The 53955-nt window shown below is 38.6% G+C and overlaps 4 protein-coding genes across 4 annotated transcripts; 1 reads left to right on the plus strand and 3 right to left on the minus strand.

Annotated features, from left to right (window-relative positions):
• Positions 1 to 25192: 25192 nt before the first annotated feature.
• On the minus strand, positions 25193 to 25753 carry LOC116161545 (chromatin assembly factor 1 subunit A-like). The gene is made up of 2 exons (XM_031474931.1): positions 25595 to 25753; positions 25193 to 25546 (listed from the first exon to the last, which is right to left on the minus strand). Exons 1-2 carry the CDS (start codon positions 25751 to 25753, stop codon positions 25193 to 25195), a joined length of 513 nt encoding a protein of 170 aa, XP_031330791.1.
• A 5473-nt stretch (positions 25754 to 31226) lies between these two features.
• Positions 31227 to 32309, minus strand: LOC116161546. The gene is made up of 5 exons (XM_031474932.1): positions 32240 to 32309; positions 32096 to 32185; positions 31903 to 32047; positions 31688 to 31830; positions 31227 to 31641 (listed from the first exon to the last, which is right to left on the minus strand). Exons 1-5 carry the CDS (start codon positions 32307 to 32309, stop codon positions 31334 to 31336), a joined length of 756 nt encoding a protein of 251 aa, XP_031330792.1. The 3' UTR covers positions 31227 to 31333.
• A 4537-nt stretch (positions 32310 to 36846) lies between these two features.
• LOC116161883 (alpha-tocopherol transfer protein-like) lies at positions 36847 to 38104 on the minus strand. The gene is made up of 6 exons (XM_031475365.1): positions 37940 to 38104; positions 37743 to 37893; positions 37445 to 37697; positions 37287 to 37397; positions 37137 to 37233; positions 36847 to 37090 (listed from the first exon to the last, which is right to left on the minus strand). Exons 1-6 carry the CDS (start codon positions 38058 to 38060, stop codon positions 36939 to 36941), a joined length of 885 nt encoding a protein of 294 aa, XP_031331225.1. The 5' UTR covers positions 38061 to 38104; the 3' UTR covers positions 36847 to 36938.
• An 8620-nt stretch (positions 38105 to 46724) lies between these two features.
• LOC116161931 (retinol-binding protein pinta-like) lies at positions 46725 to 47995 on the plus strand. Its single transcript, XM_031475427.1, has 6 exons — positions 46725 to 46934; positions 46982 to 47132; positions 47181 to 47433; positions 47481 to 47588; positions 47635 to 47740; positions 47788 to 47995. Exons 1-6 carry the CDS (start codon positions 46814 to 46816, stop codon positions 47937 to 47939), a joined length of 891 nt encoding a protein of 296 aa, XP_031331287.1. The 5' UTR covers positions 46725 to 46813; the 3' UTR covers positions 47940 to 47995.
• Positions 47996 to 53955: the final 5960 nt, after the last annotated feature.

Consider the following 53955-nt stretch of genomic DNA (forward strand, 5'->3'; position numbering starts at 1 on the left):
TTCTAACTCACACTGTTTATTATTATTAATTTCACTTCCTTGGAAGAAATCTAGAATCCTCCTGGAAGCAGCGTCTTGCATTCTCTCAAGAAACCCAAGATTGTGACCTAGTTCAGAAGAGATAATCGTAAACAAATTCCATGCCATAAATTGTCTTCGTAAAATAAGCGTTCGTGTAAGTTCGTATTTAGAACTATCGAAAAAATTACAAAAGTACGAGCGCATTTTATTGCGATTTTATTGAAATTGTTCCTCGGCCATATCGGTCATGAAGAATCGCTGAAAAATATTTTCACGTTCTAAATATGACCACCAGAGGGCGTAACTGCCATCTTGAATTTTAAAATTGCATTTTCTTTAAATTTCGCACAATATACTAAACATTTTTTTCACATTTTTTAAGAGAACCAGAAAAAACTCAGCTATTTAAAAAACAAAGATGGCGTGGAGCGTTCAATTGTTTTTGCAATAACCTGATTTAACTTCTTAACGGTTTGACCGATTTTAAGAATTTGGTATGTTGGCCAATAAGAATCAAAATATAGTTAATTTAGTTGAATCCTTCTCCGCCAGGGGGTTAGTTTTGACTCCATGCCCCGCATCCTAAAAAAACCAAAAAAATCAAATGGAATGATATGACTTTTTATGAAAAAGTAGCCAAATAACATCTAAAAAGGGCAGTGAAAACCGTTTTTCAAAATCTCAAATATTGGGAAAATTTTATCGCTTTTGTAATTTATTTATTTTAAATAAGGTGTTAGAAGTAAAGCGCATCTGGTCAAATTTGCGTGTTTTATAAAGGTTATATCTGGTAGTTTGCGATTAGGAGTTTTATCAAGCGAAAATTAATTAACGCACGTGTTTTATGGTTGTTAATAAATAACAAAGAGACGCAACTGTTTCGAAGGATTACGCGTTTTCATATTGAAGAAGCGGGGACGTTTGGCGCGTTTCGTCGTTGATTGGAGAGTAATTTGAAAAAGTTTATTTGATGGTTTCCTTAAATACCGGAGACAACGAGTAAACGATGCTGCTGCTGTTACTTTTCGCAACGGTAAAAGAGCGTGTACATCTTTTTACGCTAAATTACGGACAGTCAGCCTTATTTGTTTTGTTAAAGACGCAATTCGTCATTTTTAGTTCATTTTTGCAAATTTATTTGTAAAAAGGTAGTGGGGTTGGCGACATCTGGGCACCATCACCGCGCGTGTTATACTCTGATGGAGCAAGTCAGATTTCTTCTCTGCCTATGTTTCAAAACTATCACTCTAAAATAGGCATGTTATTACTCACTTCCACCCAAAAGTGTTTTAAAACCAGTGTTGAGCAAACCTAAAGATTCAGAAGTTTGCAAGAGGCTAACAGTTTTAACATACATTTAGTTACTGTCACAGCCTAAAGGTCTTTATGGTCTATGGAAGTTACGAACCCCCTTCAAAGGACGATTTAAAACTGTTAAAAGTATGTAGGGCCCACTAAGGGCTTTTTAAGTGCTTTCAAAAGCTTGCAACAGTATCAAAAAGTCTCGAAAAAGTTTTTATCATCAAACGCGTTTTGTGGCTAAGTAACTTAACACCGAAAGATAATAGTAATCTTTTTCAGCACAAAATACTACACTGGCATGCTTAATTGATTTGTCCTCGACCGCGTACGGTTATAAATTATGGGGCGGAGATGCGTTACGGTTTTTTATCCTTTATAAACGCATGATAAAGCCTTTTTAGCGCAATTTTGCAAATTTATTTGTAAAAAATGTACCTTTTAATCTTACTTTGGCTGGCTAGCTGGCTGGCAGTAAATGCGAACCCGTAGAAGAACGTTTATTCTTGTGAGGAGTGTACATGTACCTATCGGGACGGTGTAGTTAACAAATTTAGGGGCGGGGTTACAATATGTGGGGTCGGCGACATCTGGGCGCCGTCCCCGAGCGGATTATACTAACCTGGCCTAATCTTTTTCTACAGTTTTTCTCCGATTGTTTTCAAATTGATGTCGTCGGAAAGATCTCGACAATGCGCACAACTCCCGCGTGGCGGAATTTAGATTTTTTTCCTAGAGGCGAAGTGAACCACCTTTTGCACGGCGCGCTTCAAGGGGTAGTTGACTTTGGGCGCCCAAAAGTTTCTTAAAGCTCGAATCGCGGTTTCTCTTTCTCGTGTCGCCAATAGAAGCTCGAGCTATGAGAAGTACACAAAAATTGTTTTTAGCAAAATCTACCAAAATGCGAATTGCGAGTGTACGAGACGACACGATGTGTACCGACAAAGAGAATGTGTCGTCTTCTTATTAAAAGTCACCGAAAATTTATTCAAACCAGTTTCGTTTGTTATCTAATTCTGTGTTATTAAGCAAAGTGAAGTTCAGAAGCTGTCAATGTTTGAGTAAGCATGTGCTTTTATTTTGTTTGTCGACCGTCTGCGCGCGGGGTAAAATATTCTACCAAACGTTGTAAGCTTTTCTTTCTTTCAGGAATAGTGTAAAATTGTTTTTATGTGTTTCGGAATAAATGCAACCCGGATAGAGTCTTTTCATGCCAGATTCTTTCCTATTCGTGTCCAAGATTTATTTCAGGTGTTAAAAGTTGTGTAATAAATAATAAATAAATAAAAATAAATAAAATAAATGTCTTATTGCTTCCATTAGTTTCTCTAAGCAATCGATGAATCGTATAAAAGTTCCATACCTAACTGTAATATACACTTTGATTATCACTTATTTTCAAAATCCTCGCACAACAACACATATCATTTTGCTATATGATTGCAGAATTTTGCTTCCTCTATTATTTAACGGGATCGTTGTATCGTAATACTTCATCCTGCAGCCAATAGGCACATTATTGTGTCATTATACCATAATAATGTATCGCACAAGTTCATATCTATCATAGGTCGCCTGATAGCTCGGTGACTTCATGGACATCTGATCTGCCATCATGCACTATAGACAATGAAACGAGACCAATTTATTTTATGTGCGGCGGGTATATCTGAGGAATAACTGAGGTATAACTGAGGAATAACTGAGGAATAACTGAGGAATACCTGAGGAATAACTGAAGAATAACTGAAGAATAACTAAGGAATAACTGAGGAATAAATGAGGAATAACTGAGGAATAACTGAGGAATAACTGAGGAATAGCTGAGGAGCAACTGAGGAATAACTGAAGAATAACTGAGGAATAACTGAGGAATAACTGAGGAATAACTGAGGAATAACTGAGGAAAAACTGAGGAATAACTGAGGAATACCTGAGGAATAACTGAAGAATAACTGAAGAATAACTAAGGAATAACTGAGGAATAACTGAGGAATAAATGAGGAATAACTGAGGAATAACTGAGGAATAACTGAGGAATAGCTGAGGAGCAACTGAGGAATAACTGAAGAATAACTGAGGAATAACGGAGGAATAACTGAGGAATAACTGAGGAAAAACTGAGGAATAACTGAGTAATAACACCCCTGAGCAAAATGGCCGGACACAAACACCTATAACTATCATTACACCCTGTATATTTAATTTCAAAAATAGCGACACACACGATTCAATTTTCTCTCATTGGAACGAAATGGCCGACCCGTTAACGACATATTGGCAACGGTGCAAAAACACCCATCACAAATACCTTGTATTTATTATATTATTATAATATTATTATTATGCTTTGCATATTTAAAACGACACATTGGAACACAGTAAAGCTTCAAATTCCCCGCACAAATTCAAATTTACCGCAGACATCTTGAAATCCTAAGAACTCATTATATTAGGATTTCTGGATTTCAGGATCTTAGAAAGTAAAATATCGGAATCTCAATATGCTAACGTTTCAGGACTTCATGGTATCAGGAGATGAAGCATTTGGGATTTCGAAAATCTCAGGATCTCGCAATTCCAATGTCTTTAGGGACTTTAGGATTTCATGGTATTTAGATCTCAGAATTTTACTATCCCTGGAATCTGAAAATCCCCTCACGATCTTAAGATTTCAAAACTTCAAAATTTCGGGATTTCAATACCTCAGTTCTTAAGGATGTCGCTAGCTAAGAGGCTTAGGATTTCAAGACATCAGCACCTTAAGAACGCATGATGATAAGATTTCTGGATCTTAGTTCTAAGATACGCATTAAACCAGAATCTCAGTATCAAGAGCAGGGAAAGGAAGAAAAAAATTACCTTATAATGCCTTATTTATACTTATGTATATATAAGTATAAATAAGGCTGCAAATGTCACAGCAAAAACTTAACGTTTTCTTTCTATATGCACCAAGAGAAGGGAGATGAAGAAAAAAATTACCCTGAAGCCTTATATAAATAAGGCTTCAGGGTAATTTTTTATTACATAAATAAGGCTTAAGGGTAATTTTTTTCTTCCTTTCTCTTCTCTTGGTGCATATAGAAAGAAAACGTAAAATTTTTGCTGTGACATTTGCATTATATACCTTATTTAAGAGATTTGTTGGTAGATGTTATGTTTTGGTGAAGTTCCCTCGCTGATATTTCACACCAAGAATTGATGTTACATTTGTGTTAAGTTAGCAATTAGTCATTTTTGCTTTGCAAGGTAGATTTCTTTAAGTTAACGTTACGTTTATGCTTTTATATATTGCCGATTTGTATACCGACAACTAGTTTAACGCTTAAACTTTTTCGGTGCATAGGGCCATAAGTGGTGCACAAAAGTTAACACCATATAGACACTTTTTTGGTGTTAATTTTTTAGAAGGTAGCAGGTGCAATTAGTAATGGTTTAGGCAACGTGCTTTAGCATTCCTAAAGAAGCGAAGAGTCTAACAGGTGCGGAGCATTAATTTTGCATGAGGCATAAGCCGTAAGGGGCCCGTAAAACAAAATTCGCTCACACAACGTCATATTACTTTACTCTCCGCACGTGTCACAAATAAACGCACCAGCACCTATTGTCAACAGCACAACGGAACCGCAATCGCCCAGCAACCGGGGATGGTGCATGTCTGTTGACTCGGTTTTAGTTTACTAGTAGATTTTACACTGTTTACCTTAGTCCTCAGCCGCTTTCAGGAGCATTGCAGGCGCTCATCTTAATCTATCCGAAACTGTAAGGGCTCAAACTACATTAATCAATCATCTGCCCTAATTGAAGCGCGATCAAAAATGGCCGCCGTCCATGTTTAATTGGCCTCGTAATGGATAATAAGTGGATGGATTTTAGTGAAAGAAGGGGACCTAGTTAAATACGGTTAGGTACATTTAAAATTAATGAGCCTCGCGGTTCGGATGTGCGCCTAGTGCAAGTTTCTCTAATTATCCGTCGTTCATGCCAATTCCCTCGCTAAGTGTATATTAGAGGCAAAGTTTGCCAGAATCGATGATTGTACGTCATAAACATACATGTGAAGGGGAACGCGAGATAAGGCGAGCGAACTTGATAGTTACGAAACTTGTCTAACTGTAATGTGCCTCTACTTACGCTAATTTATTGGATCTCTAATGGATCTTAAATATTATATTACCCTTTCGATAGTTAATGATACCGTCGAACCCCCTTTTTGGGTTAAGTCATCGCACAGCCGTAAGGGTTATTGATATCAGGTGTATTCTGTTGAAGTGCGGCGAAATCCTGCAAGCGGTAAATACGAACTTCTTCTGAAGGTGTCGATGTTTTCCAAAGAATTTATTACACAAACTTTGATCAACAGCTGAAATAAATCTTCGGCACGAATACAAACATTTGACATGAAAACTGTATCCGGGACACACAATGGTTTCGAATAAACGCGCAAGTAAATTCACTGACAATCAAAAATTTAAACAATATTCCTAAAAAAAGAAAAGCGTGTTTGGACATAGGTATTACCCCGCACTCAGGCGGTCGACAATTAAAATAACAATTCTTAAATTACTGAAAACGTGTTCTTGACAAAACACTTGACGGCTAAATCAGGCTTGTTGAAAAAAATTAACAGATTGTCGGTGGCTGTTCGGACGGAAATAGTCTTGAAAAATTGTCTGTAGGGTATCTTTAAGTATTCTTGAAACTAACATGGCGTATCATCGACATAGAGATTTACTATGCAAAATTAAGTGCTGATTAAAGGTGGCACTTCCAAAACTTTTTTTTGAAACCTCGAAAACACTTCCAAACCATTTTATTGGTTAACGGAAAAATGACGTTTTTGGAATTTTTGAAATATTGCGATCTCAAAAGTTCAAGATATTGCGAATTTTGAAATTTTGGTTTTTAAAATTTGGGTTTTTGGAAACTTGAAATGCTGGTATTTTTGGAATTTTGTGGAAATTTAGGTATTGAAATATTGGAAATTTTCAGAAGTTGAGATTGCGGGCTTTTGAATTCTAGAGAATTTAAGGTTCTTGACCTTTTAATATTTTGTGATTTTTGAAATTTTGGAAATTTGAAATAATGGAATTTTTAGAAAGGAATTTCAGATTTTGAATATTTGAAATTTTGGGTAACTTTACATGAATTATAATGATGTTTGAAACATTGGGATTTTGGAATTTAAGATGTGGAACTTTCGAAAAGTTTTGGGATCTTTTACACTTTAGGAATTCGATGTATAGGACTTTTTTGGAATTTTGGGAATCCATAGATTGTGGTGAGATAAAAAGGTTTTTTTAAATTTTGGATATTTTTGGTTTTGGAATTTGGGGTTTTAGAAATGAGTTTTTTGGTAATTTTGAAATTTTGGGAACTTAAAAAATTGCGATTTTTACATTTTTGAATTTTGAGATTTTGACAATTTGAGATTTTGGTATTTTTCAAATTCTGTGGAAATTTAGACTTTGGAATGTTTGAAATTTTCAGAAGTAGAGCTTGGGGGGTTTTTTATGCTAGGGAATTTAAGATTCTTGGACTTTTAACATTTTGGGATCTTTGAAATTTGGGATAATGGGATGTTTAAAAGGGAATTTCATATTTTTGAATATTTTAAATTTTGAGGAACTTTACAATAATTATAAGTACGTTTAAAACATTGGGATTTGGATTTTGAGATGTGGAATTTTTGAAAAATGTTGGGATCTTTTACACCTTAGGAATTTGATGTATAGGACCTTTTGGAATTTTGTGAATCTATAGATTGTGGGAATTTGAGATAAAGGGGTTTTTTAAATCTTGGATATTTTTGATTTTGGAATTTGGGATTTTGTGATTGACTTTTTTCGTAATTTTGGAATTTTGGGAACTTAAAAATTGCGATTTTTACATTTTTGAATTTTGAGATTTTGGTATTTTGCAAATTTTGTGGAAATTTAGATTTTGAAATGTTTGACATTTTCAGAAGTAGAGATTGGGGGGTTTTGAAGGCTAGGAAATTTAAGATTCTTGGAGTTTTAACATTTTGAGATCTTTGAAATTTTGGGAATTTGGGATAATGGGATTTTTAAAAGGGAATTTAAGATTTTTAAATATTAGACATTTTGGGGAACTTTACATGAATTATAATGATCTTTCACATTGGGATTTTGGATTTTGAGATGTGCAATTTTTGAAGTTTTATCTTTTACACTTTAGGAATTCGATATATAGAACTTTTTTTAGATTTTTGATTGTTGGAATTTGAGATAATGTTTTTTTTTAAATTTTGGATATTTTAGATTTTGGAATTTAGGATTTTAGGATTGACTTTTTTGGTAAGTTTGGAATGTTGGGAACCTAATAAACGCGTTTTTAACATTTTTAAATTTTGTGATTTTGGTATTTTTGGAAATTTAGATTTTGAAATGTTTTTCTGAAGTAGAGAGGAGGGGGGGTGGAGACTAGGGAACTTAAGATTCTTGGACTTTTAACATTCTGGAATCCTTGGGAAATTGAAATAATGGGATTTTTAGAAGGGAATTTCAGATTTTTGAATATTTGAAATTTTGGGGAACTTTCATTGAATTATAAGGACGTTTGAAACATTGGGATTATGGATTTTGGGATGTGGAATTTTTGAAAAGTGTTGGGATCTTTACTTTAGAAATTCGGTGTATAGGACTATTTAGAATTTTGGGAATCCATACATTGTGGGAATTTGAGATACAGGGGATGTTTAAATTTTGGATATTTTTGATTTTGGAATTTGGGATTTTAGAATAGCCTTTTTTGGTAATTTTGAAATTTTCGGAACATTTTTGAATTTGGAGATTTTGACAATTTGAGATTTTGGTATTTTTCAAATTCTGTGGAAATTTAGATTTTAAAATGTTTGACATTTTCAGTAGAGATTGGGGATTTTTAAAGCTAGGGTATTTAAGATTCTTAACCTTTTAAAATTTTGGGATTTTTAGGGAATTTGGACTAATGGGATTTTTAGAAGGGAATTTCAGATTTTTGAATATTTGAAATTTTGGGAAACTTTACCTGAATTATAAGGATGTTTGAAACATTGGGATTTCAGATTTTGAAATGTTTGAAATTTTCAGAAGTAGAGATTGGATTTTTTTTAATGCTAGGGAATTTAAGATTCTTGACCTTTAAAAATCTTGGGATTTTTGAAATTTTGGGAATTTGGAATAATGGGATTCTTAGAAGGGAATTTCAGATTTTTGAATATTTGAAATTTTGAGGAACTTTACCTGAATTATAAGGATGTTTGAAACATTGGGATTTTGGATTTTGAGATATGGAATTGGGATTTTAGAATTGACTTTTTTGGTAATTTTGGAATTTTGGAGGCTTAAAAATTGCGATTTTTACATTTTTGAAATTTGAGATTTTGACAATTTGAGATTCCGGTATTTTTCAAATTCTGTGGAAATTTAGATTTTGAAATGTTTTAAATTTTCAGAAGTAGAAGTTGGGGAGTAGGGGGCTAGGGAATTTAAGATTCTTGGACTTTTAACATTTTGGGAATTTGAAATAATGGGATTTTTAAAAGTGAATTTTAGATTTTTGAATATTTGAAATTGTGGGGAACTTGACACGAATTATAAAGATATTTGAAACATTGGGATTTTGGATTTTGAGATGCGGAATTTTTGAAATGTTTTGGGATTTTTTACACTTTAGGAATTCGATGTATAGGATTTTTTGGAGCGTTGGGAATCCATAGATTGTGGGAATTTGAGATAAAGGTTTTTTTTTAAATTTTTGATTTTGGGATTTGGGATTTTGGAAATTTTGGAATTTTGGGAACAAAAAATTGCGATTTTTACATTTTTGAATTTTGACATTTTGGTATTTGTCAAATTTTGTGGAAATTTAGATTTTGAAATGTTTGAAATTTTCAGAAGTAGAGATTGGGGGTTGGGGGCTAGGGAATTTAACATTCTTGAACTTTTAACATTTTGGGATCCTTGAAATTTTGGGAATTGGAAATAATGGGATTTTTAAAAGGGAATTTCAGAATTTTTAATATTTGAAATTTTGGGGAACTTACATGAATTATAATGATGTTTGAAACATTGGGATTTTGGATTTTGACATGTGGAATTTTTTAAAAGTTTTGGGCTCTTTTACACTTTAGGAATTCGATGTATAGGATTTTTTGGAATTTTGAGAATCCATAGATTGTGAGAATTTGAGATAAAGGGGCTTTTAAATTTCGGATAATTTAGATTTTGGAATATGAGATTTTAGAATTGACTTTTTTGGTAATTTTGAAATTCTGGGAACAGAAAAATCACGATTTTTTTGAGATTTTGGTATTTTTCAAATTTTGTGGAAATTTAGATTTTGAAATGTTGGAGGTAGAGTTTGGGAGGTTTTTAATGTTAGGGAATTTAAGATTCTTGGAGTTTTAACATTTTGGGATCTTTGAAATTCTGGGAAATTGGATTTTTTAAAGAGAATTTCAGATTTTGTAATATTTGAATCGTTTACATTTTGGGCCCGTTTAAATTATTTCGGTCTTAAAAATCTTTTAAATCAAGGACTTCCCATAGCCATCAAGCGTCTAAAGTCTACAAACTGCCTTTTCACATTTTAAAGGCTTAAAAGCACTTAAAAACCTTAACTGGCCCCTTAAAGGTTTTTAGAAAACTAGAAATTTCTTAGATGATTAATGAAAAGCTCCTCATTCCTAATAAATTCTTCAAATTTTTAGAGTTTTTGAAACCTTCATCTTCCAGACTTTTGAGATTCTAACATTGAGAAGCCTTTTGTGATTTGCAAACATTTTTTTCTACTAAAATTCTTATAGATTCTGAAGGCTTTAGAAACCTGACACCTCTGAAGTTTTAACGATACTTGGTACACGTGAGGTATTTGGAATTTTGAAAACCAGGGTCAATCACAGTCACAAAAATAAGCTTTAATCCTCTCTTTCTAAGAGCAGGGCGTTTCGGAACCGTTGTGAACCTTTAAAGGCTGTTAAGCATTTTTAATGGCCTTCAAAAACAAAACAAAATCGCACATACTACCTATAACATTCCATAAAAAAACCCGGAAGGCTCTAAAAGATCCTTTGGGATTATTGGCGACCCTCGCAGTTTTTGACACTAATCACAAAATGTCAGCGCTTCAAAAATTATATAAGCCTTAGCTCCTGCGAAATTATGCGTCAGGATAACGTCAATTACATTATTTATAATTGGAATTAAGTTTGCCCAAATACGTGAGCAGCTAACGTAAATTAAATTAAATTAGATTTGGGGAAGACAAATTAGATTCTTATTCTTGTAAATGGTTTACCGCAGCTGACAGTGAGGACAGAATTGAGCGTTATATTTTGGTTCTGTGAACCGCAAGCCATTTAATCCTTAATATTAGTGCGCGGAAGTTGGAAACCATTATCAACAATTACAAGAGACCAAAAAGTTTCCCAATAAAACAGAAAATTAAATTCTTGTTTCACAATCTACCGGTGGTTGGGCAGGAAAAATGACTTTGAAGTTTAAAACAAAATGGCGGCCTATGCCGTTTGGACCGAACAATGCTCCCGCCACTGTCTTGCGCTCTCATTTGCGTAATACCGTTTCGTTCTCTATTTTTCAAACGCTACAATATACACAGAAATGCTACCTTTCTCGTTAAAGAAGCTCATAGAACGAGAGCGACCTCTCAAGTTAGTAACGGGTAGATTACACGGCGAGAAAAGTTAAGCGCGCGCAAAAAAAGGGCAAAGCGATTTACGGCCAGCGGCCATTGTAATCCCTTACGGATTAACTCGAATTTACGTGCACTAACCGTACAAAATCTACATAGACTGCCGTGTGGATACGAGCAATCTCCTGATTAGAATTATAATTATAAAAATCCCCCCAATCTAATTTAAAATGTTCGGTACACTTAAGTGGTGGTTTCGTAATTTGCCGGCGATTTGAATAATTTAAATTCAAAGGGATGAAGAAAGTAATAAATATTAATTACTCGGTCCCTTCCCGTTAGGGTCTGTCAGTCGACGGACTCATTCTGGTACATGCAGGGCGCGAGTAGAACGAAGGAGGATGGAATTATAATTATCCGTATGATTAATGAGTCCTCAACTATTTGAGAAATTTCAGCAATTACGTCTAGTTTCGGCACGACGCGAGCGCGCGCGGGGTTAAATCTGTTGATTTGTATCCAATTTGGAGGAGCTTAAGGGAAACAAATCCACGGTCTCGAGTGAGAATTGAGAGCGATGTTTGCGATTTACTCTTAAAAATAAAAATTTTATTAACTTCTGCTTTAACCGCGATTCAAATGTACGAGATTAAACTTCAAGATGGGACTCTCAAGTGGGTAAATACTCGAGAAACAAATAATTCAAATTTCGGTCTGTTTATTTTAGTCTTTCGCCGAGGAGAATGGGGAACAGAATTAATTTTAAACGTACCGTTTAATTTGTCATTTTCGAACGATGGAAATCCGCTTTGAGACGCTCTCGCTTGCAATTTCAGCTTTGTTTGATAAAACGAAATTGTCGATGAGCTGTATCAAGTAACACATTGTAAGTCCGACCGAGTTAGCAGCCCTCCGATCACTTTTCAATAATAGCGTCAGTACACGATCAACTGTAGAAGGCATTCCGTGTTGTCGAAGAGATCACAAAGACCGTCGACCAATGGCAAACCTTCGTCGCCTTCTCTATTGTCTGTTTCCTTCCCTCTTGCACTCTTAATTTCTCCTTTTTTATCAAATAGGAATATGATTGAACTACCTAAATGTAAGCCGACTATAAGTCCAGCATACCCTTTCCCATCCATCAGTTCCTTTAATAATTTATGACTAGCACTTGTCGGTTAATCACCTAATTGCTACAATTTCTCTTTCCGCGCACCCTCGTTACTGGGTATCCGATCGGATTAATCGGGATCGAGTTTCGAACTTTGACGTTCGTTATCGAAAAATTCTAATACGACTAATCGATATCGTGCACTCGAGCAATATTAATGAGGATACATTTGAATAGTTATTAATCTGCATCTGACAAGAAGGTAATTACGGTCGACGTGATATACAAGAACATAAATTTGAAATTCCATAGGCAATTAAATGCGCCATCTTTGAGGACCTTTCTTTCCGATACGCTCTGATTGAACGCAACCGAAATTAAAAACGAAAGTTGAGCGGAGCAAACAAATTCCAAAGGAAGAATGAAAGCATCCAATTTGTATTAATAATGACGCAACAATTAATCACGACCTCTTTACTAGGCCCCATTAGTGCTGATATTCATCTTATGAGACGTAAAAATGAGAGTATTAACTTGTCCGGAGCGTAAAAGGGCCGCTTTTTCGGTTGCGTGAAGGGGAAAACGCCACTAACTAATAAAAATAACAGCGGGAGATTTACCTACACTTTAAGGTACGCATTTTAATGCATACGAAGTGAGACGCAGGGTAATTTCAAGCACATAATTGTCAAAGATTTGATGCATTCGATTAACTTGTGTAACGGGAACCCTTTAATACAGTTGATTAGAATTTGGCGATCTATATTTTGTTACTCAATGTCGAGACCGGTTAATCGCATGGAAAATGTTACTGGAGCCGGTCTGACGGACGATAACACAATCTTAACGTCTTGTACGTGACCAAAACATATAAAGCAGAATTTCTCAAAGGGATATCACGACGAAGAGCAAGAAGAGTAAACTCATCAATTATGAAATCTGATGAATTTTGATTAATGGCATGTATACGCGCGCGATTAGGTTGAAAGGTTCCACCCTGTATATACAACTTACGACCATACATACATTTTTGAGACTTGGCAACCATGCAATTTCTAGGTGGAAAAAAGCTGCCTGCGCCATCTAGAAAGTGCGAACGTGGGTTACATTTGGCATCTTGTTTTGAATGGCGGTCGTGAACGCGTCCCTCCATAAATGTTTTTGTTGTTATTTTGTGTTATTTAATGCAGGTAGTAATTTTTGCATTTCTTTATGTCGTATTTGTGTTTTGTATGCCGCATTATATACTTTTTGTGTGTTTCAATCTTTGTTTTTGAAATTTACTTGGTTTAACCACAATGAAAAATCACATATTTGATACCGTTATGCTATTGTTTACGTTTTTGGTGTAATGCTTGCTTAATTTATGTTTATTGATGTTGACTACTTGGTCTTGTCTGTGATGTAACATTCATATGTCTTAAACATTTTATTTTAATATGTGGAAATGACCGATTCGTTTGATGTATGTACTGACCTGTTGTTTGTAACTAACCATTTTCTCCGTGAATGAAGCAGTCACGGGGGTGGTAAAAACTGTAGTCAAAATTAAGCTATGACACCTAATTCCGTGATTGTCTTCGGCATTCTACTGTAGGCTCGAAACCCCGAACGAGAGGCGACGCTACCTATCTTGCGGGGCGAGATTATGCTAATCAAAACTCTTCGGTTTAGAATCTATGTGTGATGTTTGGGTGGCGATTCAATAATTTCCACATTTTTTTACAGTTAGTTAAATTTGCCTATAAGGCCATGTAATTTGCCATCTTGGTTTTAACAAAAATACATTCTGTACTCTTAGCCATTTAGTAGTAGTGTGAAGTTAGCTTAGAACCTGGGGGTTAAGTACATTACAAGGTCAAGTAAGCGCAGTCTATTCGTTAACGATTAAAGATGGCCGCTTAAGCCTATTAGCACCATTTTGTAGGCGTTTTTTGGCAAACTTGAGAAAGTAGGGATGAAGCAGACCGTCTTCGCCCATTAACCGTAAGGCCGTCAGCAGAAAATCCGTTTCTTTTTCAATTCGCGAACAGCCTTGTGAGAGCAAAAGCGTTGCAGCGTTCTTTTGAAATATTTTTATATGAAAGTGTCCTTGTGTATGTAATCATCAAGTGTACCAAGTCACCGTCGTTGGCAATTCTCTGGTTCCAGCTAATTAGTTGACACGAGCTCTAAATCCAGGGGTGGCTGCAAAGGACACACACGGGACCGTTTAGAGCTTCGAGAGAAATTTAAGAGCCGTTTAAAGGCGTCTACTAATCTTTAAAGGAAACGTATCTCACCACAAAAAATGGGGTCAACAGCCTTTGGTCTATTTTAAAGGTGTTTAGTGGTTTTTCAGGATTTTTAGATGCTTAAAAACCTCGTAAGCATAATGTATAGGTGAAAGAGCATTTAAAATTGTTTTGGCGCATTTAAAGTTTTATTAATTTTCAAGAACACAACCCTTAAGGGCTCCTTAGTGCTCTCAGAAACCTCCAAAAACCTTCAGTTTATTTGGAAAGATTATCTATTTTGATCCTACCCTACCCTAGTATTAGGAAAAGATACACCTCCTCGCACATTATATGCTCCTGATACAGAATGGAAAATTTTTAAATCCAATGAAAGCTTTGAAATAATTCTGACAGAGCTAGAAAAAGACCTCTTCGTACATTATGTTCTCCTAGTAGCACGACCCCTTTTACATAAGTTTGTCGACAAATAACAGGTGTAGTATTAGGAAAAGATACACCTCCTCGTACATTATATGCTCCTGATACAGAATGGCAAATTTTTAAATCGAATGAAAGCTGAAATAATTCTGACAGAGCTAGAAAAAGACCTCTTCGTACATTATGTTCCCCTAGTAGCACGACCCCTTTTACATAAGAGTGTCGACAAATAACAGGTGTAGTATTCCGAAAAGAAACACCTCCTCGCATATTATATGCTCCTGATACAGAATGGCAAATTTTTAAATCGAACGAAAGCTTTGAAATAATTCTGACAGAGCTACAAAAAGACCTCTTCGTACATTATGTTCTCCTAATAGCACGACACCTTTTACATAAGTTTGTCGACAAATAACAGGTGTGGTATTAGGAAAAGAAACACCTCCTTGTACATTATATGCTCCTGATACAGAATGGCAAATTTTTAAATCGAATGAAGGCTTTGAAATAATTCTGACAGAGCTAGAAAAAGACCTCTTCGTACATTATGTTCTCCTAGTAGCACGACACCTTTTACATAAGTTTGTCGACAAATAACAGGTGTGGTATTAGGAAAAGATACACCTCCTCGTACATTATATGCTCCTGATACAGAATGGCAAATTTTTAAATAGAATGAAAGCTGAAATAATTCTGACAGAGCTAGAAAAAGACCTCTGCGTACATTATGTTCCCCTAGTAGCACGACCCCTTTTACACAAGAGTGTCGACAAATAACAGGTGTAGTATTCCGAAAAGAAACACCTCCTCGCACATTATATGCTCCTGATACAGAATGGCAAATTTTTAAATCGAATGAAAGCTTTGAAATAATTCTGACAGAGCTAGAAAAAGACCTCTTCGTACATTATGTTCCCCTAGTAGTACGACCCCTATTTATTTATTTATTTATTTATTTATTTACTTATTTATTTATTTATTTACTTATTTATTTCTTTTAAAATAAAAATAAAAAATAAATAAATATCAATCTCCTTTGCAAAAGATGATCGGTATCGGGCAATTTTCCTAAACACTATCATGAGGCTCCTGAGGGGTAAACGATGCGTGAGAGAAAGTGTAACCAGTGGGTCTGGGGGGGGGGGGAACGAAAAACCCAGAAAAAAGAAGGCTCCTGAAAGGGGTAAACGATGCGTGAGAGAAAGTGTAACCAGTGGGGTGCCCAGGGGGGGGGGGGGGGGTACGAAAAACCCAGAACACAGAAGGAATCAATTACTTTTTTCCAAAAGTACCATGACAATATTGTCCCGTGCCGTATTCTATGCAATACTTCTTTGCAGAAAAAAATCGTAGTTTCCCTACACAATTATGAGCGTCCGGGGGGAGGGGGGACTTTTTGTAAGAGAAAGTGGAGAGGGGTATAGAATATCGCCCAGTATACAATGGTTGTATTGTAGTTTCCAGAAAACCCTTAAAGCCTACCATGGATTAGAGGAAAAACAGCTGTCGAGTCGTCTTTTGCTGGGAGTAATTCTGGGGGTATTCCATACTCCCCAGAATATTATGGTCTCATTGTCATTTCTAGAACAACTCCCATGAGACTACTAAGGATTAGAGGAAAAGTCTAATCGAGTTGGGTGGTTTTAAACGCCGCGTTTTTTAATCTTTCTTCTAACCTTCAAGGAAATTCGGAGGACTTTCCAGAAAGTGTAAGGTTCTGAGAGTCCAAGCGAAGTTCAATAATCACAAGCTCTAATGCTCTTCTAGTATAAAAACAGTCACGTAAATTATTCCAGGTAGTCACCCACTGCAAATTTGGTCGCCTGTGAGATGTACACAAATTATGCTATTATAGTTTCATCCCTATCTAGTCCATGCGAAGAAAAAGAGACATAAGTTTTGCGACTACTTGCGACTGTTTTTATACTAGACCACGTGAGATCATATCAAGAGGAAGAGAGTTTCAAACAAATTTACAGGGAACTTTAAAGAAATATATAAAAAAACCTCAAGAGAACTAGAGAACTACAACGGAGTTCAAGAGTATTTAGAGAGAATTTGAAAGAAATTCTGTGGGAATTTTGAGATAATTTTAAAAGAAGTTTTTGAGAAAGAAAATTTCAGAGAAATTCAATTTAATTTCTAAAGCATTTCAGGTGAAGAAGAGGCTTTAAGTACACTTCAAGAAAAAATTCCAAATGAACACATTTCAAGAAACTTTCAAGAAAAGACGATTTAAAAAAGAAATTTCAAGAAAGCTTCAAGATTATTTAATTAAAAGGGGGAATTCGGGAGAAATGCAGGAGTACTGGCAAAGAGTTTAAGGAAGGTTTGAAGAGGATTTCACGAAACTTTTAAGGATTTCGGGAGATGATCTTCAAAAAAATTGCAAGAAAGCTTTCAAGAAATCTTTAAGATCACAAACAGTTTTTGAAAGATCTTCAAAAGGATTTTATCATTAAAATATTACTTCACGAGAAACTGAAAAAAGTTTTGAGGATTTTATAGACTGGCGACAGAAGCCACGAAACTTGCATTTTCATTTCGGAGCAAGTCGTGAATCTGCCAAAATTATCTATAAGAAAATTGGGGCACACTTGAAGTAAAGCTGAAAGCCCAGCATAAACAGCATTTTCACATATAAATTTCAGAAACTCGAAACAAATGTAGTAAAAAGAAGGGCGAAGGTCTCGCAAAAAATTACCGAAAGCGTGTAACTCGAGAACACGGAGAAATTTTGGCGTTACGCCAATTTGCGAATGCAAAATAAGAGAAATTTATTCAAAGAGTAAATTTATACTTAGAATTACTTAAAGAGGAAACTTTTTCCCTCTCGCAACACAACTACGTTCCCAACTTCTCCTTTTTTTTATTTATATTTGCATAAATTTGGCGAGAGGGGGAGGGAACAAAAAAAACTTTTCGCACGAAAATTCCCCTTTCGAATTGAAACGACCACTCGCAAAAATTAATAATATTTTCCGAAAAGTTTCGCAATACGACGGACGCAAAGGAACTTTCCAAATTAAGAGTTTTACATTTTCTTTTTTAAATAGTCCTCCTAATTGAGTTTCGTGGTTTTTCACTGAAAGCATCTCGGTTAATAATTTATATTATACACCGTGGGCCTTGTTTTTTGTTGTCGGTTAATTATAATTAAGGTGCTACGCGTTTTTATAGGGCGCCAGCGCTGTAAAATTTTTCGGTTAATATTTAACAAAGGAAAAGAATTGGGTTTGTTATGTTGCGGGGGGCGAGGGGGGCATATTTTTGCGGCGAACGAGAAGAATAATATTTAAATTGTAATTTCACTTGAATATTGAACGGTATTACTGCAGAGGTACCTTTAACGAGTGTTTCCAAGCAATTTACATAAAACTCGAGCGTAATGAATGTAATGTATGTAAATGGAGCGTTTCTTATGGCGAAATTGCTAAAAGGGGGAACGGAATGGATGTTGAAAAGTTTTGAAATCGAAACCCATTGTCTCCCGTCTTTGGATAATTCACAAACTTGCAAAGATCTCCGTTCGGTAACTGTTTGTATTTACTGCGCATGTCATCCGCCATTTTGTGGTTAATCAGTTCCCCAAAATGGCGCCGCTTTTTTTGCGAATAATCACACTAATATTATCAAGTCGAACTTAAGAAAAAACAACGTAGCCAGTAATTCAAGCATAGTTTCGTGAATCGCGAAAAAAACGTAAATCGTCGTGGGTCTAAATTGGAGTGGGGCCGTGTATAGAATTGTTCGGAAAAAACGTCGAAGATAAAGTACGAAACGCGGCGCTCGTATCAATAAAATTCCGATAAGAATAATTCGTTTGAATCCGGCGCGTACATGCAATTAATATTACCTTCGCCGTTACAAGTAAAGAACTGTTCATAAAAATTGGTACCATATAAAGTTACACCGGAGAGGCGCATTATCTGTACGTTCGGTGATATAATTTCGAAGAAGTCGTACTGTAAAGAAGACGGTTAAATCGTATTTAAAGTGGCTTGCTTATGAAAAAACTCAAATCGTAAGTGGAAAAATTAGCTTGTGAAGGGTAGTTTTGAATTTGGATGTTTGTTCCTTTGCACAAACTACTGCAGAGTTATTTCTTCGAGAATTTGAATGGGGTCAAAGGTATCAAGACAAAGCGATCCAGTTTTCAATTTTTCTTGGAGGCAGCCTTTTTAAAAGAAGGGCTGTAGTACTCATAACCTAAATAAAAACGCCTATTTAAGCGATATGGTAAGGGCATGAATTATTTCTTGAGATGCTGTCTTTGAAAGTAAAACGTGCACGACGTTTACATGCGGCAACCAATTGGTCTCTCCCGTGCGGTGGGTACATCCTCGGGTGGCGATAGAGGGACGCCCACACAAACACCGCAAAGTGATTCATATTTCGGGCGATCATCGAGTGATGGCTCATTTCCTTTGGGACTGGCAGCCAAACGGCTCGGCCCAGGTGAAACCGCATTTCCGCACTACTCATAGGAATTGCATGGACGATTTCAAACCTACAAACCCTTTCTTAGCTTCTTACGTTATTAAGCTGTTAAGCTGTTGAACTGTGAAACTGTTAAGCTGTTACGCTGTTGCGCTGTTAAGCTGTGAAGCTGTTAAGATGTTAAGCGGTTAATCTGTTAAAGCTGTCGAAGCTGCTATGCTTTCAAGCTGTTAAAGCTCTTAAAGCTGTTAGCGCACATGACAAAAATGGCAAAAATGACCGTAATGGACTTTAGAATTTGTTATGGGAAATACTTAATATGGAATTTGACCAAAAGTGGGCCAGAACTCCTGTTGCGCTGACTTGTGGTTGGCAGTGACGCAAACGCACACCACCTACTGTAGTACTTGCAAGCAACTGATTTGAATGTTTTAAATCAAGAAGCAGCCCCCCACCTTCGTCACAGCGCGAAGGCAGGAGGTTATCGATGGACCTTTTTATTTTATTTATTTTATTTATTTTATTTATTTTATTTATTTTATTTATTTTATTTATTTTATTTATTTTATTTATTTTATTTATTTTATTTATTTTATTTATTTATTTATTTTATTTATTTTATTTATTTTATTTATTTTATTTATTTTATTTATTTTATTTATTTTATTTATTTTATTTATTTTATTTATTTTATTTATTTTATTTATTTTATTTCTCTAAAATATTCTCTCTATTTCTCTAGAATAGGTAATATTCCTGGTATTTCTGAGGTCTAGCCCAACAGTAGCATCCTTGAGTTGGAGGAAGCAACAAAGACACTAACCTCCACACCCGATGGAATGCGCAATGACTGAAAATCCCAAAGACTTTGGACTGAAATTAGCAAAATCTCGTAAACTCAATGTCTTAAAGGTCAAAAGGTTCAACGACCAAAAACTCAAGGGTTGAAGGGTCAAACACACAACGAACCAAATCTTCTAAAGCTTCCATGCTTCTTAGGATTGATGGTCCAGTAATGTCAACGATTCCAAACACTCACGACTTCCAAGAATCGTAGAGACACAAAGGTCAGCAGGTTCCAAACATTCCAAAGGTCCTAAAAATTCTACAGTTTCCAGAATTTCCTGAAGGTTGATCCCAAAAATTCCAAAGGTGCCAAATCTCTTAATTATTCCAAACATCTCTGATGCTCGAAGACTCAAAATGTATAGGGTTCAAAAACCAATGGCTCAGCAAGAAACCAAACGCGCAAAGCTCAACTTTTGAGAGGATCAAGAGGATAGGTACCTAAGCGCCCAAGGTATCAAGAAATCAAAGAGCCAAGAGCTCAAAAGTTCGCCTCAAGGATTCAGGGACCTAATGATCTAAACACCCAGGATTCAACTCAAGTTTCAAAGACCGAAGAAGCTGACGAATTAAAATCCAGAAAAATCCGACTAAGTGATGTACACAATTGGTATAACTGCTAATTTCATGCGATCGGAGCTGTCAGTATTGCTTTTGAAAAACTCGCCATTTGGTTTTTTCTGCTAACGTTATGCTACTACACATTTTACAAAGAAATGCTAAGGTTAAGTGATGTACATTTAGAAGCAAGTACGAAATTGTTAATTTTGTGCTACTGGAGCTTTGGGATTTTGTGCTAGATTTGTGCTACTACACTTTTTACAGAAAAAAATGACCAACATCGAGTGATGTGCACAACGAAGCAAATTGGTATACTCAACTACGAAATTCCTAATTTCGTGCTACCGGAGTTGCTATTATTGTTTTATTTAAAAATCTTGCTATTTGGTTTTTTGTGCTAATGTGCTACACATTTTGTAGAAAAAAATGAACAGGATCGAGTGATATGCACAACGAAACCAGTTTCTATTACTCAACTACGAAATTGGTAATTTTGTGGTATTGAAGATTTTGGTTTTTATGCTCCTTTTGTGCTACTTCAACTTTTACAGTGTGCACAACGAAGCAAATTGGTATACTAAACTACAAAATGGCTAATGGTGTGCTACTAAAGCTGTAAGTTTTTGTGCTGGTTTTGTGCTACTATACCTTTTAGAGGAAAATGTTGCTATTATTCAATTACGAAATTGCTAATATGTGCTACTACACCCTTTCATAGAAGAAATGACCAGGATCAAGTTATGTACACAACGAACCGAGTGAACTATGAAATTGTCAATTTTGTGCTCCTCGAAATGTTGCTGTTTGGCTTTTTGTGCTGGTTTTATGCTACTATACCTTTTACAGAAAAAATGACTAGAATCAAATGATAAGCATAACGAAACAAGTCGCTGTACTTAACTAATATTGCTAATATTGTGCTACTAGAGGTGCTACTACCTTATTTGAAATATTCGCTATTGGGTTTTTCGTGCATTTTACAAAAAATACTAGGATTGTACCGCTTCATAGCGAACATGAGTGGGGGTATGTCTGGCGATAACAAAATCGGTGTTGGGGCCAGAGGGTGCGATCTCTCCGAACCTAAGAGTTTCGTTTCGTTCTGTTTAAAGCCGAGCACGTGGCACAAATTCGGCTTTAGTATTCATGTACTTTAGAGGGATGCGCTGGTCCAAATCTTTGCGTTCGGAGCATGGGTCCGGTTTTGGAGCTTCTAATGGGCGAGATCTAAATGGCGGGAGCAGTGGGAGAGCGGACAATCTAAGCACGTACCACCTGAGGTACGCTCAAATTTAATTCTTAGTGAAGTTTTTGTGCTGCGTCTGCGTGAAGAATCGTGGTGCGATTTGGAAAACCAGCACCAGTTTAACTCCGGGTTTATATGTATACGAATAAACTAATTACAGTAAAGTTCGGGACAAAGAAAAAACTTTTTAGTAGCCCGATTCCTAACCAGGCCTTTTTTTTAATTTACGGAAGGTAAAATATACGCGAAGGAACATTTTCAAATCGGAGAACCACTTTTCAAATAAAAAAAACGGGATTATGTAAATTGACATACGCCTTTTCTTTGATACTTTTGTTGCCTTTGAATCATTTAGACGTTTTTTGGCACTTTCCTTTTCTTCTGAAAGACGTTACACTAACTTTTGGAAATTCAAAGATTAGCAAATATCATTAAGGACTCCGTTTTAGAAGGTTGATAAGCGTTGTTGAAGGTTTATAACGTTTTTAAAGGCAAATAACTTACAGACACTCAAATATACTTAGAAACCAATTGAACCACTTAAAGGCTCAGTTCTTTAAAGACTAAAGGTCGTTCATTACGGTGCGAGCAACTTCGGGAATCGGTCACATATTACTGGGTCCCTAGCAGGTCCAAATATAGTTACTTTTTTAGTTACAATGGGCCCTATAATACTATGTTTCGTTTCGTTTCGTCTCGTCTCGTCTCGTCTGGGCCCTACACGCGGAGCATTGTTTCAAACCCAGACAGTTTTCTAGTGACTTTTTCGTATCTAGTGAATTTTTCTAGTAACTTTTTGAGTTGGAAGCGGCCCTATATTACTATAAGAAAAAAAAACAATCAAGTAATTCTTACCAATGCCAACGGTGTAAGAGGTAGCCGCTCTGGTGTTTCAGAAATTTAGTTTTAAAATTGTATTTTGTTAAACATAGGAAAATGTACATATATACCGCTTCATAAAGAACATGAGCGGAGGTATGTCTAGCGATAGCAAACGATAACAAGAATTGTGTTGGGGAGGGCGGTTGCCGCGATCACTTTTTTGCACACCAATGCCGAGCGAGCCGAAGGCGAGTTCGGCATACTTCGGTCCCTTCCTTAGACTCGCCTCTCTACGTCCACGGTGGCAAACGACGTTCACCAACGACCATACACACACTATACTTATTCAATCATACATCTAACCTAATAAAGCGGCTCGTGTGACGCAGTTGAAGTGAAACTTGACTGTGGTGCTAAGGGTCCCTGGTTCGAATCCGGGTTCGGACATGGATATTTGTAAATGTATAGTGGGTTGGGTTGGTAGAACAGCCTTGGCTGAAACCCCGCCCACTCAAAAATAAAAAGGCAAAAAATAAGTAAATAAAAAACGGCGATTTTTGCGAAAAAGTAGAACTATATAAAATAGTGATTCACTGCCATTATAATCCACCCGAAATACTTGTAATGATCTTAAATTTACTGGCGGCCCTTCTGACCAATACTCACGCTCACTCCTCTTAAAAATAAAGGTGCATCCAAAGTAGTGTCACTTTTTGCCTCTTTTAAGAACTTAAGGATTTTTAAACTATGAAATTTGAAAGAAATTGATCTTTGAGTATCGGAGGTTGCTGGATTTTCAAAAGCTAATGAAGCTGATATACCTTTTTCTTTATACTTTTGTTACCTTTGAATCATTTGGACGCTCTTTTTGACACTTTTCATATTTTTTGCTTTTGAAATTTTATGTCGTAAGACTGTTTAGGAATTTGATACTGGAAGCTTTTAATACGTGGGAATTGAGACAAAGCTTTGTGGTTGAGTTAATGCTGTGCGCCCCTAGTCTGGAGAGCAGAGAATGAGATTGTTCTATTAGGAAATCTGACGTCAATAACCCTTACGGCTGTGCAATGACAATCTAAGAATTGTGATCTTACATGCTTTTGCCACATTTAAAACTATGCAGAAACTTCCCTGAAACATCCCGGTCCCTCATTCGTAGAAACTTCACTCTAAAATTTAGTTTGTGCTGAACTATATAACAAGATCTTTTTGTAAGTTTTAAGTGCACTTGTTGCACGGTATACTTTGGAAAGTGTAGGTCAACGTGTAAAAGTGAAATATTTTTGGGGACCGCTGTTCTGATTAAAAATCGGCGAACAATAAACCGTTAATTAAATTCCTGCACACCACGGTCGCTATAGCTACATTTGCAGGGATGTAATTAAAGCCAACAAACTGAAATTTTCGAAATTCCATAACACGAAAAATTGTCTCCCCGTTTAAACACCAAGACTGCGGGCAGTGCAAAAAGCGCGCGAAACTCTCAAGACAGTTTTCACTTACCTTCACTCGAAACGTGACTGATGGCCATCGAAAAAATTTGAAATAAAGCGGCAGCGGCGAGACGTGCCGCGCGCCGGCACGCTAACATTTTTTAAACGGAAACGCTCTCCCTGCGTTCGCTCCTAGACGATGTAAATGTCCTTCTGTTTGATCAAGTTTGAAAGCACAACGCGACTCGGGAGGCCTATCGAAGGTGTACGCATCGCGGTGGCTCGACGTGCGGTATTGCAAACTATAAGGCAGTCGAGGAGGCACTGACGCCACCGCTGACCATTTCAGCCTGATGGAGTGCAACCTCACAAGCGCTCTGTAAACCGGTTGCTCGTTTTGCGCGCTGTTTAGAGTCGCTCTCTTTTCGCTGCCCCCCTTTGTTTTGCAACTTTTACAATGCGAAGTAGCGTTGAGGTGAGACGATTCGTAACCGCTTTCTGGTAAAAACGAGTTAGTAGCTTTCACGCGATCACGTTACCGGAGGGATGCAATATTTTCGTCTACACAAACTTTTATAGTTAGGGAGATGGATAACAGAAATTAGTCAGGACGCCACCCCCTCGAAAAAATGAAAACCTACACACCGGTTTCTGGATGCACACCATGAAAACAGCCGCATCGCCACAATCTTCGGCGTTTCGTTTTTTTTTGCTAAAAAAATTTTAACGAACGACGCAAATTTTCTGAGCCTATCATTCAAGAAATCTAACAAAAATAGTTTCGAACGCTAGGAGCAGAAATTGAAACATAGAAATACAAAATTTAGACTTGCGACTTCCGGGTACAGATCTCTGACCTTTAAGTTCTGGTAACGAAACTCAGACTTGGACTCAGATTTAAAGTTAAGGGTTCAAGGACTACAAACTACGACTCTACTTATTTTAGATTTCGAACGTCATACTCTACAATCCATACCCCGCACCTTTCGTTTCCTTCATCCGACCCTACACCTCTCACCTTATACTCTTAATACTTCATGGTTCGAGGATGATCCATGCTTCATCTCGTATACTTCATATTTTGCTTCATACTTTACACATTTTACATTTCACAGTTCGTGTATCGTTCTTCGTTCTTCGTTCTTCGCTCTTCGTTCTTCGCTCTTCGCTCTTCGCTCTTCGCTCTTCGTTCTTCGCTCTTCGTTCTTCGTTCTTCGTTCTTCGTTCTTCGTTCTTCGTTCTTCGTTCTTCGTTCTTCGCTCTCCGCTCTCCGCTCTTCCCTCTTCGCTCTTCGCTCTTCGATCTTCGCTCTTCGCTCTTCGCTCTTCGTTCTTCGTTCTTCGTTCTTCGTTCTTCGTCCTTCGTCCTTCGCTCTTCGCTCTTCAACTATAATAGTGACGAAGCTACCGCAATCAAGGTCCGTCATACCTATAGGCGGCGTGCCATTCTTAACACACTGTAGCTTTGTACGTTACACATGTGACAGATGGTAGGGGAGTATTACCATGTACCAGTAGTAGTGTTGGCGGCGACAGAAAGTAGCGAGATAAAGCGAAATTGGTGGGGAGTAGGTGACGGTTTCGGCGGAATCAGATCCGTAAATGGGAACTTCCGATTCTGTCGTCAGTCTGAGGTCATCATAGACGGTTTGATCTCGGGCCATTTCTTTTTAATTTAAAAGGGAACCGTGTTGCAAAGTTGGGATTTCAACATTGCCATAATACTTTAAAAAACAGTATTAGCTCCTTCTTAAGCTTTTAATCAAAAACTCTTAAAAGTCTGCTAGAGGCCGCTAGACATCAAACTGCTACTCTGGCTACTCTATGCCTAGGTTTATGCCGAACTCGCCTAGGCTAGGGCTATGGTTGGTAGAAATAAAGTCCTTTCGTTGAGACCTTTCATTAGAGTACCATGAAACTAGTTTCACCCCCCCCCCGTGTCTCTCCCCAACTACCCCGTACTTTGATAAGAGGACAGAAAGAAGGGCAGTAGTTGGTAGAAAACGGTTTCTTTCGTTGAGACCTTTAATTAGAATACAATGAAAGATAAAATTAATTTTACCCCCTTCCCCCCCACAGTCACCGTCGCTCACTGATCTCGAAAAAGAGTCGCACGGGAAAGTTATAGTTTGTACAAACTAATTTGTTTCGATGAGACCTTTCATTAGAATACCATGAAGGCTAGAACATATGTTTACCCCCCCCCCCATTTTCTAAAGTTTAACTTGGCGCCACTAAAGGCATGCGTCTAATTCGTGTGGCGAGGGGGAGCGACGGGCGGACAAAACGCAATCAATAAATCCTGCTTTATGGAAGACCAATGAAGAATATTGAAAGTGTGGCAATGGACGATTCCCGATCTCTTGGGAGGGGGAGGCATGCTGAAATTGATGAATAGTGTGACAGATGGGGTGTGGGAAGGTGGTAATGAAGTGAGTCGAGACTTATATTCGAGATTTCAGATCCCAGATTCGAAATTCGAGATTCGATTTTCAAGACTCAAGATTCAAGATCTATGATTCAGGATTCAGCATACATTATTCAGGATTCAGCATTCAGCATTCAGGATTCAAGGTTCAGGATTCATGATTGAGCATTCAGGAAAAACCATTCAGGATTCATGATTCAGTACTCAGAATTTAGTATTTAGGATTCATGATTCAGGATTTCGGATTAGGGATTCGGGATTCCGAGTTTAGGATTCAGGATTCAAAATTTAGTATTTAGGATTCATGTTTCAGGATTACGGATTCCGAATTTAGGATTTAGGATCCAGGATTCAGGATTCTGGATTCAAGATTCAGGAGTCGATATTCGGAATTTGGGATTCAGGATTCTGGATTCAGGATTCAGGAGATTCGGGATTCAACATTCGGGATTCATGATTCAGCATCCAGGATTCAAGTTTCGGGATTCGGAAGTCAGAATTTAAGGTTCGGGATTTAGGATTCGGGATGGAGGGTTCGGGATTCAGGATTCAGGATTCAAGAAGCAGGATTCGGGATGCGTGGTTCGGGATTCAGGATTTATCAGGAGATTCGGGATTCGGCAATCGGAATTCAAGATTCAAAATTCAGAATTTCGGATTCAGAATTCAGAATACAAGATTTAAGATTCAAGATTCAGGATTCATTATACATTATTCGGGATTCAGCATTCAGTATTCAGGATTCAAGGTTCAGGATTCGGATCGTGATTCCGATTTAGGATTCAGGATTTGGTACTTGTGATTCATATTTCAGGATTTCGGATTCGGGATTCGAGATACGGAATTCGGGATTATGAATTACGGATTCCGGATTCCGGATTTAGGATTCAGGATTCAGGATCCAGGATTCTGGATTGAAAATTCAGGATTCCGGATTCAGGATTCAGAATTCGCGGAATTTGGGCTCAAGATTCGGGATTTAGGAGATTCGGGATTCAAAATTTCGGATTCAGGAATCAGCATCCAGGATTCAAAAATTCGGGATTCGGAATTCAGAATTCAAGGTTCGGAATTTAGGATTCGGGATGGGAGATTCGGGATTCAGGATTCGGGATGCGTGGTTCGGGATACGGCATTCGGAATTCAGGATTAAAAATTCAGAATTTAGGATTCACAATTCAGAAGTCAGGGTTTAGGATTCAGGATTCAAGATTCAGGATTCAGGATACATTATTCAGGATTCAGTATTCAGCATTCAGGATTCAAGGTTCAGGATTCATGATTGAGGATTCAGGATTCATGATTCAGGATTTAGTATTTAAGATTAGTGATTCAGGATTTCAGATTAGGGATTAGGGATTCGGGTTTTCGGATTTAGGATTCAGGCTTCAGGATTTAGAATTTAGTATTTAGGATAATATTTCAGGATTTCGAATTCGGGATTATGGATTCCGGATTTAGGATTCAAGCTCCAGGATTCAGGATTCCGGATTCGGGATTCGATATTCGGAATTTGGGATTCAGGATTCATCAGATTCGGGATTCAAAATTCTGGATTCAGGATTCAGCATTCAGGATTCAGCATTCAGGATTCAAGGTTCAGGATTCATGATTGAGCATTCAGGAAAAAGGATTCAGGATTGAGGATACATGATTCAAGATTTACAATTTAGTATTTAGTTAGGATTCAGGGACTCGTGATTCAGGATTAAAGATTCAGGATTCAGAATTTAATATTTAGGATTCATGATTCAGGATTCGAGATACGGGATTCGTGGTCAGGAATTACGGATTCGGGATTTAGGATTCAGGATTCAAGATTCTGGATTCGGGATTAAAAATTCCGGATTCAGGATTCAGGATCCAGGATTTAAGATTTAGGATTCGGAAGTCAGGATTCAAGATTCGGGATTCGGAATTCAGGATTCGGGATGGGGGTTCGGGATTCGCGATTCAGGATTTAGGATTCGGGATTCATGGTTCAAGAAGCAGGATTCAGGATTCGGGATTCGGGATGCGTGGCTCGGGATTCGGGATTCAGGATTCATCAGCAGATTTGGGATTCGGCATTCAGGATTCCAGATTCAGAGTTCAGGGCTCAGAATTCAGGAATCAGGATTCAAAATTCAAAATTCAGGATTCAAAACTCAGAACTTGGGATTCAAGAGTCGGAACTCAGGATTTAGGATTCAGGATCTAGGATTTAAAGTTCAAAACCTTGAAATTTTTAGACGCGAAGCCTTTAGGTTTAGGGTTTGAAGAAAAAACACGCAACGAGTAACGATTTGTTAGCGATAAATTCTAAAATAAAAATATTTGTATATTCGAGGTTTTAGTTCCAAAATTTCTAGCAGCTAAGTTTCAAAGATTAAAGGTTTCTAGATACAAAGCTAGGGCATCCAAAATGTGGATGCATTTGGACCAATGGATCGACAAGGGAAGATTCATTATTCAGAATTTAGTATTTAGGATAGGATGTTTTAGGATTTCAGGATTCGAGATACCAGATTCGGGATTAGGAATTACGGATTCCGGATTTAGGATTCAGGATCCAGGATTCAAGATTCAGGATTCTGGATTCAAGATTCGGCATTCCGATTCAGGATTCCGATTCAGCATTCCAATTCAGCATTCCATATTCAGCATCCAGAATTCAAGATTCGAGATTCGGAATTCAGGATTCAAGATTCGGGATTTAGGATTCGGAATGGGGGGTTCGGGATTCGGGATTCAACATTCAGGATTCTGGATTCAAGATTCGGCATTCCAATTCAGGATTCCGATTCAGGATTCCGATTCAGCATTCCGATTCAGCATTCCATATTCAGCATCCAGAATTCAAGATTCGAGATTCGGAATTCAGGATTCAAGATTCGGGCTTAGGATTCGGAATGGGGGGTTCGGGATTCGGAATTCAAGATTCGGAATGCGTGGTTCGGAGTTCGGGATTCAGGATTCATCAGGAGATTCGGCATTGTGCATTCGGAGTTCAGGATTCAAAATTAAGAATTTGGTATTCAGAATTTAGGAGTCAGGGTTCAGGATTCAGGATTCAAGAATCAGGGCACAGGATTCCAAATTCAGAAATTAGGATTCAGAATTCAGGAGTCAGGGTCAGGGATTCAAGATTCAGGGTTCAGGATCCAGAATTCGGGATTAAGGATTCAAAATTCTTAGGATTTAGGATACAAGATTCGGAACTCAGGATTTAGGATTCAGGATCCAGGATCCAAGATTCGGGTTTCGGAATTCAGAATTCTAGATTCAGGATTTAGGATTAGGGATGGGGGTTTCAAGAAGCAGGATTCAGGATTCGGGATGCGTGGTTCGGGATTCAGAATTCATCAGGAGATTTGGGATTCGGCATTCGGAATTCAGGATTCAAAATTCAGAAATTAAAATTCAGAATTCTGGAGTCAGGGTTCAGGATTCAAGATTCAGGATCTAGAATTCGGGTTTAAGGATTCAAAACTCAAAATTTAGGATTTAGGATTCAAGATTCGGAACTCAGGATTTAGGATTCAGGATCCAGGATTCAAGGTGCAAAACCTTGAAATTTTTGAAAGCGAAGCTTTTAGGTTCAGGATTTCTAGAAAAACACGCAGCGAGTAGCCATTTCTTACCAATATGTAATTTCTAAAATAAAAATTTTTATATTCCAGGTTTTTAGTTCCAAAATTTCTAGAATGTAAGTCACAGGTTCAAGGTTTCTAGATACAAAGCTAGGGCATCCAAAATGTGTGGATTATACTGATTATAGGTTTCTGTCTCCAAAATTCTCATCATTTAGAATATAAGATTAATCTACTCATGACCTTGAGGTTACTGAAATTTGAAATTCAAGATTTAAGGTTCAAGATTCGAGATTTAAAATTCGACATTCGAAATGCAAGGTTTGAGGTTCGAAGTTAGGAGTTTGGGGTTTAAGATCCGAAGTTTGACACTAAAGATTCGAGGTTCGAGATTCCTGATTCGAGATTCGACATTCGAGGTTCAAGGTTCGAGGTTAGAGATGCGAGGTTTGAGGTTCAAACATTCGAGAATTGAAATTAGAGATTCTAGATTCAAGGCGTCTTTTGAGATTTGAAACTCGAGATACTAGTTCGTGGTTCGAAGTTTGAGTTTCGAGATTCGAGGTCCGAGATTCGACGTTCGAGGTTCGAAGTTCTGGGTTCAAGGTTTGAGGTTTGACATTCGATATTCGAGATTCCAGATTTGACGTTCGACATTCGAAATTCTCTTGGAAGCAAGTAGGAATAGAAGGGCTCTTGGGTCTTAGGCATGCGATCTTGGGTGTTGGGTCGAGACCTGTAAAAGCCTCAAATGTCTCAAGAGTGAAATATACAAGCTCTCCAAAGGCTTCATGGAGATAGGAACCACAAGGCCCTCTAAAATTGAAAATTCTAAGAGCTACATTGCTCTCAAAATTCAAACGCCTCGAAGTCAGCATTTTCACCCCCCCAAATTTAAAAATCTCAATATTTCCAAATTCCCAGAGTTTAGAATTGCCAAAACTTCAACAAAAATCCAAAAATTAAAATGTCCCAGTTTCAAAATCTAAATTTCAAAAACTCCAAAAACCACAAATTTTTAGATGCCTAAATTCTCAACATTTCCAAAACAAATTTTCCAAAGGTTCAAGCATTCTACAATTTCAAACTCACATGATTTTAAATTCTTAAATACCCAATATTTCAAAAAGCCTAACATTTAAAACTCCCAAAAATCCCGTAATCTCAAACTCCCAAAGTCCACAAAGATCAAAATCGCAAAATCTCAAAGTTTAAAATATCCCAAATCTAAGATTCACAAAACTTCAGCTTGTACAACGGCGCAGTTCCGAACTAGGAAACATTTCATCGAAACGAATTTGAGCAAAGATAGTATTCGCGAGGACCTTATAGGCGTAAGCGTGCAGATCTCCAAATTTCTTCATGACGTGCGGATTAAGGACGATTCTGTTCACATCGAGAAAGTTGTTTATTCTTGTGCTCAGTTCTTTGTCTGTCGACTTGTAGACCCCGTAGAAAGTATCACATTTGATATTCACTTCCGACTTAGTAATTTTGAGAAGACCGTTTACACCCACCTTTCCCGCCATGCTTAGATCGGCACGGTAACCCACTGGAAAATTTGCGAGGTTGAGATCTAATCCCGCGGTTCGACTTACCTATCATGTAGTCCGATCTGCCTTCGCTGCTGTAGTCGAATCCGTCGATGATTGCGTCGACGTACTTGTAGTCTGCCGAGTACCTCACAGCTGGACCGGTGCATTTAATTTTGAGGGTAAATTCTCCATCTGATTCTATGGCACTGAAAGGATGATAAAGTAATGGAGTCTCGGTTGGGTGCCAAAGTGCCTCCTCTAATGGGTCGGTTACCTACTCGACTTTTTCGATGGTGACCTCGGTGTGATTGAACAATTCAATATTTTCAAGCTCTTGAACAAAATTTAGGACGGGCGTCGGCTCCACGACCCAATTTTCCACCTTGATGGGATTCATGGATGGGAAATGATACTGGTACAAACCTGCAAGTGTGCGAGTAAAACGCGAAGGGATCTGGGACGCTTAGTCACCGTCTTTCAGGACACTCAGAGCGTCCTGTATGGCGTCTTTGAGACAATCATTCCAGTGCGGATTGGACCGTGGACATACCTTGAAGAGTGCTGTAATCCGAAGACGCAAATTACGTAAACTGGTCGGATCTTATGGCGACTTACAGAGGAAAGTTCTTCGGTGCGATGCATGGCATGTGACTAGGATGCAGCAAAGCCACACGATGGTTCTCATGTTTTCTATGGACTATTAAAAATTGGCTTCCACGCTTTATAAATATTCATACTTATTACGAGATACCTTTTCAGTTACATTTTGCCAAGGTTTATGGTAATATGGTTACAGTTCAGCAACTGAAGGTTATCCAACCTCGTGTCTATAATCATATCACCAATGGATATGTTTCTTGCAGACGTCTCAATCGCCTTTTGTGAGTACCTCTTCCGACAATCCGTTCTTGAGGTATAAGGGAATATACCAGATCACGATAAGAGGTCGAGGAGGAGGGCTATGGTTGGTAGAAATTAATTCCTTTCGTTGAGACCTTTCATTAGAGTACCATGAAGAAAAAACTAGCTTCACCTCCCCCCCCCCCCCCCCCCCACCACCACCACCACTGCCGTACTTTGATAATAGGACAGACGGAAAGTTATAGTTTGTACAAACCAATTCATTTTGATGAGACCTTTCATTAGAATACCATGAAGGGTAGAACATGTATCCCCCCCCCCCATTTTCTGAAGTTTAACTTGGCTCCACTAAAGGCATGCGTATGCAAAATCTGAGTCCAATTGGTTGTCGTATGTCAAAGTTATGTACGTTTTACTTTCAAAAACATCATCTCAGGAAATAATTCGAGGGGGGGGGGCTTTTAACAGCGAAATTTGATGGCCTACTGCAAACAATTCCAGGACCATTCCCCTAGAAGTAGTTCGAAACAGCGGAAGTGGGTCCGGACGGACGGACGGACGGACAAAACGCAAACAATAGTACACTTTTTTAAATCCTTAAAAAATGCGCTAAAAATCCTGCTTTATGGAAGAGCAATGAAGAATATGGAAAGTGTGGCGATGGACGATTCCCGATCCCTTGGGAGGGGGAGGTATACTGAAATTGATTAATAGTGTGACAGATGGGGTGTGGGAAGGTGGTAATGAAGAGACTCGAGACTCATATTCGAGATTTCAGATCCCAGATTCGAAATTCGAGATTCGATTTTCAAGACTCAAGATTCAATATCTATGTTTTAGGATTCAGGATACATTATTAAGGATTCAGCATTCAGGATTAAAGGTTCAGGATTCAGGATTTCAATTTTAGTATTTAGGATTCATGATTCAGGATTTCGGATTAGGGATTCGGGATTAGGAATTCGGGATTTCGAATTTAGGATTCAGGATTCAAAAGTTAGTATTTAGGATTCATGTTTCAGGATTTTGGATTCGGGATTACGGATTACGGATTACGGATTGTGGATTTAGGATTCAGAATCCAGGATCCAGGATTCAGGATTCAAAATTCAGGATTCTGGATTCAAGATTCGGGATTCGATATTCGGAATTTGGGATTCAAGATTCGGGATTCGGGATTCAGGAGATTCGGGATTCAAAATTCCGGATTCAGGATTCAGCATCCAGGATTCAAGATTCGGGATTCGGAATTCAGAATTCAAGGTTCGGGATTTAGTATTGGGATGGGGGGTTCGGGATTCAGGATTCAAGATCCAAGAAGCAGGATTCAGGATGCGTGGTTCGGGATTCGGGATTCAGGATTCATCAGGAGTTTCGGGATTCGGCATTAAGAATTCAGGGTTCAAAATTTAGAATTTAGGATTCACAATTTAGGAGTGAGGGTTCAGGATTTAGGATTAAAGATTCAGGGTTCAGAATTCAAGATTCAAGATTCAGGTTTCAGGATACATTATTCAGGATTTAGCATTCAGCATTCAGGATTCAAGGTTCAGGATTCATAATTGAGAATTCAGGAAAAAGGATTCAGAATTCATAATTCCGGATTCAGAATTCAGTATTTAGGATTCATGATTCAGGATTTGGGATTAGCGATTCGGGATTAAGGATTCGGGATTCCGGATTGAGGATTCAGCATTCAGGATTTAGAATTTAGTATTTTTGATGCATGTTTCAGGATTTCGGATTCGGGATTACGGATTCCGGATTTAGGATCCAGGATTCTGGATTTAGGATTTGATATTCGGAATTTGAGTTTCAGGATTCGGGATTTAGGATTCAGGATTCAGAAGATTCGGGATTCAAAATTCAGGATTCAGGATTCAGCATCCAAGATTCAAGATTCGGGATTCGGAATTCCGAATTCAAGGTTCGGAATTTAGGATTCGGGATGGGGGGTTCGGGATTCGGGATTCAGGATTCAAGAAGCAGGATTCGGGATTCGGGATGCGCGGTTCGGGATTCGGAAGTTAGGATTCATCAGGTGATTCGGGATTACGGATTCCATATTTAGGATTCAGGATTCTGGATTCCAGATTAAGGATTTCGGATTCAGGATTCGATATTCGGAATTTGGGATTCAGGATTCGGGATTTACGATTCGGGGTTCAGGAGATTCGGGATTCAAAATTCCGGATTCAGGATTCAGAATCCAGGATTCAAGAGTCGGGATTCGGAATTCAGAATACAAGAATCGGGATTTAGGATTCGTGATGGGGAGTTCGGGATTCGGAATACAGGATTCAGTATTCAAGAAGCAGGATTCACGATTCGGGATGCGTGCTTTGAGATTCGGGATCAGGATTCATCAGGAGATTCGAGATTCGGGATTCGGAATTGAGGATTCAAAATTTAAGATTCACAATTCAGGAATCAGGGTTCAGGATTCAAGATTCAGGGTTCAGAATTCAGGAATCAAGATTCAGGATACATTATTCAGGATTCAGCATTCAGGATTCAAAGTTCAGAATTCATGATTGATGATTCAGAATTTAGTATTTAGGATTCATGTTTCAGGATTTCGGATTCGGGATTACGGATTTAGGATTCAGAATCCAGCATTCAAGATTCTCTATTCAAGATTCAGGATTCCGGATTCAGGATTCGATATTCGGAATTTGGGATTCAGGATTCGGGATTTAGGATTTGGGATTCAGGATTCAGGAGATTCGGGATTCAAAATTCCGGATTCAGGATTCAGCATCCAGGATTCAAGATTCGGGATTCGGAATTCAGAATTCAGGATTCAAGAAGCAGGATTCCGGATTCGGGATGCGTAGTTCAGGATTCAGGATTCATCAGGACATTCGGAATTCGGCAAGCAGAATTCAGGATTCAAAATTCAGAATTTAGGATTCAGAATTCAGAATTCAGGAGTTAGGGTTAAGGATTCATGCAATCGCAAGCTTCACAATAGGCGCAAAGTTGAAACTTTAGGACTAAAAAACTAAAAAGCTTTAAATGACTCAAAATTTTGAAATGTCAGGAACGTTATGATACCATACCATGAAAGTTCAAGCTTCAAGTCTCTTCCGACATTTCAAAATTCAAAAGAGGAAAAAGCGGCAGAATCCTGACGACGGGGACGGTTGCGTTAGTGGTTAGAAGGCTGTCTAATAATACGGCTGGGATTCTGTAGCCGGTCCGTGCAGAGTACAGTTGGCGGGAGAACCATTTTTATTCTGATTAAAAGCCGTGCCCAGAACGCATGTAAAATTTCTAGTGCACAAACATTAAAGCTATGTATAAACAATTGTTCTAACGCGTTGTAATATTGCCACTTTCCGTCGCGTTACCATTTGTTGTTGACAGCCTCGTTGTATATTTCAACTAGCGTCGTAGTGTCTTTATTTGATTATCTTATTAAAGCGAATTCGTGCTCAAGGTTTCACAGATCGAAAGTTTCCATAAGGTTGTGGAAGAGCTTAAAAACATTTACAGAGTCTTGAATACCACTAAACATTTCTGTCTGCTCAACACCGAATACCTTCAAAAATCTACATCGGGTTAATCCCTACCTACCTTTTTCAATTAATTAACGCTACAGAATGGTGGTATCGTCCGAATTAATCGGATTTGTTTTTTTCCCCACTATTTATCAGCCAAAAGGTTTTTAGTTTAGGATTCTCGAGGAGGGTGGGGAAAATTGTGATGGGGAGGTTGGTTTCTGTAGCTTTGGAATTCTTTGGAAAGTTTTAGGGCGAATAAAAAGAGGCAGGAGGAACGCAAAGCTCTGGAGAAACTAGAAATACTAGTAAAAAATGAAATATCTCTGAAGTGGGTGGGAAAATCTCTTTATAACGAACTCCAGAGTCTGTAAGTGTACTTAAGGAGAATTAAAAGAGAATAAGGGGCGTTGAATGGACCTGGGCGGTGCATTGTAGTAGGCTTTGGGGGTGTAGTGATTATGAACGCCATTGAAACGGACTAGAGAGGGTCTGAGTGTGTCAAAACGTGTAAGAAGCCTTGAGGGGTATGGAAAGCCGCTCGGAGTGTGTTTAGGAAACGTTTAACCAGTTCGAAAGGTTGTGGAGTAAAGTGGGAGTCTAGAAAATACCAGAAATCTCGGTAAAATTTTGCGCTGGACTTAAAGAGCTTTCAGGATGCGTTGAAAGGGCGGATAACAAATGCACGAAAAAGCCAACGCTACACCGCCGCCTACTCAAAACCGAATGCCTTCAAAAATCTATTTCGGATTAATCCCTACCTATCTTTTTCAATTAATTGACGCCTCAGAACGGTGAAATCGGCCATTTTTGATTGCGAACTAATCTGATTTGTTTTTGTGACATAAAAATCACAGATTTATCGTACAACCTTTTTATCTTCCCAAAACAATAAACATTCGATAATAATAATTAAAAAATAACTTCTTCCCTTGGTAACAACACAAACCTTAATCTATATCTAACTTTTTAAAGGAACCTTCGATGCCAAATAAGTCGTTTACCCTCGTCGACTTCTGCAAGCGCTTGGACTCATCCGACACTTTCTTCTCGTCCATTACTATAAAGTCCATATTGCTCAAGACCTTCTGGGACATTTTCTCTACGAGTGCCACAATTTAAGCTACAGACTTAGCAAACGAACATACCGTGCAAAGCGGCGAGGGACTCTTCCGATCCTCCGTACTCCTCCGGCATGTCTTCCTTTGCCAGGAAAGTCGCGACGGCGCCGCTGTGGAGGTGTATCTGAAACGGAGAGGGATAATTGACGCGGGTTAGGTTTGGTGGGTTTGCGGTACCACATCGAGCAGATCTTTCTTTATGAAGGGTTTCATTAACGCGAAGAGCTTCTCCATCGCGACCCCGCAGTTGAAGAAGTGCAGCTGCCTTAGTTCCACCGGTAGCGCCTCCTGGAACGCCACTGGTAAAGTTTGTACCCCGTGCTCAGGTTTCCTACCTGTAGGAAGATGAGGAATTTCTTCACGACCACCAGTGATACTTTGGCCAAGTGAGACAGACCGAAACCTGTTGCGTCGTACACTACAATTATGCCCTCTAACGTCCCCTCTTCGTACAATATTATTCTGATAACCATATCCATGTACTTCAGGTAGTCTTCCAAGGCGTACGTGTCCGCACTTGTATTTCTGATTTTAGAAAATATGACCTTTGAGCCGTCCTTCGCTGCTTTTGGTAGTGGCGCAGCGTAGCTAAAAAAAGCTGGTGAGTTTAAGCTCACAACTAGCACAGCTCACTAGTTGTTTAGAACATTTTTCGCGCTCACTGGATCGCGACCTCCAAAAATTTCCGGGCTGAACGCTCTCATTGTGTAGTAATTGTCAATGGTAATCTTCGTCACCTCGACGCTGTACTTGCAAGCGTGCAGTACCAGTATGATCTCCAGCTCTGCAAATGGGCAAATTTCGGCAAGCTCACTGGCGAAGGTATTTACCTAGCATTTCCGGTATGTGCGGCTGCTTCTCGAGCCACTCCTGCAGGTAACGCACATCTTCGCGTTTCAGCCGCTCGCGTTTCTCGTACTCGCGCTCGACACTTGCGAGCTTCATCGGCATCGTCGCGTGACTGAGGCGAAAACGGCTCCACACTGTTATTTTTAGGTACTTCGTGATAATCATCATTCCAAAAGGAAGGTAATTATTTAAATTATAGATATTATTGTCGACTAATCCACATCAAGGACGACCACCTAAAAGAAGAGGTAATTAAATCGATTGTTGTGGTGTTTTCCATAAACAAACATACAAATGTCAGGGTTTACTAAACTGTGTAATTAATTTAATTATCTAATAAATGCTATGGTTCAGCTAATTAGACGTGACTTTTCTCCTGTAATTGATAACACAATCCATTTTAGGTTATTCTGCCCTTCTTGGTAATGATCGATGTTTGCTTGGGAGACGGGGCACAATATAAATCCCGACCAAAATCAGGTAAAGCCACTTTATACGGGAGGTAGATGAAATCGTCAAACAAGATGAATTTAAAAAAACTAAGATGAACAGCATAGGAAAGCTGTGGGTGAGAATCACCCGATACTTCATTAAATTGTGTGTGCTGTGTTGGCGCCTGTACCCGAGAGGCGGTAGGCGTAGTGAAAGGGATGTGAAAGACAAGTGCTTCAATTGCAAGGAAATGGGTCCCTACAAGAGTAAGTGCAATAAAAATAGTAAGTGTTATGCCTCGTGGACAATAGCCTGCCCAGAATACAAGGCGGTCATAAGGGTCGTTGACAGGGTCAAGCATCGGTCAAAACCTTCAAGAGAGCCTGCTTCAGTCGTCCGCCCTGCATAACTTGCGCATAGTGAATAAGGGACCTACATTTGTACGCAGGGAACAACGCTGCCCTTCGACCGAGTGACATGATGGGCAGTTCTCGAGAAGGAGAGTTTGAGCGACCATCGTTTAGTACCGGGTGACCCAATAAGACTGTTCCTCGGCCATATCTCGGGAACCGTTCGTCGTATGACTTAGGGGTAAACAAAATTATGGGTAAATCGGTCATGACGAATCGGTGGAAAATATTTTCAAGTTCTAAAAATGACCAACAGAAGGCGTAACTGCCATATTAAATTTTAAAATTGCAATATAGTTAATTTAGTTGAATCCTTCCCTGTCAGGGGGCTAGCTTTGCATTTTGAAAATACTCAAAATATATCGCCAGGATATTAAATGCTCCTTGGTTAGAAATCGGCATTTTAGAGAAGATTAAAAACTCAAAAAACTGCACTTTCTGAATGTAAACACAGCAGAATAATTTACAAATTACGGCTGCTATTATTTTATAATGCATCGTGTTTCATTTGTTTAATTTTCCAAGGCCTGCCTAAAAGTGTAGGGTGCTTTTCTTTCGCGCCATCGACAAATACCGGAAATACGTAAAAAGTAAATTTAAGCATTTTTATTAATTAATTAAGTAACCTCATTTTCCCAATATTTGAGGTTAGGAACGAGATTTAGAAAAACGGTTTTCACTGGCCTCTTTGGATGTTATTTGGCTACTTTTTCATAAAGAAAAAGTCATATCATTCCATTTTATTTTTTTGATTTTTTTGGAGTTTAGGTCATAGTGTCAAAACTAGCCCCCTGACGCAGAAAGATTCAACTAAATTAACTATATTTTGATTGATTCTCATTGCCCAAGGAATACTCTTTTCAACGATACCAAATTTGTTACAATCGGTCAAACGGTTAAGAAGTTAAAGCAGGTTATTGCAAAAACAATTGAACTCCCCACGCCATCTTTGTTTTTGAAATAACTGAGTTTTTGTTTTTACGAAAATGATAGATAAACTGGTTCTCTTTAAAAAAGTAAAAAAAAAAATTTTTGTTTATTATGCGAAATTTAAAGAAAATGCAATTTTAAAATTTAAGATGGCAGTTACGCTCTCTGTTGGTCATTTTTAGAACGAAAATATTATATTTTCCAGCGATTCTTCATGACCGATTTACCCAATAATTTTTTACCCCTGGCCTAGGAATAGTCTTATTGGGTCACCCGGTACATATTCCAGAAAAGAGGCGTTAGGGGGCAAAAGTCAAGGGATTTAGGAAGAGGAGGGGAAAACTAGATAAGATAGAGATAGACTGCGGAACGAAGAAACGAAGACCAACAAGTATCGAAGATTTGGAGGCGAAGAGAACGTTTTCTCCAAATTACAGTCGAATTTCTCCTTTTGAAAGGTAGCAGCAATTCGTAAAATTTGATGGTGGAACGTTTAGTGCAAGACAGACCTTTTGTGTCGCCTGGTAAATTTGACTACTCGTTGGAGATGAATTTGGAAAGATGGTTGACGATTTGAATCATGAACATACTGGGTCTCAGTGTTCTCAAAATGTAGTAGTTGAAATTTTGTTTCCTCATTGGAATAATTTACCGCGGTATTAATTAAAAGCCAGAAAAAGCACTAATTAAAGATCTTTAACGTTTTTACCGGTTGCCGTTTAATGCAGAATCTTAATCGGCACGTATAAACAAGATAGTCGCAAGAATTTGTTTAATGAACTTGTTTTTTTATCTTAATTGACCACTCCAAGTCTAAGCGCAATGGAACGTTTTGTGCTTTTGACCACAACTCCATCGTGGTTAAAATTTATTTAAATGCGAGCACGCTGATCAAATAATGTAACAAAACGAAACTACTTAAATGCGCCACTTTATATTAGTTTTACTCCCGATCTCAATGAATCTAAAAGCACACTCGACAATAATTTCGTCGAATTGGCGACACATTTTCCCCTTGTAATTCGGCAATCAACTTCAACTTTCGCAATAAAAATATTACGCACGACTGTGCGGCTGTTAAATTTTTCGTCTACCTCGATTATACGGATTTGTCTTAAAACCTTCGGTCGAAAATAAATGGTACGCGATCTCTAATGTCAAGCACGACTTTTAGACTCTTACTGTAGTCGCGAAATCCAAAAACCGAAACGGATCCGACGCAAATCAAACTTCGGCCACGTTTTTTATACGTGTAAGGGTATAGGAGAAAGTCCCACCACCATGCCCTATGGGGCGACATTTAGAACCGGCAACACTGTGGCGTTTTCGATCTTATTTTCTTGCACACTCGCTTCTTATCTGAAAGCGCTTCATTTTATCGCATTTTAAAGATTTTTGGTAGGTTTCAGTTCCCCCGGTATGCTTTTAGGGCGGATACGTGGTATTTCCCGGAGGATGTGCCTTGGTTGCGATTTCTTAGTTGCAATCTGGTGCAGGGGCCATCTCTTCTGAGGTTGAGTTTACTACTTTCTTTTTTGGTAGCGTTCCTCAAAAAGTACGATGACAAAGATCGGATCACTTGGTTGGAATTGCGGTCACTCTTTTCGATGTCGATCTGGGCACTGTGTTTCTGTTTATCCAGTTGTTCTTCCTGAACTAGCCTCGTTTGGATTAGTTACGTTGTTATCTCTGGGACGAAACTTCGAATATACTTCGATGGACTCGGGGTACGTCGTCGGTTGTGGGGAGTTCGGAGCCTAATGCAGAGACAGTATAGGTATATATACCGACTGTGTAGCTCAGTGATAGAACATTGGGCTACATAGCCGGAGGTCCGGTGTTCGAACCTGGACTGAGATAAGAATTTTTCATCTATGGCAAAGATGGGAATTTCGTAAGGGAAATACCGGGATAGTATAGAACAACTTAAGCCCTTCTCCAAGGGCACCTCTAAAAAGCAGTGAGCCCAGAACAAGAGGGACAATAAATAAATAAATAAATAAGAAAATAAATAACTAAATAAATATGTAAATAAATAAATAAGTAAATAAATAAATAATTCCATCCACACTAATTAACTTTCTAGGTGTCGCATATCGTAAGAAGACAGGACAGTTCCACCCATCGTGATGCATATCTTCTACTATAAAGTTCAACAGTTCTTGATTGGGTCCAAGTGGAAGTGGTCCGGACAGATCCGCTACTATCACCTCAAACATTTAGGCCATGACGCTGATGGCCTGGGTCTTCGTGGAGTCCACGGGTATTCCTTGTGGGGTACTGAGCCTCTGGGACTCGAAGTTTAAATTGTCCGAGTCGAGTAAACACTCGTTTGAAGTTTTCCACGTGTTTCTCCATGTCCGAGAAAAGGACAATAATGTCGTAGTGCTCCCTGAGGTTGCGCACCCTATTGAGTGCCCTCCGAATGGTGTGGGAGTACTGATTTCGCCGAATATGTCTTGGAATTCCGTTCCCATGCGGCAATATCGGCTCAAGGTATGTCTTCGGTCCGTTCCCTTTTCTTCCTCGAAGAGTGCGGGAATAAATTCGTCAATACAAATACAAACGTTTTCAGTTCGCATCAGCAGCCGTCTGTAGTATGACTGCCGGAACCGCCAGCTTTACATGCCCTCGGAAGCATGGTAGTCAGAGGATGTTCTGTACCACTAAAAACTGGCAAGTTGTGGGATTCGAACTCACAACCTGCGAGGTTATAGCCCGAGCCTTAAACCGTTACGCCAAACTGACTACAGGAGCGAAAACTCGGTGTCATAATGGAGCTCTTCTGGAGCGGGAGTCGAGCGAGATCGTGTGGTCTGGGCCAAACACAAAACAGGTTGACAGGCTTTCCCGAGTTCCAGTTTATTGCGGGTGTGCATTTTAGGCATTATCTGCGTATGACTCCTGGTTCACCACAGCCATAGCAGTTTACGGATTGGAGTAGATGTTTTATGAGATGGCGTTTGTGACGGACGCCGCAGGAGTTGACTGTTCCGACTACTAGGTCCATTTTGCATATGAAGCGAGCGGGTTCCGGGAGGGAGGGTGCTTAGGATATCAGGATGCAGGGGGTGGGGAACGCTACCATGCGAAGGAAATTACTGGGCCGGAGCTGCAATCAGTGTAGTGTCTTCCAAACATGGAGACACCTTGGATGAGCAGAGCTTCGAGGAAGGTTTTGGAGGTGGTGATTATCCTGATGAAAGTTGTGGGTTGGTTTGTGGTGCGGGCAGGGGGATAGCGTCAAGGATTTCGAGTTCGGTAAAGTTTCGGTCGACGTTACGAAGAACACAGGAAAACGTCTGGGGTCTGGGGGAATGGGTTTGGGTTCTGGGGCCTGTTAGTTGGGAGAAGGAGATGTTGGGGTTGCCGAAGTGGTGTTGGAGTTTGCGGGAAAACTCGGGATCGATGGGTAGATTGCATTCTAGAGGTTCGGTGTGGTTGTCATTCATTTTTAGAGCGGTGAGTTGGAATCTTTAGCACGTTCCAATAAAATTCCGCATGTGAGGATTGCGGATGGCGCTATCTAGGCTCATGCGGGTGAACTCGTTAGAGCGCATGATTGAGGATGACTTACGTATAGCGTATCGAGCGTGGTTTGGGTGTCTTTTAGGTTGCTGCGGTAAGGGGTTTAGGTATCTGTTACAAGGTCAAAAATTCATCTCAAATTAAAAGTTGGGACGTTTGAATGGTGGGGGCCAGCTCTACACTACACCTTGATCTTTAATTTAATTTTTATTTGCCATCAGAATTTGGATGATGGAGTTTCGATTTAAATATTCCCGAAGCCGCCCCTGGCCGCCACCAAAGAGTTTTGCACTTTGTTTCGTTTCCGTGGAATACATGTTTTTTTCTTCTCTGCCCTACATTCAAATTATAGCGATGCGGGGATGGTACCTACTGTATTTGGAAACATCGACACTACATTGTTAACTTATAATTGATTTGCTTTCCTTTGCATGACTATGTTACTGTTTATTTACAGGGTGCTTCATCTGGGGGCGAGTGACGTACCTACGTTAGGTCAAGATTGTTACATATTGCACTTGGTATTGAGAATTAATTACTTTATACTCTTATTTTGTCAAGACATGTTCCTTTGTTTTGTTGTAATGTGATACTTAACGTTATGCTCTTACTATTTATTTGATCCGGGTAATTATGATTATCAATATTTGGCAGGGTGACTTGTTTAGAATATTCCATATTTTATCTCGACTTCGAGTAGCAGATGAAGGTAACAAAAAGTCCACAACTGACATACGCAGAGATATATGTTTATATGTACTGGTTTTTTTTTGTCGTAGAAAAGAGACATCTTGCCGATATTGCTAATCAATTCTTTTAGTCCACCTTTGAGATGTAGTGACCGAACATTGGTTTTGGGGCCACGTCCTCGGATCCTTCGTCCCCGAAGGGCACTCAGTAGTTGTGTTCTTTTACGTAGTGCGTCTCATTCGTTAAACGTGGAAAGGCTTAGTAAAAATGTGATGGCTTCGATTGTTTCGTCTATTTCCTGTGTTGTATCAGGTGAAGGGTGTAGTGGGGTATTATTGGAAACGTATTGGGAGAATGTTTTCCAGTTAGCATTGGAGAAATATTTTCTGTTTATTATTAATGGTGGCGGTAGAGGCGGCGGAGCGTAGTTGGTGCGGATGCGGGATGGCCGCGTGTCGGAAAGGGGCAAAGCGGCAGAGTCCTGTAATGATCTTAGCCTCCTACTATCTTGGAGGCTTACGCCAACTTCAAGTCACACCGGAATATTTGACCATATTCTGTAGTAGCGGGAATGCCAAACTAACATGGCTGCCTATTTGAATACTCTCGCTTAAGTTTCCCGCGAGAATCTGTCACTCGGGGGCCACTCCGAGCGCACTAAGATCGTGATCGTCATTTAGGACACCTACGTTGTGTAATAACTGGGTTCTCAGCAGGCACTGAGGGCGTTTTATGGGCAAGGAACACCAAAAGCAATAGCTGATTCAGATTATTTTGAAGCTAATACCAATATCAATACGGCGCCCCTGCAGAGGGTCTTAAGTGGTTCTATACTACTCCCGCATTTACCTTACGAATTAGGAAAACTGCAGGAAAACCTAATTCGGAGTAGTCCTATAATGAACAACATCCAATGTACAGCACTTTTGAGCCCTCTCGAAACCGGGGTAACTACTACAAACACGCTATGAGTAACCAAAATGGGATCGAGCCATTCCCCAGGTATTACAACACATACATCGGACAAAACTAAGAGATGTCAAATATACCTCGCCGGGCGGGAGGATTACCCAGGCCCAGTGGAGTGCCTGTAGACGTGGGCTAAAGTTGTTGGGTTCGGAACGAGTGAAAATGTTAGTGTTAGGTTCACCAAGGCCGTATAAACTTGAATAGCTCGATCCCCTCTAAACAAGCACACTTCCCTCTTGATTACTCACAGTCCCAAATAAGCAAATATAATGAAATGCAATGGAATAATCGAGAGTGACTAAAAAGCACAATACACAAATTAAATATGTACACATGCAAGTATGTAAAGCACAGATACAGCCCTACCGACAATGAAACATGATTGCCAATACCAACAAAGGTTACACATTAAGAGGTACAAGTGGTTGAATCCAGTAAGTACATAAGTAAAGGGTTACAATCTGCATTCAAGTTACACGCATTTATAGATTAATTCAATAAAGCAAATACCTCACCTGATATAAAAAGCAAAAGCACACAGCAATGATTAAGGTATAACAAAATATTTCAAGATAAGCCGTACTTTACACTTAAGCCGGTTACAAAAAAAAGACCATGAACACACATGTTAAATCGTACTTATTGACTACCCCAAGCGACTCGGTAATTTGATCTCCTAACACCCCCAAAAACCACCCGAAAATCGCCCATTCCCTGCATTTCACGCATTTCTAGGAAAAACTGGACTGCAGGTGTAAATGGTAAACACATGTGGTCTTCCATCAGTGTCATCTTCGCTCCCTTTCCCTTTTCTATAATCCCACCAGATTTCGGTTGGCAGCTTGTGTAACTAACATGGTGTATAGGGTGCTTCGTATCGACAATCATATTCACAGGACGTTGCTAAGTTTGGGGCATCTCAGTTCTGACGACGGGGAAGGTTGCGTTAGTGATTAGATGACTGTCCAATAACACGACTAGGATTCTGTAGCCGGTCCGTGCAGCGTACAACTAGCTGGAAGGAGGATCATTTTTGTTAGTAAGAGCCGCTACCCGAACGCATCTAGAATTCCTACACAAACATTAAAGGTGTATATAAACAAATGTTTTAACGCGTTATAATATTGCAACTTTCCGTCGCGTTACCAACAACAAAATGACTAAGCGAAAATATTATTAAGCACCCGCCGAAATTATTTTGATGTGCAAATTATGTGATGCGATGTGCCTTCCGTAGAAGATTGTAACCCGAGAAGTCCGAGTCAAGTTTAAGCGACATCTGCTTTGGTTCCACACCACAAACCCTAAAATTCGAGGCTGCTTCAGTTGCCTAAAGACGAACTGTTCCAAGGGTACATTTAGACGCATTACAAATAAGGTAAACTGAATTTGTGTATTTGTATTTCAATACGGACTGTGTACTAAAAATTTGACGTGTAAAATTTTAGAAGAAACATTCTTGGAAGGCAAATCTAATTTGTTGGTTGTCGTTTAAAGCGCTGACATGATTTGACTTTTCAGGTCAAAAGCAAGGCAGTCTATAATTCGACATTATATTAATTTACTTGAGAGCCATCCTAATATGCATTTATGCCAAAACAAACAACTAATTTTGATTTAAAGTTTAATATTAATTTGTTGCCTGGTTTTTTTCTTGGTCAGTTCTTTTTTTCCCAACCTATTTTTATATTTGTACTCGGTGAACTATCATTTTCTAAATTTAATCTTGCATTGCAATTTATTTTGATTAAATTTCCGTTTTGCTTTTTTTATTTTATCAGTATTTACGACATGGTTCATTGCAAGTGCCTAATCAGTGGTCAGCGAGGTCGAAGGCTGTGATAGTCGGGAACAGAGCAGCAGACAACAATAGTGAATGCTATCGAGAGCATTACAATGCCACTGAACTACGCAGATGTGCCATTACAGTACGCGAAACGTAAATATCTCCACAAAGAAGATGTGGAATACCTCAAATCTTGGATGGGGAAGCAACCGCACTTACCCCAACTAAGCGGTAGCCCAAACTCTCATCGCGCACTCCACTTGAATTTTTCATTTCAGATCTGGAAGTGATCTTTGCCCTTTTCAGCTGTAATTGCAAGGTGGAGGCGACCAAGACGACCATAGACAACTACTTTACATTGCGCGGAATGCTTGGGGAGGTTTTTGGACCGCGCGACATGGAGACATGGAGACGAACTTTGGATGCGATGTGAGTTTGATAATCCATGAGTTACGTTTATCATCGTATATGACACAGAACGATATTACCGTTACCAAAACTAACGCCAGAAGGGTACCAAATCTTCTGCTGGAAGCTTAACGATCGAGACCCAAGCAAATATGTATTCGCCGATGCGGTCAAGTACCTGGAGACCATTATCAAAATGACGATACTACAACAGGGAACTTTGGATGGGTTGATTGGCGTGGTCGATATGGAAGGATTTTCACTAACACACCTTGCGAGGATTAACCCGATGCTGTTGAAAAATCTAATCGTTTTTGTGCAGGTAAGCAAGTGTGAGGGTAAACCTTGTAACTCTCCAAAAACACTTAGGCACTTCCAATCATGCTCGAAGCTCTGCACTTTATCAACGCCGGTACGCGTCTCGACAAACTTTTGACACTCATGAAACCAGTCATCAAGAAGGAGATATTTGAGATGGTACCCAATAATCGGTCATCCACTACTGTACAACAAATGCTTGTAGATCCACATCCACAGTGACTACCGGAAGACCTTGTACAAATCCTTACCTCTCCATTGCATGCCAAAAGAGTATGGAGGCTTGCTGGGGTCGGTTCAGGAGATGAGGGGTTCTGACCGACACGCATAATACAAACTCAGTTACTTTGATTTTTAGATGACATGGTGGGGATGATTCTGAATAACATGGACTTTATTGCAGATGAAGAACGAAAGGTTGTGGACGAGTCGAAGAGACCTCACCCGACAACCAAAATTAACGAATTATTTGGAATTGAAGGTACCTTCAAGAAATTAGAGATAGACTAACATCAAGTGGCATGATTTTGTATCTTACGGCTGATCAATACACAACACTACTCTTGCTCGTTGGTTTTATTCTAAGACATTATTCAACATAGTCCAGAGATTAATCAAGAATGTTACGTTGATGACAATAAAGGCGCATTTACAGAATTGAGGAGGGGAAGGAAAAAACCAGATGAGATGAAAGCGAAAAGAAGAAACGAAGACCAAAAGGTATCAATGGGTTGGATACGAAGGTCGGAGTAACTGAAAGAAAAGAAGAAGTAAAAAAGAGGAACGCGAAGCTGCAAATCTGTAAACAGACAGATACACAAACAAACAAAATAAAAGGGGTAATGCCTCGCGTTGCACAATATATCGCATAAGCGATGTATAACGTCTGACACGAGGGGTTATTCTTATACGTAGAACTGCAATCAATACTAAAAAAAATCAAATATTCGAATGACTTTACAACAAAACAAAATTTGGTACGACTATAGGTTCTTCCTTACAATTGGTGTGAGATATTTAAAAAATGACATTAAGTTTTAAGAAGAATGCTATAAAATGTACAAATAACTAAATCTCTATTCAACAGCAACTAAAAATCGTAGAAATTTACTTCGGACAGTGTCGTTAATTTTAAAAACTAAATCACAAGCAAAGGTAGAATGTGAAGGATGAAATACAGCAAAAATGAATATCGTAAAGCAGAAATCTCTATGGTGTTTTTGACTTGCAATGGCGTTGGAATTTCAATGGAACTCTTCTTAAGCAATGTTGCGAAAATCCAAAGTTCAGCATTTCCACTTAGAAATATCTATGTTAACAGCGCAAAAAGGAAGAAGGAGTCGTAAACGGCCTTAAACTTGTAAAATAAATCCGCAAAAATGCGTCAGCAAAGCTTGGAAGTAAGATAATAAGAGATAAACTTCACTAAAATTAACACAGCGCCAGTGTATCCCAAAAATAGCAGACAAAAAATGTCAAGTAACTTTAATGGCGTGTATCTCCTTTACAAAATCACACCTCGCGTTTCCGACAAGGACTGCCGGCGCCGAAAGGAATAAGAGAAAAACGCACGACATCGAACGGTAAAAAAACGAACATGATAAAAGAAATCTACTACAGGAACAGACTACACTACAGAAATTATTCACAATTAACGAATGGGTTGCCAGATAATCACCTAGATGGCGTAAGGATTGTTATATAAAGGCAAGAATTCGCATATGTCATTTGAGCGAGATTAAACCTCGTAATTTAAATGAAAACCCGAGCAAAAATTAAACGGTAAAAAAAATATCGTCACATCGTCATGCAAACTCTCAAATCAAAAAACGGCACTTGATCAGAAAACGAACAGGTTAAAAGTTCGCCAAATGTCACCGCTTGTTCGCACACTGTCAACTCCTAGGTCAACTCAGTTGATCGTTGCATTGCCCCCTCCTTAGAACCGAAACTGCAATAAAGCAGGCTTCTGTGGTTGTCATACAACTTTTATCTGGTTTTTCTTGACTCAGTATGCGAGCTTCGCGCTAGTTGGTTGGTATCCCCAGCAAACGGTGTCAGTCTGTTAATATCAGGGGTTGGAACTGGAACCGAAAAGAGTTGGTACGGGAACCGGAACCGATTGCAATAAAAATCCCATCATTAGGAATCGGAATCGTTATTTAGGAAATTATGATAACCGGAACCGATACCGGTAACTTTATTATTAGTGCCGAGGAACCGGTAGGTATTTTTCCGTTCTCTCTATCTCTCTCTCTCTCTCTCTCTCTCTCTCTCTCTCTCTCTCTCTCTCTCACGTTGCGTTTTATTTGCTCTTAAAATTTGCTTCGAAAGTGTTTTCTTAGATTCAATACTATTCTTCACTTTTCATTTACCTTTTTCTGGCTTTGTCTCGTTCATTATGATCTTATTGTGCTTCTCTTTACCTTCGCCTTTCCTTATCTTTCACGTCTTATCCTATTGTCGTTCTCTGAATGGCCAGAAAGCCCGAAACACTTGAAGGATGTCAAATATTTCGACTGGGAATACTTTCAAGATCCTACAGACGGTATAACAGGTGGTGCTTGTTTCGAAGTGAAAAAGTACGGAACTAAAATGCGATAGAATGAAGCGCTTCCAAATAAAAAACGAGTGCGCAAGCAGGATAAGATTCACAAAATCACAGTGTTGCCGGTTCTAAAGAACGTTCCTCGCATTATGAGGGACGAACTGTCTGCTACATCTTTGAATGCATAAAAAACGTTATCGAAGCTGAGTTTGCGTCGAGTCCGTTTCGGTTTTTGGGCTACGTCAGGAAAAATTGGGTGGGAGAGAGATTTTTGCAGAACCATCAAAACCTATGTAAGTCGTGTGCGGCATTTTAGATTGTCAACTGAAAGTTTCAAGACGAATCCGTATAATAGAGGTATACGAAAAATTTAACAGCCGCGTAAACGTGCGTTTTTATCACGAAAGTTGAAGTTAATTGCCGAATTACAAGGGGAAACTGTGCCACCAATTCCACGAAATTATTGTTGGGTGTGCGATTAAATTCATTGCGAGTTGCCATCACGAGTAAAACTAATATAAAATGGCGTATTTTTATCACGTGAACGAACATTTTCGTTTTGTTGCATTGCTTAATCAGCGTGATTGCATTTTTTTCCAGAACGGCTTTGTGGTCAAACGTACAGACCGTTTTATTGCGCTTATACTTGGAGTTAGTTACTCAAAAAACTAATCAAGATTATCAGCACTCTGAAAGTTGAGGATTCTGAAAGCTTTCGAATCAATAATGAAGCTTTTGAAAGTCCTGCATGTTCTGAAGTCTCTGAAGATGATGAGAGGTTTGAAGATTTTCGAAACTATGAGTGAATACTATGACGTCGCTAAAAACTCTAAGAGCTGAGGAAAATCCTGAAAGCAATGAATGACTCTTCTAATAGATCCAAAAGCTCTGACTATCCAAAGAACTTCGAATGCATTACAAACTAAAAACTTTAAATTTTCTAAGAGATCTCGGCTATGGAGCTTCTGGAGGCGCTCCAGATTCTTATGACTGGGAAAGTTATAATTTAAGCATTCCTGAAAGCTGAATATTGGCGAGGAATACTTTAAAATGCGATAAAATGAAGCGCTTTCAGATAAGAAGCGAGTGTGAAGGCAAATAAGATTGAAAACGCCACAGTGTTATCGGTTATAAATGTCGCTCGCGACTACAGTAAGAGTCTAAGTCGTGCTCGACATTTGAGATCGCGTAACATTTATTTTCGACTGAAGGTTCCAAGACAAATCCGTATAATCGAGGTAAACGAAAAATTTAACAGCCGCGTAGTCGTGCGTAATATTTTAGTAACATAACAATTGGCGCCCGAATGTGTATGTCATTCAGCAACATTTCGCTCTGAGGATCCACGCCTATGCCCTCCGACTGCAGCCGACGCACCCGCTGCTACATACATCGCTACCCGCAACACGCATACAAGGAGCATGACCTCCGCCTTTTCTTTAAAAAGCGGTACGAAATAAAGCAAGTTTCCTGGTTATTGACAAGAACAATAACACGCACAAATTATTTAATGAACTTGTCTTTTTATCGTAACTGACAACTCCAAGTCTAAGCGCAATGGAACGTTTTGTGCTTTTGACCACAACCCCTTCGTGGTAAAAATTTATTTAAATGCGATCACGTTGATCGAATGATGTAACAAAACGAAAATACTTAAATACGCCACTTTATGTTAGTTTTATTCCTGATTGCAATGAATCTAAAAGCACACCCGACAATAATTTCGTCGAATTGACGACACAGTTTCCCTTTGTAATTCTTTCGCATTAAAAATATAACACACGACTACGCGGCTGATAAATTTTTCGTTTACCTCGATTATGCGGATTTGTCTTGAAACCTTCAGTCGAAAATAAATGTTACAGGGTCTAAAATGTCGAGCACGACTTAGAGGAGTTCGCTCCACTTAGTTTTTCTTACTGTATCGTCAAATTGAAAAACCGAAGTCAACCTAAATCCGACTTGGAGTGGTCACTTACGATAAAAAGACAAGTTCATTAAACAAATTTGTGCGCCTATCTTGTTTATACGAGATTCTGCATTAAACGGCAACCGGTAAAAAGATTAAAGACGATTAATTATGCTTTTGCTGGCTTTTAAAACCCAAGGCAAACATTGACATTTCCATACCGCGGTAAATTATTTGAATGAGGAAACAAAATTTTAACTACTGCATTTCGAGAAAACTGGAGCCCAGTTTGTTCATGACTCAAATCGTCAACCCTCTTTCTAAATTCATCTCCAACGAGTAGTCAAATTTACCAGGCGATACAAAAGGTCTGTCTTTTATTTTTTATTTATTTATTGAATACTCAAAACAACAGATACATTGTATCCAATGACAGTTTTGAGGACTAAAATAACTCTTAAATTCCGTGATATGAATTATGAATAAAAATAATTGATGAGTATAAGGTAACGAACGAGGTCTTGCACAAAACGTTCCACCATCCAATCTCACGAATTGCTGGCACCTTTCAAAAGGAGAAAATCGACTGTAATTTGGAGAAAACCTTCTCTTCGTCTCCAAATCTTCGATACTTGTTGGTCTTCGTTTCTTCGTTCCGCAGTCTATCTCTTTCTTATCTAGTTTGTCCCTCCCCTTCCTTAATCCATTGACTGTGCCTTTTCTCCCCTAACGCCTCTTTTCTGGACCATGTATCGGGTGACCCAATAAGACCGATCCTCGGCCATATCTCGAGAACCGTTCGTCATATGACTTAAGGATAACAAAAATTATTGGGTAAATCGGTCATGAAGAATCGTTGGAAAATCTTTTCAAGTTCTAAAAATGACCAACAGAGGGCGTAACTGCTATCTTAAATTTTAAAATTGCATTTTCTTTAAATTTCGCATAATAAACTAAAAACATTTTTTTCACTTTTTTAAAGAGAACCAGTTTATCTATCATTTTCGTAAGAACAAAAATTCAATTATTTCAAAAACAAAGATGGTGTGGGGCGTTCAATTGTTTTTGAAATAACCTGGGTTTAACTTTTTAACCGTTTGGCCGATTGTAACAAATTTGGTATCGTTGAAAAGAGCATTCCTTGGGCAACAAGAATCAACCAAAATATAGTTAATTTAGTTGAATCCTTCTCCGCCAGGGGGCTAGTTTAGACACTATGATCCAAAATCCTAAAAAAATCAAATGGAATGATATGACCTTTTCTTTATGAAAAAGTAGCCAAATAACACCCAAAGAGGCCAGTGAAAACCGTTTTTCAAAATCTCGTTTCTAACCTCAAATATTGGGAAAATGAGATTAATTAATTAATTAATTAAAATGCTTAAATTGTATCGTATTTGACGTATTTCCGGTATTTGTCGATGGCGCGAAAGATGCAGTTTTTTGAATTTGTAATCTTTTCTAAAATGCCGATTCCTAACCAAGAAGCATTTAATATGCTGGCGGCGATGGTTCGTGGTCGATTCGGATAACGCAAATAAAAGATGTGGGCAGCGATGGTCGCATTTTGAAAATACTCAAAATATATCGCCAGCATATTAAATGCTTCTTGGTTAGAAATTGGCATTTTAGAAAAGATTACAAATTCAAAAAACTGCACTTTCTGAATGTAAACACAGCAGAATAATTTATAAATTACGGCTGTTATTATTTTCTAATGCATCGTGTTTCACTTGTTTAATCTTCCAAGTGCTTTTCTTTCGCGCCATCGACAAATACCGCAAATACGTTAAAAGTAAATTTAAGATACAAGGTAAGCATTTTTATTAATTTATGAATTGATTTCATTTTCCCAATATTTGTGGTTAGGAACGAGATTTTGAAAAACGGTTTTCACTGGCCCCTTTGGATATTATTTGGCTACTTTTTCATAAAGAAAAAGTCATATCATTCCATTTAATTTTTTTGATTTTTTTAGGATTTTGGGTCATAGTGTCAAAACTAGCCCCCTGGTCCAGAAGGATTCAACTAAATTAACTATGGTTGATTCTTATTGCCCAAGGAAGACT

Source organism: Photinus pyralis, unplaced genomic scaffold, assembly GCF_008802855.1.
Source record: "Photinus pyralis isolate 1611_PpyrPB1 unplaced genomic scaffold, Ppyr1.3 Ppyr1.4_LG10, whole genome shotgun sequence".
Lineage (NCBI taxonomy): Eukaryota > Metazoa > Arthropoda > Insecta > Coleoptera > Lampyridae > Photinus > Photinus pyralis.

Bases quoted from the DNA above. Each gene is read 5' to 3' on its own strand.
- LOC116161545 (XM_031474931.1), bottom strand. From the start codon at position 25,753: ATGGCCCGAGATCAAACCGTCTATGATGACCTCAGACTGACGACAGAA. The intron at 25,547-25,594 runs GTAATACTCCCC...ACAAAGCTACAG, and splicing joins AACACTACTACTGGTACATG to TGTGTTAAGAATGGCACGCC.
- LOC116161546 (XM_031474932.1), bottom strand. From the start codon at position 32,309: ATGAGAACCATCGTGTGGCTTTGCTGCATCCTAGTCACATGCCATGCA. The intron at 32,186-32,239 runs GTAAGTCGCCAT...TTCGGATTACAG, and splicing joins GCACCGAAGAACTTTCCTCT to CACTCTTCAAGGTATGTCCA. The intron at 32,048-32,095 runs GTGACTAAGCGT...GCACACTTGCAG, and splicing joins TCTGAGTGTCCTGAAAGACG to GTTTGTACCAGTATCATTTC.
- LOC116161883 (XM_031475365.1), bottom strand. From the start codon at position 38,060: ATGCCGATGAAGCTCGCAAGTGTCGAGCGCGAGTACGAGAAACGCGAG. The intron at 37,698-37,742 runs GTGAGCTGTGCT...AGCTTTTTTTAG, and splicing joins AAAAATGTTCTAAACAACTA to CTACGCTGCGCCACTACCAA. The intron at 37,398-37,444 runs GTAGGAAACCTG...GTGGCGTTCCAG, and splicing joins AATTCCTCATCTTCCTACAG to GAGGCGCTACCGGTGGAACT.
- LOC116161931 (XM_031475427.1), top strand. From the start codon at position 46,814: ATGCCACTGAACTACGCAGATGTGCCATTACAGTACGCGAAACGTAAA. The intron at 47,133-47,180 runs GTGAGTTTGATA...TATATGACACAG, and splicing joins AGACGAACTTTGGATGCGAT to AACGATATTACCGTTACCAA. The intron at 47,434-47,480 runs GTAAGCAAGTGT...AAAAACACTTAG, and splicing joins ATCTAATCGTTTTTGTGCAG to GCACTTCCAATCATGCTCGA.